General features: G+C 38.7%; 1 protein-coding gene and 1 non-coding gene across 8 annotated transcripts; both read left to right on the top strand.

Moving 5' to 3' along the window:
* The first annotated feature begins 3,361 nt into the window (after window positions 1-3,361).
* CSNK1A1 (casein kinase 1 alpha 1) lies at window positions 3,362-50,808 on the top strand. Of its 7 annotated transcripts, none has more exons than XM_066343635.1 (11): window positions 3,362-4,281; window positions 4,906-5,012; window positions 22,264-22,390; window positions 27,078-27,176; window positions 29,507-29,590; window positions 33,239-33,378; window positions 34,909-34,987; window positions 36,391-36,465; window positions 39,699-39,805; window positions 41,451-41,563; window positions 43,319-43,368. In XM_066343635.1, exons 1-11 carry the CDS (start codon window positions 4,159-4,161, stop codon window positions 43,351-43,353), a joined length of 1,089 nt encoding a protein of 362 aa, XP_066199732.1. In that variant the 5' UTR covers window positions 3,362-4,158; the 3' UTR covers window positions 43,354-43,368. The 7 variants fall into 7 exon arrangements, with proteins under 7 accessions (XP_066199732.1, XP_066199729.1, XP_066199731.1 ...); XM_066343632.1 differs by having other exon boundaries at window positions 41,451-41,599; XM_066343637.1 differs by lacking the exon at window positions 43,319-43,368 and adding an exon at window positions 48,310-50,808 and having other exon boundaries at window positions 3,363-4,281.
* LOC136377821 (U6 spliceosomal RNA) lies at window positions 23,243-23,346 on the top strand. The gene has a single exon (XR_010746446.1). It is a non-coding gene; the product is annotated as a U6 spliceosomal RNA (small nuclear RNA).
* Window positions 50,809-62,724: the final 11,916 nt, after the last annotated feature.

Genomic DNA, 62,724 nt, shown 5'->3' with positions numbered 1-62,724 from the left:
TCATAGACACAGCAGTCCACTTTCACAAACCCTCCTGAACATCAGCAAAGAGAACAGGAACTAAGACAAGAAAGGGTCACAGAAATTGTTGTCACGGTCAATGACTGGAAAACAGACTGGGTACATTAGCACTCTGACCCAAAAGGACATCTCTGATGGTCTCGTGGTTTCAACCACTCCACTAACTCACGTATCTAATACCTGATTACACGCAAGGGTATGTAACAGTTAACACCTAAAACAGTGACACATTCTTAGGCATTCCATTTTTTTCTACTGGTTTGCACTAAACAACTTTAGAGATGGGCAAGCCACCCTTGTGTTTAATTTTCTTCCTTACAGCATCCATCTATACTTCTTGTGCTTGTCCTTATCATTCTACTCAAAACATACTCTGGTTACCAGTGACCTTTTCTTGGGTAAACACCATGACTTAAAAATTTTTTTCAGCCTGACCAGGAGGTGGCGCAGTGGATAGAGCGTCGGACTGGGATGAGGAAGACCCAGGTTGAGACCCCGAAGTCACCAGCTTGAGCGTGGACTCATCTGGTGTGAGCAAAAAAGCTCACCAGCTTGGATCCAAGGTCGCTGGCTTGAGCAAGGGGTTACTCGGTCTGCTGAAGGCCCATGGTCAAGGCACATGTGAGAAAGCAATCAATGTACAACTAAGGTGTTGCAACGAAAAACTGATGTTGATGCTTCTCATCTCTCTCTGTTCCTTTCTGTCCCTATCTATCCCTCTCTCTGACTCTTGCTCTGTCTCTGAAAAAAAAAAATTTTTTTTTTTCAATTCATCTTGACCTCTTTATGAACATAGAAGTAATCACTGTGGCATGATTGTCCCAATTTGCATCCTACCCTTTCCTTTTTCTCTTTCTTTTGAGGTTAGGTTCCTTTCTTTGCCTCTAATGTCTGTATGATTTTGGGCAAGCCACATGGTCCTAGTAGGACACAATTTTTATTGATTGATTTTAGTGACAGAGGAAGGGAGAGAGACAAAGAGATAGGAACAGTGATCTATTCCTGTCTGTGCCCTGACCAGGGATCAAAACAGCAACCTCTGCACTTTGGGACAATGCTCTAACCAACCGAGTTATCTGGCCAGAGCTTAGAACACAACTGATATGTGTGAATCCACTCCAGAGATTGCAAAGCATTTAAAAACATGATTATTGAACTAGATGAGATATCTCCCTCAAAGTCTAAAACTTTTATCCCATACTTTTGATTATATTTTTAGTGAACTCATTTGATCCTGGAGTTAGGAATTTCATTTTCACATGTGTTAGAAAACTTTCTATTACAACAAAGGTGCTGCTGATTCAATAAGTACAGAATGACTTGTAACTTTAAAATAGCAGCACCTAAAACATGTAATTCAATTGCTGAGGTTGAAAGTTACCACAAATGATATATGATCTCCAGGAAAAGGCTGAGTTATAGCTGACACCTAAAAACTTCATTTTCTATGTTAAAAACCCCCAACTTTTGTCCTTCTTAAATCTGTAAAATTTAAATCATAAGATGGAATCAGCTGAAATCAGATTTGAAAAGGCTATGAGCACTCAAATAGCATTTCAGTACATTTTGCTGGGTATTGTCAGTGTTGGAATAGTGACTACAGCAGGCTGGAAACAAAAGAGGATACAAATATATATACACAAAATCATAGAGTCTCAGTTGCAAGGGCTTCTAAAAGTCATTTAAACTAGTGGAGTGTACAATTTCAAAAGCTTACAAAAGTTAAAAGAGAGAGAGACACACACACACACACACACAGGGCAGATAAAATATCAACTTTAATTTTGCCAAATAAGTATATTAAAAAAACAACAATAACCTACCTACTATTAGCACCATTTTATAAAAGAGCACTTTAATGGCACATATATAGGAAGATAAAACCTCAGAATAAAGTATAATTTTAAATTAGATAAGTGAAAGAAAAGGATGCATTATACTGCTCTTATTGTTCTATTATCTCTATGGTAACCTTTGTTAGACTTGCCCCTGTTCATACACAGAGCTTTGGAATCCCTAACCTAGTCCACTTCATGCACACCTCTTCCTTTCATCCCGAATTCAGCATTTGTACCCTTACCCCAAACTCCCTTTTGAAAATGTATACTTTACCCCACTGTGGGGAACTCCAAAAGCTGAGAAATCAATGCAGATGGCATACACTTGGCTTTTTTTTTTTTTTTTTTAAACCAGACTCTGACAGATGAAATTGTCAAGAAGGCCAAATATGCTTTAGAGTCACCAAAGGGGAAATGTCTAATAGTGCTGATTTGGGAGGCAGGCAGCCTGGGTTTTGGTAGTGGCTCAAAATTTCAAATTCAACATTAGGGGAGTCTCTTTTTCTCTATTTTCAAATTCAAGACATTTAAACTAGAGCTCTATTTACAAACATTTAAATCAGAATTAGAGTAACATGGAGGAATTTTTGTTTGGTCATCTTCTAGGATAAACTCCATTACTAATAACTCAATCAGATTTCCCAAGTTGCAGTTCAAGTCTACATTTTTTTCCATTTTCATTTTAATGAAATTGCTTTATTTGGGGTAGATTTTTGTTTCAATTTTTACAACTGAGGTTTGATTCATTCAGGGTTGAATTCATTTCTCAGGGTTTGATTGATATTACGGATGATAAAATCAACCACGGAGTTTTCTTTGGTGATCATCATTACTACCAAAACCAATTCTTTCAGGTCAAATTTTGTAAACAAAAATGTGGTCAAGATGACTGTATAATAAATATCTAGTAAATTTTTTTTTTATTGTGTAAAGTTATAAACGTTGCCAATTTGATTTTGCGATAGTTATTTCTGTTCTATTTTTTGGGTCAATGTTTCAATTTTCAACACTATCAAATGATTGATTCTTAAGAGGGTTTTTTTTTGGGGGGTGGGAAGATGTAACAACCTTTATGTCATTTTTTTTCAAGGTTGTAACTTTTTTTTTTCTGTTGCCTTTATCTGCCAGTAAAACTATGAATCGGATATTAAGTTCTTCCTTAGGGATCCAATTGTCAGTGGGGCAACAATACAGAAATAGACAGCAAGGTAATTCCTGTTCTCCCTCTTCCCCCTCCTGTAAGAGGGTCTCCAACACTCTGTTAAGGACAGAATTCCAATTATTAAGACTAATCAACTAGATTTTGCAAAAATTGGGAGCTCTGAACAAACCCAGCCAGCCCAGGGCTGCGTTTCTCTTCCTCTCCACCAGAGGCGATAGCTTCTTTCAAAATAGAAATTGGGCAGGAATAGACCGGTCGGGGGGCGTGGCAGAAAGATCAAAGGTTTAAAACCGCCCAGAACAAAGAGCAAAGATCAATATCCAACTCCAAGACCTGAAGCTTCCATCTTTCAAGAAAAATTAAGGTGACGCCTCTTTAACTGCTCTGGAGGACTGGGGCCGCACGCCCTTCGAAGACCGGGCGTTACCGAGGTGACTAACAAACAGGTAGCAAGAGCGGAACAGCCGGCGACCGGAAGTAGAAATGAGCCCGGGGCAGGGGGATGAGAAGAGGCCGCAACGCGCCTGCCCAGTCAGCAGGGCTGCAGTACGCATGAGCAGTTGGGCGGTGACAGGGTGACGCTCGGAGCGTGAGCCGCGGCTTTTGCGGGTCCGGTTCCGCCCTCCTCGCTGCCGACCCTCCGGGGCTAGCGCCTGAAATCCCTTTCCCAGAGTGCTCTGCGCCGTGAAGAAGCGGCTCCCGGGGACTGGGGGCATTTTGCGTTGGCTGGAGCCGGAGTAACAAGATGGCGGCATCGGCGGAGTGACAGGGGTCCCTCCGGGCGGGAGCCGGCGGCAGTGGTGGCAGCGGTATCACCGCCCTAACTCACCGCGCCCCATTTCCAGCCCGCGACGTCGCCGCGGGAGCGAGGCAGCGGTGGCCGCCCAGAAACAAGTGACCCAGCTTGGGAACCGCGAGAAACCCTCACAGACTGCGGCCTGGCAAAAAGAAACCTGACTGAGCGGCTGTGATCAGATTCTCCTTGGCAGATTCTGGGCCCTGTGACGCCAAAAGCCACCGTTTTCCGTTTCCTGCCGCCCTCCTCCGCAGACTTGCTCAGGGGACGAGCCCAGAGGCCTCTGTCCTGCGCTCAGAGGTGTCGGGGCTTGGCCCCAGCCACCGTCTCCGTCTCTCAGGATGGCGAGCAGCAGCGGCTCCAAGGCCGAATTCATTGTTGGAGGGAAATATAAACTGGTACGGAAGATCGGTTCTGGCTCCTTCGGGGACATTTATCTGGCGATCAACATCACCAATGGAGAGGTAATCACCTGGGGTGGGGTCCACGACAACGCTGCGCCTGTTCCCCTCCCCCCAGTTGCTCGGGCCCTTTCCCACCGCACGCACGCACTGGGGGGTCCAGAGGGAGCTAGTTTTCCCGGCTTAGGAACCTCTCCCACGCTCTTTCCCTAAAAGGGAAAGAACACGGTAGAGAGCTTGGGTGAACTAAGAAGTTTGCCGGCTCGTTAAAATGTACCGTAATCTAACTTTTTAAAATCGTCGTCTAAGGTGAAAACGGCAACATCCTATATTCTGGAGTCCCCCTGATTTTCTGTATGTATCTACATCTATATTTAATTCTACTGGGCTTCTTCCAATTACGACGGCTTCCGATCGCCTGGCTTCTTCATAGCCTCTCATTACGTTTTCTGGATGAATCATTTCCCTGCACTTTAGAGGACGTGCCGACTTCGTCACTACCCCTTGAAGAGGCCCTTTGAGGCTGGAGCCTCTTTTTCTAATTACAAAGAGAGCTTTCTCTTTCCAGCCTCTCACTTTTCACCTTCCAGCCGCGAGCTGGGGCTTTGCTAAAGGTCTTCCCTCCTTGCTCAAGTGACATTGAGTCCGCGGGGATGTTGATGCCATTATCCCTTCTCTCCCCTGCAGGAAGTGGCAGTGAAGCTAGAATCTCAGAAGGCCAGGCATCCCCAGTTGCTGTACGAGAGCAAACTCTATAAGATTCTTCAGGGTGGGGTTGGCATCCCCCACATACGGTAAGAACCCGTGAGCACCAGGCGAGCGACCCTCCGAGGGAAGCACGGAGTGGGGGAATGGGCCGAGGCAGGGAACGGGACCTGCTGCATCCGGGTCTTGGTTTTTGAGTTACCTGGGCTGCCTTTTGGCTGGTGGTTTCCTTTGGGCCGTAAGTCAGCACAATCTCTGAGTAAATTTCAGTTTGACAACTTGGGTTAGAATTTTAGTTTATTACACTGCGCTCAGTGTAGTTTCCGACCTTTTTCCAGAGGCTTGCCTTTGCAGTTAAGGAAGTCTGCAGGTCATCTTTGATCCCTACCCTGAAGGGTTGCAGGTTGCTTTCTTTACATACGGCGTCTCTGATGTTCTTAGGTTTGTCCAGGGAAGTGGATTTGAAGGTGCCAGAGTGACCCGGCTCAGTCAGTTCGGGCTGCTATTGGAGCTGGCTTGGGAAATGGCTGCTCTTTTGTTGTGTTTTTGTTCCAACATGTCTTCCTCCTCCGCTTAGAAAATGGCGGAACGACGTGACTCAACCGTATTTTCCTGCCCCTTTCTCTGCTTGAGTTCACAAGTGAAGCTTCCTTCATTCCCCCTTTAGCAGCCCTGAGTGGATTAAACCTTTGAAAAGCTAAGAATAAAGCTGCAGGCGGTGGTGGGGTTCAAGGAAGGAGTGGGTATAATGACAGTCTCTGATCTCTGCAGCAGATGCGACGTGAAATTATAAAATTATACTGTGCAGAATCCTTGAGAGTCCTTTTAAAAGTGTTAATTACTCTTTCAAGAATGGCAGTGTTGGCTGCATTTCAGTCTGTGTACTAAATTTTTATGAGTAATAGCAAAGGCAGTTTTGAGTGCAGTGCTATGTTGAAATTTACTCAGATCTCAGTTGTATTAAAAGAAAACTTAATCACAAAATCACACTTGGATAAGTAACTTCAACCTGTTGAGTTACTTGGTCACTAACTCGTCGGTCATATTGGAAATTGTGGCCATGTGGGGGTGGGAGGGTGAAGGCAAGTAGAAATGGTAGTCACAATAAAACATTACCAGATAAAAGAGGCTGGGTTCTCTTAAGTGTTTAAAAGGTTTTCTAATAGTTTGACTTTTGAGGTTGAGTCTTTTCCTAGAATTGAGACAAAATGTAGCTTAAAACCCAGGGATTTTCCAATAATTAACTCAAAAATAGCAAAGATCAAGAGATAATTGAGAATTAAGAGGAATTGGTATTTACTGTAGCCTCTTCTATTCCAATTTCTATTCCTCAAATCTTGAATCAATTACTAGATTACATACATTTATTCCGATATGGAAACAACCAAAGTAACTCTATCCTTTCCAATGCTGATAGACATTATAAATGGAGAAATTGAATGATAAAGATGTTCTATTGGTTATAAGTGATAAAGTAAATTATTTGGAAGAAAATCCTAGGTTTATCTTTTGAAAGAAATATTAATGTGGCACTGATGGGTTAGCTCAATCCGTTTAGAGCATCCCCCTAAAACACCAAGATTGTGGTTGGATCCCTGGTCAGGGTACATACAGGAAGCTACCAGTGTGAGTGCACAACTAAGTGGAACAGCAAATGAATATCTCTTCTCCCCCCTCCTCCCGGTACTCCCTCTCTTCCTCTCCCCTCTGAAATCAATCCAAAAAAAAAGCTGTATCAAAAAAAGATTAATGTGAAATCTGAGATCTAGATTTGAGATTTTAAATTATCTCCCCCTTTTTGTAGGAAAAGAAATTTGATAATGTGGAAGAATGGAAATTTTGATTAAAATACAAAACTTTTTTCTTCTCAAAGAAAATGTCAATTTCCTTTGCATAAGTAATTTCTGCATCCCTAGCCCCCACTGGTTTGCTTTTCATTGGCTAGTTTTCCCTAGAATTTTATATAAATGCAATCATATGTTGTGTTTGGCTTCTCATAATGCTTTTTAGATTCATCCATGTTGGGAGATTTTATAAATTTCACAAATCAGGTTGAGTTTAATACATCTGAAAGCATTTTCAAAAAGCATTAAGCATCTGCTCTTTTAAGTTAAATCCAAATTAAATACATGACCTTTTATCCAGTAGCTTTTACTTAAGAACAACATGGATACAGACCAACAAGGGCAATAGTTAATATACTGAATAAGCAATGAATAAAGGAAATTAACATGTGAATAAAATACTAGGCATCTATTATGTGTGCAGAGAGTTGTGGTAGTTATAAAATGTGGGTGGAGCTACAGAGATTAACCAGGCCTTCAAGTTACAGCTTTCTGGGAGAGAGATGGGATTTCAGGAAGAGAGCTTGGTGAACTGGTTGGGGCAGGCATCCAAGTATAGAGTGTGGCTTCTGGGAGTTGTCTCAGGCAGAGTGTAGTAATTGGGTAAGGGTGTGGGGATTGAGTCAATTTGTTTTAGGAGTGGTAGAGTCAGTACATAGACACAAATGTGGTTCATTGGTTTTAAGTGTGAGAACTCTTTTCCACAGAAGCAGAAAAGATAAGGAAGACTTACATAAATCTTTATTTGGGTGACAACATCTTCCCATCCCCTCAGTTTGTTCATTATTTCCACATCTCCTATATATCATATGTGCTCAATAAATGTTTATTTGGTAAATAATGAATTAAATTTACTTCAGTTTAGATTAAATAAGGTAATCTATATATTATTGTTTTAGAAGTATTGACACTTAATTTTTAAAGTTGAGGTTTTGCTGCATTTACACCTCACTCATTCGAGTCCCCCCATTGTCTTTATTATACTTATACTTTGATATATCCTTATAAATACACTGACCTACAGAGCAGACCTGCTCTGGATTATGGTATCATTTCCTAGAGACATAGCATCCCATGTGATGAGCAAAAATGAGAGGATGACATTCAGTCTCTTGATTTTTTAAATTTTTTATTTATTTATTTTTTACAGAGACAGAGTGAGTCAGAGAGGGATAGACAGGGACAGACAGACAGGAATGGAGAGAGATGAGAAGCATCAATCGTTAGTTTTTCATTGCACGTTGCAACACCTTAGTTGTTCATTGATTGCTTTCTCATATGTGCCTTGACCACGGCCTTCAGCAGACCGAGTAACCCCTTGCTGGAGCCAGCGACCTTGGGCTCAAGCTGGTAGGCCTTTGCTCAAACCAGATGAGCCCGCCCGCGCTCAAGCTGGCGACCTTGGGGTCTCGAACCTGGGTCCTCTGCATCCCAGTTCCAATGCTCTATTCACTGCGCCACCACCTGGTCAGGCGATCTCTTGGTGTTTTTAAGAAACTAAAATCCTATGACCTTGTGAATAGGCCTCTGGGAGCTCAATTAAAAGTACTGTATTTCTGTTAAAAAAAAAAAACCCTCCCTCTTTCTTTGTGACACTCTCAATTAATGTGTTCTTTAAAGAAGCAATTACAGTATCACCAAGCTCTAGATCTGCCTTGTGGTGTTGACTGAGTGATCTGGGGTCTGTCAGTTCTTCAGCTTCCTTGGCCCTGTCATTTACCTCATCTATGAAAAAAATAGGGTTTTACCAACTTAGTTTTTTAATTTTGTTAGAGTGGGAAAAGAGCATGCTGGACAGAAAAGTTTAGGGTTTCCCGCTCTTCTGAAAAAATGGTTTTTGCATTTGAGTTTTGGGTAGGGATTTGTTTGGTCTAGTTGATCTCAGAAATTTCAGTTCTGAAATTTCAGACTTGTTTTCAGGTAGTAGCTAGAACACATTTCATCAGAGTTTGATGTCACATCTAAATCTTACCTTTGAATGTTATTTAGTAATGAGATGCCGCTCAAGATTCTTAAAAATGACATCTCCACCAGGTAAACCATAGGTTATCATTTAGAAGGAGGTAAATTAGTGAAATCTACTTTTATAAGAAAATCATAAATAAAGGAGATGGGAGGGGCATAGGAGAATTCTTGTTGTTTTAACCTTTTTTGCCGTCTGAATGTCAAGTATTCTAGAAGGTATTTTTTTAAAGTACTAGTTAATCCTTACTCTTCACTGTTAAAAGCAGTTTAAATTTTAATCTTAGCTTTTTGCCATGGAGGATATATTTTGTAAATAAGTTATAATGCTGTTACCAGAGAACAAAGATGACATCTGTACTGGGTATGTCTTTATTAGAGAGATCTCTGGATGCATGAGAAATGTGATTTTAACTCATAGGGTAACTGAATCCACAATATACTAAAGATGCTTATGTTGGCTTTTAATCATGGGTTCTTAGTTATGGAATGAGGTAATGATGCTTAGGTAGCATTTTTGAACTTGATGAAACCTGGGAGATAATAGCTTAACACCTCATAATACAAATTAGACTTGACTTTCAGAGGGGGTACTAGTCTCCTAACTGAATTTTCCTGCGAACTATTGTCACCTTTACATCAAGGTCAAATCATGCCCGCTCACATGCCCCACACCTTTTCATTCAAAGCTGCAGAGCCACACTGCTTCATGATGGCATTTCTCATACAGAGCACCTGAATAGCTCTTCTGTAAGTGAAAGGAATCTATTGTTTGTATTAACTAGATGCTTATAATTTTTATTCTCCCTTTTCAATTCATGGATTGCCAGATGAGAATTTTCTTGGACATTTATATTTTAAATTGGGGTAAATACTTGTTAATCCATACGTAGTATATTTTAGTACCTTTTTTTGTAGATTTTATTATTGCATATAAATACAGTGTATTTATAAGAATATATCTATTTTTAGAGCTAGATCATTTTGTTTCCGAGTACATTTAAGCTGAACCCAAAGTAGCATTTAGTAAGGTTTTTTATTTTTATTGTTTTTTGTTTGTTTGTTTTTTTGTATTTTTCTGAAGCTGGAAACGGGGAGAGACAGTCAGACAGACTCCCGCATGCGCCCTACCGGGATCCACCCGGCACGCCCACCAGGGGCGATGCTCTCCCCACCAGGGGGCGATGCTCTGCCGCAACCAGAGCCACTCTAGCGCCTGGGACAGAGGCCAAGGAGCCATCCCCAGCGCCCTGGCCATCTTTGCTCCAATGGAGCCTCGGCTGTGGGAGGGGAAGAGAGAGACAGAAAGGAAGGAGGGGGGGGTGGAGAAGCAAATGGGCGCTTCTCCTATGTGCCCTGGCCGGGAATCGAACCTGGGTCCCCCGCACACCAGGCCGACGCTCTACTACTGAGCCAACCGGCCAGGGCCTATTTTTATTGTTTTTTGAGAAAGAAAAACATCTGTTGTTTTTCTGCCCATCCTTGCAACTCACTGGATGATTCTTGTATGACCAGGGATCAAACCTGCAACCTTGGCATATTGAGGTGATTCTCAACCAACCAAGCTATCCAGACAGGGCTGTTCTTGAAATTTTGAATGACCAGTAATATCACATCGACTAATTGTGTTTTAATGGGATTTAAAAAAAATAAGATGTAATTTACAGAGTGAAATGTACAGATTTTAATGTGCCATTGAATCATTTTTAACAAATACATGCACTGGGGTAAGCCTCACTCCCTACTGGTATAAAGAATATTTGATTTTTCAAAAACACTGCTAATCTTTGGCAAGCTACATTCTCTGCCAGCATAGGTTCTTAATTTTTAAGTTGGTCATTTGGATTACAGTTACATGTTTTTTCTGGATTTGATGTCATTAGTCCATGCTTGACTATAGGTTAGTAATCTGTTTATCACCGTGAAGAACACGATTAGTTATCAGTGGGTGTGTTGTTTTAATGGGGGACTTTGGAAGTACTGTACAAAATGATTTAGCTGGATAGAACATTGTGATCCTCAATATAAAGGGAAATTGGAAATGTTTGTTTTTTGTGTTTTTTTTTTATTATTCATTTTAGAGAGGAGAGGGAGAGACAGAGGAGAGACAGAGAAAGAGAAGGGGGGGAGGAGCTGGAAGCATCAACTCCCATATGTGCCTTGACCAGGCAAGCCCAGGGTTTCGAACCGGTGACCTCAGCATTTCCAGGTCGATGCTTTATCCACTGCGCCACCACAGGTCAGGCAAAGGGAAATTGGAAATGTTAACAATTAAAGTTAGGATTCTGTCTGTGATGTCCTGTAGATTTGAACCTGAAATGGAATCTATAATTTGTAATGCCAACTTTCATTTATAAAAAGGATTCGTAAAACCAACTAGGTCTTCGGATAAAAGATTCCTCTTTAATTCTCTGTTGTAGTAATGCTTTGTTTTGACTTAAATGTATAGATGTCCATTCATAACATTGATATATACTATTGAAATAAGTGGGTAGTTGGTTGAATTCAGTGTGGCTAAATATTTTTTTATGTACATGCAAGAAAAAAACAGTTGACCATTATTCATTTAATCATTAAAACAGTCCTCTAAGTTGGGGTTTTATGTAAATTGTGTGAGTTGGAATGGTTAATTTAACTAAAGTCACATAGCTAATGTGTTATTTCTTACTGCCTCTTTCAGCTATACAGTGCTTCACTCTGATGCCTCGCTTCTAACTAACCTGAGCTACTTATTTTGATTTAATTGGTTTGGACTATGACTTATTCATCACAAGTTATAAAAGCTCTGGGTTGTTGGGTGGTTTCTTTTTTTTTAATTAAGGGTATTTATTTTATTTTTAGTTGATTGATTTTAGAGGGACAGAATGGGGAGGGAGAGAGAAAGAAGCATTCATTTGTTGTTCTACTTAGTTGTGTATTCATTGTTTACTTCCCATATGTGCATTGACCGGGAATCAAATCTGCAGTCTTGGTGTTTCAGGACAGTGCTCAAACTGAACTAACTGGCTAGGATGGGTTGTTTCTGATGTGCAGCAATTTTAGTATTCACTGTACTATTCCATATTTCAGAGATTAATAATAATGCTTCTCTGTCTACACCCATGGGCCCCCATCTTTTCCTAGAACTACAACTTGATATGGCTGGATTCTTATTTACCTCCTCCTATGAATTAGGTTAATTTAGGAAACCCTATACTAGGAAACATGGTACTAGAAAGTACACTGTAATCTCATACAATCAAATGCTTTGATTTCTGAAAACCAATATGTGAAATCATTTTCCTATTCATTTCTCAGATGCATTCCTACAAGAAAGCATTCTAGCAAACTCCTCAGGGAAAGAAACATGTCTTGCTGGTGGAAGCATCTTTTATGTTTCTTCACATAGTGCTGGGTAAAAGAAGGTGTGATTCATAATAAAGAAATTCTGCTTTTACTTTACGTGCATTTACTTTTTTAATGGAGTCCTGTAGAAAGTTATGGCTCATACACATTTATAGAATTTTGAGTACCTAATGCAAACATAGTTGCTCAGTTCCTCTTGGGAATAGTCATCACTGTAGTATTGACTTCTTTTTTCTTTTTTTTTGGTATTGACTTTTTAAAATATTAGCTTAACTCACTTTCAGCCAATTTACAAAGTAGAAATATGGCTGGAGTAATTTATTGAGCTTTGAATTCTGATGTGAAAGCCCTACCATGTCATTAAATGATAATGTCCATTAATTTCACATAAAGTCTTGCTATTGTGTACATTCATCAGATTTGGTATCTGTTAACACATTGTTGATTGGCAATTTTACGCAGAAGTTATCTCATGTCACCAGCTATTTTTTTGTAATTGAGTATGAAATTGAAACAATCTAAATAATCTTTAGTATACTTTATTGACACATAATGAATTTAAATGAAACTTTGTCCATATCTGCTAAATATTATATATTTTAGTAGTTTTTTTGGTGTGGTATACTGTATAACAATCACCTATATGTAATGATACACGTTTTGCAAATATATCTGGTTTCGCTGCTCTTTCCTTTTGAAACACACACTTTACACGTTCTAGTGGATTAAACACAACGAAGAAAGATTTTACAATATCCTTGATATGTAGGTTCAAACTGTGAGCTGTTGGAAGATAGTCCAAGTGTAGATGGATCCACCCTGATTGTTTTTGTTTACCGTACCTTCGATTTTGTGCTCTCACGCTTGGAGGAGTAGGAAGAAAAGGAGTCCACATGAGAATATAGAAGAGTGTGTTGTTTTTCAAACTTTGACCTTCAGGGCGAAGAGTCACAAATACAATAATCCTATATTAGCCTGAGTTTCAAAAATTAAAATAGCTAAGCTAATGCAAGTACAAACACAAGTTTACTCATGAGCGGCCAATAATGTCTTAATGTTGTTGGCCTTTTGGAATTATTTTGGTTCTAGTTCATGACATCAGAAAATTCATTTCTCTGCACTGCCAGATGGGGTGGTGTCAAAAACATAACTTGCTTCCCACCTTCTAAGTTCTTCTAGCTGAGCTAAATAATCAAGTTAACACGAGACAGGTTTAGGGGGGAAAATGGCCAAAATCTATTATGGATGTTATGTGTGGGGATGCCATAAAAAGATAAGACCCAGAGATGCATTGGGCAGTTGAGGTTTTCATATGCTATTTTGGACAAAGAGAAAAGGGGACAGGGGCCTGGGAGTGTAGAGCCCACGATTTGCAGGTAGATGAGAAAGAGCAAAGGTGGTAAATTCTTTCTGGCCACCCAGAAACAATGGTACACAGAAGAAAGTTCAGATGGGCTTTGCTATAGATTTCTCACCCTCTGCCATATTACCATGTTTCCCGAAAATAGACAGTGTCTTATATTAATTTTTGCTCCTAAAGATGCGCTAGGCCTTATTTTCAGGGGAGGCCTTATATTTCTAAGCTTGAAAAAAATTGCACTAGGTCTTATTTTCAGGGAAATGATACATAGTATGATGCTAAGGTGATGGCCCCTTTAAGCAGGTTTTTCTGCCTGCCTTTCTTTAGGCAGGTAAGAGGGTGGGTGAAAGGTTCATTCTGAGTCTTGTCTCTTAATAACCAGCTTAAAATAAATATCCCAAAAGACTTATTTTAGGGTAGCAAAACTTTGGTTCCCCTCACAGACTATTCTATCCTTAAGGTGACTTTTATGAAAAGGACATGTTGAGTTTAAATTGACAGGGTATCTCACCTTTAGCTCTTACATTTTTTGTTAGTAGCTGAAAAGACAGAACTACACTGAGGCCAGGGAATTAAGACCAGGCATAGAAATGATAGTGGAGAAGGTAAATTGAGAATGAGGACTGAACCCTTTGATGAAAATTCAAAGGTAATCAAGCAAGAGAAGAGCTGGGATAAAGGGCTGTTGAAGTCCAAAGAAGTCAGGTTTTTTTGTGTTTTTTTTTTTTTAAGAAGTCAGTTTTTAAGAAGAGGCAATATGCATCTAAGAGACAGCAAATAAGATTTTTAAAGGACTTGGGCTGGAATGAAGCCTAAGATGTAGTGATGCTTAGTAAATAACTGTTGACTCAAGGGTATGGTCTGAGGGTAGTCTGGTGAGGGGTTAAGTATATAAAATCAAAGAATAATCTGACAGAAGCCAAATTTTAGAGCTCCTCGTGTGTGTGTTTGTGTGTGTGTACGTGTACACTTTTTGGGTTAGATAATGGGGTAGGGGCATTGGTTTTTGTTTGTTTGTTTTGTATTTTTCTGAAGTTGGAAACGGAGACAGTCAGACTCCTGCATGCCCCTGACCCGGATCTCCCCCCCCCCCCCCCGCATGCCCACCAGGGGGCGATGCTCTGCCCATCTGGGGCGTTACTCTGTTGCAACCAGGGCCATTCTAGCGCCTGAGGCAGAGGCCATGGAGCCATCCTCAGTGCCTGGGCCAACTTTGCTCCAATGGAGCCTTGGCTGCGGGAGAAGAAGAGAGAGACAGAGAGGAAGGAGAGGGGGAGGGATGGAGAAGCAGATGGGCACTTCTCCTGTGTGCCCTGGCCGGGAATCGAACCCGGGACTCCTGAACGGCTGGCTGACGCTCTACCACTGAGCCAAATGGCCAGGGCTAGGGGCGTTGGTTTTAGTAGCAGAGAAATGGCTCCATGAAACCCCAGAGGAATTACTGGAACTGATATTTAGGAAGCTAACACAATAAACCAGGCATCTTTCAAAATTTAGCTCAAGTGCTGAATTTTCTAGGAAACCTTCCCTTTTATCTTCTCTGGATAAATTGCTCTCTCCTATATTTTGCATTTACCTTGTTATTACTTTTATGTTGCTTTTGTCATTTATCTGTTCTTCTCTAGACCTTAAGATGCCTATAACACCTGCAGTATCAGGCATAATAGGTGCTTAATATGTATTCAGAGACTATGGAGGAGCAAATTTTAGAAAAAAATTTTACAGCTTTATTGAGTTAATTTATAACATAAAGCTTCACTTATTCAAAATGTGTAATTTAGCCCTAGCTGGGTTAAAGCTTCAAGTTGGTGAGAATCACGATACTCGAAGGTTGCAGGTTCAATCTCCAGTCAGGGCACATATAAGAATCAATCAATCAATGCAGTAAGAAGTGTAACAACAAATCAGTGTCTCTCTCTCTCCTTCCCTCCCTCCACTCTCTCCCCCCTCCTCTATCTCTAAAATCAATTGATAATTAAAAAAATTAAAGTGTTAAATTTATTGGTTTATAAAACTGGTAGAGTTGTGCAACCGCCATATTCTGCGAACCCTATACAACCATTCATCTACTTTATTCTGTCTCTATATAGACTGCTCACAAAAATTAGGGGATATTTCAGAATGAATATCTGCTTTTTTTTTGTTGTTGTATTTTTCTGAAGGTGGAAACAGGGAGAGACAGTCAGACAGACTCCCGCATGCGCCTGACCGGGATCCACCCGGCACGCCCACCAGGGGCGAAGCTCTGCCCCTCCGGGGGTGTCGCTTTGCCGTGACCAGAGCCACTCTAGCACCTGGGGCAGAGGCCAAGGAGCCATCCCCAGCGCCCTGGCCATCTTTGCTCCAATGGAGCCTTGGCTGCGAGAGGGGAAGAGAGAGACAGAGAGGAAGGAGGGGGGGGTGGAGAAGCAAATGGGCGCTTCTCCTATGTGTCCTGGCCGGGAATCGAACCTGGGTCCCCCGCACGCCAGGCCGACGCTCTACTATCTGCTAATTTTTGTAAGTAGTAATATTAGCCTATTAGAAAGGATTTGATCAAGCTTTTATGGTAGCTGGATTTCCATATAATTGGTTTCCTTTATAATTCTATGTATTTTATTTACTTTGTGCATTTAAAACATTCTGAAAAAGATCTATAGCCTTCATCAAACTACAGAAGATGGGGGAGGGGTCCATGGCGCTAAAAGATTTAGAACTCTTATTGTTAGAATGAATTAGTTACTGCAAACCCCCACAACTCAAGTTCTTAGTAATTGTGGCTAAATACATTTGATGCAGGGTTGGTTTCTTAGTTGGTAGATTTCTAATAGTTCTTTCTTTCCCTTCCTAGGCTTGTTCAATTTTAAGTTACTTCCGTGCTTGTTAATGTCTTTACCAGGGGTATAAGATTATAAAGGTGGGAAACAGCCAGTTAAGAAAGATTGAACAGTTCTGGGAAAGGTTCGATGAAGTAAAACAGGGGTCCCCAAACTGCGGCCCCCTGAGGCCATTTATCCAGCCAGCACAGATATGGCATCCACATCCTGTGCTCCTGGAGTACTGTATATGGCGGCATCGCTCACATACAGGACTATATTCCGGTGATGTGGAACGCACGCGTCATGGCTCCGGAAGCGCGTCATATCACTTGTTACAGCTAGCAGTGACAAATATGGAACCGGACCTTGACCATCTCATTAGCCAAAAGCAGGCCCATAGTTCCCATTGAAATACTGGTCAGTTTGTTGATTTAAATTTACTTGTTCTTTATTTTAAATATTGTATTTGTTCCCGTTTTGTTTTTTTACTTTAAAATAAGATATGTGCAGTGTGCATAGGGATTTGTTCATAGTTTTTTTTTATAGTCTGGCCCTCCAACGGTCTGAGGGACAGTGAACTGGCCCCCTGTGTAAAAAGTTTGGGGACCCCTGATCTATAGTGTCTGTCTTTTTTTTTCAATTTCTTGTATTTATTAACTAATGTCAATGTTACACTTTAAATCAACTTTCTTGTTGAGTCCACAGGAAAACATTGCATCTAATGCCTAGCTATAGGTTTAAACAAATCACACTTGCTAGATTCAGTTGCTTTTACTGTACTACCATGATGTAAATGCAGTGAGTTTTTTAATTGTTTACTCTTTAAATTAATATTCTATATTTTAATATGTGGAGCAAAGTCCAGTTGCCCAGCCCTAATAACAACTCAGCCTCTGACTTTATCACAGAAACATGGTGCATTAAAGTGGGATAGTTTCCCTCGAGTTACAGGGCTCGTGGAATCTCTGTTCTTGGCCTACTCTAAAATTCGCTGCTTGATTTTCAAGACTCCTTACAATCTGACACCTTTACTATCTTCACACCTGTTATTCCTCTAGTTCGATGGCCATTTTCTTCTGTCTCAGCTGTTTTCCTTATTGTATTTTAAGTATAAACTTGCTAGAGAAGGAAATTGATGCTCCTAAATGTTTTATGGCAGGAGAAATCAGGTTTAGATCATTAAATTCTGAATTTCTTATATTCAAAGTAAAATGAAGGCAATAAATCTGAGGAGCAAATATGGGCAGGGAAGCTTACGGAAAATGAGTTACATAACAATTTCGTTTACCAAGAATTAGTGGAAAACCAGGAGGTAGCTCACATTTAGTCTGGTGTCTAGTTTTCTTTCAGAAAGGCTGAAAGTTACCACGAATCAAAATGGAGTCAAACCGAACCTGTCTTGTATTATTGGTTCTGTTTTCATGATGAATGCCCATTAATAAGATGGAGCTTAATAAGTACTTATAGTTTTAGGCTAAAGGTTAGTTGGTAGATGCCTGCAGTTTCCAAAGTAATCAACAAATGACTGCAGTACCAGAAGAATTGAGAGGATGGCTCTGTATTGTGGGTGAGGGTGCCTTACTGTTGGAACCTGGTAATTAAATTTTTTTGTTTTTTAACTTTTGGAACCTGGTAATTTAGAGAGGGGAGGGTCTTAAGGAACTGCCTTTAATTGCTATAAATTAATTGTTAACCACAACATACAAACACATCAAAAAAAAAAAAGAGAGAGAGAGAAGCCAATATGGCGTCATTACACTAAGAAACAGGAAGAAAGAGTGGGATAGGAAAAGACAAACAAGAATTGCCTGTAGGTAATTTTTAAGACCATTTCTGTTATTAATGGTGAAATTATACTGTTAAGAATGGCATACATAAGTATTAAAGGAGTATAGACAGAGAGCAAGGTGGCTGATCTATTAGCAATAGCAACCTAAAAGGGGGAATTTGAGCTACTTCTTAAGAGTTCAACAGGAGTGTACTAGACCAGATCCTTACTTTCTACCCTCATAAAAAGGAACATAAAGGTTGGATGCTGATGTTTTGTCAAGAGTAAGTTTAAGAGACAGTGTCTTGAAGCCCTGGCCGGATAGCTGGTTAGAGTATCCCCAATCTATCCCCAATCAGGGCACATATAGGAACAGACTCATGTCTCTGTCTCTCTCATTCCTTCTCTCTCTCTCTCTCTCTCTCTCTCTCTCAAATCAATACATTTTTTATATATATAAAAAAGAGACTATGTCTTGACAATGTAGGTGCTATGAAAATGGGTTTTATAGCACTGGTTTAGCGCTTACACTTTTTAGTTGTTCAGTAAGGACTGACATTACTTAACTGTCAAATTAACCTAAAGATGGGAAGAGAAATTGGCATAGGGAAAGACTTTTGCCTATTAAAACTGTCACTTTTAAACTTTTATAGTTATTGTCATATTTGAGTCAAAGATAAGTAGTGTTGACTTTACACTTTCAGTGCAGATAGTGTTTTACATTTCTTTTTGTTTTCTTTATCTGTCAAATCAAGCTTTTAGCATTTTACAGCCTCTTGTTTGGCTTTTATTTCTTTAATTCAGCAAATATGACTAAGCATTTCCTGCATTGTGCTGGATGCTGGGAGTACAGAGTTGTAAATAAAACAGATACAGTGGCTGCCTCTATTATGTTGGGATTTTCTGCAGAAACAGAACCAATGGATTTTACCTAGATAAACTGAAAGAGATTATGAGGGATTGGCTCACAGTTACAAAATTTAAGAAGTCCTATGATCTGTGGTCTGCAAGCTGGAAGTCTAGGAAAACCAGTGTAGTTCTAGTCCAAGCCTCAAGGCCTGCAAACCAAGGTGATCTTCTTTCCTTATTCTATCATTCAAATGCTAATCTTGATTCAAATGGTAGCCTCCAAAGACACAGTCACTGACACCCCAATATAATTTTTTACTCAGCATCACTTAGCCTTGTCAGATTGAGGCATAAAATGAACCATCTCATATACCAAGTTGATAGTCTGAAGGGGAGGACATACATTAAACAAATATATTTTTAGGAATGGAACATAATTCGATCCTTTAATCTGAACTGCATACTTATAATTATGCTGATTTGTTGTTCTTAGAAGTCGTAGGCCCTGGCCGGTTGGCTCAGCGGTAGAGCGTCGGCCTAGCGTGCGGAGGACCTGGGTTCGATTCCCGGCCAGGGCACATAGGAGAAGCGCCCATTTGCTTCTCCACCCCTCCGCCTCGCTTTCCTCTCTGTCTCTCTCTTCTCCTCCCGCAGCCAAGGCTCCATTGGAGCAAAGATGGCCCGGGCGCTGGGGATGGCTCTGTGGCCTCTGCCTTAGGCGCTAGAGTGGCTCTGGTTGCAACATGGCGACGCCCCGGATGGGCAGAGCATCGCCCCTGGTGGGCGTGCCGGGTGGATCCCGGTCGGGCGCATGCGGGAGTCTGTCTGACTGTCTCTCCCTGTTTCCAGCTTCAGAAAAATGAAAAAAAAAAAAAAGAAGAAGTCGTTAGGTCTGATAGCAGTAAAAATATTTCAGTAATTTCTTTAGTAAGATATTTTTATAAAAAGATTTCTCAGTAAAAAAAAGTCGCTAGTTTCAAATCTTTAACTGTCATAATTGGTCTCCATGTCACTGTCAGTCCTTCCCCTACTTCTGATTTTCATACTGTGTGCTGGTGCCAAGGCTAACCCTAAAGTATTGATATAATTATGTCTCAGCCACACCCTATAGATAATTCCCCCGGTTATTTATAGAATTTAAAAGCTCTTTAACCTGGCTTTCAAGAGCCTCTAATATAGCCCGAAAGTATCAGCCACTTTGACTCTCCTTCCTATAAGTCTGTTCTTTTTTTTTAAATTTTTTATTTATTCATTTTAGAGAGGAGAGAGAAAGGGAGAGAGAGACACACAGAGGGAGAGAGAGACAGAGAAGGTGGGGAGGAGCTGGAAGCATCAACTCCCATATGTGCCTTGACCAGGCAAGCCCAGGGTTTCGAACCGACGACCTCAGCATTTCCAGGTCAATGCTTTATCCACTGCGCCACCACAGGTCAGGCTATAAGTCTGTTCTTGCCCCTGCCTTTCCTTTTCAAATACAGTATTGTCCCTTCTTCAGGATCTGACTTGCAACAGGTCATTGTCATGAGGCTTTTTTGGACAAATTTAGTTCTGATAATCTTGTGGTTTTCTGAATTCTGTTAACATTTTTGTTGGCCCCAGTGACTTGTGAATGTATTATCTTACATTTGTGCATTTAGTGTGTCTTAATTTTTAATCTAGATTTAGTTTGGATATGGGTTTAGCTCTCTAGCACAGATTGGCCTCTGCAATTAAGTAATGGAGGAGGGAAAAGAGTGGGGAGAAGGGAAAGAGAACATAACCTATTCACTTTGTTCATCACTTGTTATGTTTTATCCACCTTTTCTCATTTCATCACTGCAAGGTTTTCTTTCAAGTAAATGTTTGAGTAAATGAGAAGTATTGAATTCTCATATGGAAAATAAGGATGGAAGAGGGAAAATTACAGAGTATCCTTGTACAGCAGGTTTTTGAATAACATTTTGTTCAATGTCATTTTTTTTTATTCATTTTAGAGAGGAGAGGGAGAGACAGAGAGAGAGAGAGAGAGGAGAGACGAGACAGAGAGAGAGAGAGAGAGAGAGAGAGAGAGAGAAGGGAGGGGAGGAGCTGGAAGCATCAACTCCCATATGTGCCTTGACCAGGCAAGCCCAGGGTTTCGAACTCAATGTCATTTTGTTAAAACGTTGATGAGGTGCCGTAGGAACCTAACTTGTTTATATCAGTTATCCTATGGTAAAATTTGTGTTATATTTTATTTTGCTTAATTTGCTAAAAAGTCACATAACCTATTGACAATGTTAAGTGAGGTCTTACTGTACACAGTTTTGGGTACAGGAGGGACAGACCAACTCTGCCATTGTTACATCTGTTACTTTTCGTAGGCTATTAGGCAAGATTTCTAGAAGGTTAAGCAGAAACTCTTTCCCTACCAGGATGCCTCTTTTCTGCAAAGAAGGTGTGAAATTAATTTCTTTTGTGTGTTTGATGACAGCTATTCATATCTATATAATGTTTGTGCAGTAGTTTTTAAGAACAATTGAAGCTAACATGTAGAAAGGAACATGATTATTTTTTTTAAGTGAGAGGAGGGGAGATAGACAGATTCCTGCCCGACCTGTGGCCTGTGGTGGCGCAGTGGATAAAGCGTTGACCAGGAACACTGAGGTCCCTGGTTTGAAACCCTGGGCTTGCCTGGGCAAGGCATATATGGGAAGCAGTGGCAAGTTGTGGCTTCCTGCCCCCCCCCCCCCCATGAATAAATGAAATCTTTGAAAGGGAAAAAGAAAAAGAGAGACAGACTCCTGCATGTACCCCAACCCTGACTGGGGTCCACTCAGCAAGCCCCATGTCTTGGGCCAATGCTCAAATCAGCCAAGCTATCCTCAGCTCCTGAGGCCGATGCTCATACCAGTCGAGCCACTGGCTGCAGGAGGGGAAAAGGAGAGAGAGAGAGAGAAGGGGGAGAGAAAGAGGGACAAGAGCAGATGGTCAAAATAAGTTGCTTTTTAAAAACATTTTAAATATTTGCCATCTTTTTTTTTTCCAAGCAGAATTTGTAATGTAGATAGTTTGAAATAAAAATAGTAGCATTGATTTTTTAGGAAATTGCTCTTACCAGAATTAAAGTCATATAGAAATTTGAAATTATTTATTGCAGTGATTTACAGTCCTTGGAGTCTTTGAAATTAACAGTAGGTATTGAGGACAGAGTGTATATTTATCCACAGTAATACAGACTGGGATAAGGAAAACATGGTTCCTATGGAAAACCACTGTCATCTTTGTGGTACTACTGATTATTTTCTGTAATCTGAAACTAAGCCAATCAGTGGATTCATCTGAACCAGAGAGGGAGAATTTATTTTTAAGATTTATGAATTTTTAAAATGGTTTGATATTAAGTGATAATCAGCTTTTCATATGCCTTTGCTTTTCCTTTTCCCCTTTTGTTAGGTGGTATGGTCAAGAAAAAGACTACAATGTGCTAGTCATGGATCTTCTTGGACCCAGCCTTGAGGACCTCTTCAATTTCTGTTCAAGAAGGTTCACAATGAAAACTGTACTTATGTTAGCTGACCAGGTATGTGAAATTTTGATTAGAATAAAAATTGAGAATATGACTGTCTGCCACTACTTAACTGTAATTTAAATGTCCATAAACCTATGTGTTACTGTTTAACTGTAGGATCAGCAAAAAAAGATAAATAGTAGCGTGTACACATTCAAGTGTCCTACTCTGATGTGACTTATAGATGTTTTCATATGGGTACGGGGCAGATGGACAATACTAGTTTATTACTCACCTGTAGACTAGTAGTTTTCAAGCTGCTCCATCAGATGGAGTATATTTGTTTTAGTGTTAAGTATATCAAGTTTCCTTATATGATTTTGTTTGAGGAAAGGGTTCAGAGGTTATGTATATAGGTAAAAATAAATGTATATATTTAAATTAAAAAGTTGAATGCTATGTATTATATGTGGAACATTATGAAAGCTGTATCTTTCGAGGAAAATAAAGCACTGAAATAATTTAATCGGAAGTTTTTTTGTTTTTTTACACTAAATGACTAAATAGGTGTTCTTTGAAGTGATGGAAACTTGACCATTGTTAGAATTTAAGCAAAATTGGAATTTTTGGAAATGTCATGAATTTGATCGATGCATTGGCTAGAGATTAGATTAAATTGCTTTAAGGCCAGAGAATAGGAAAGAAATTTTTTGTAAAGAATTTTAAGATTCAGGAATGGGGTCAGGAACAAGCCCTGAGGAAACATAAAACAGTAAAAGATAATAGGCAAATGTCAAGGAATTTTTAATTGTAAATTTTGGTTAAGATATCTTTAAGGGCAGGAAAGTGTTGGAACTACAGGTTAACTCAGTGTGTTTATAAAAATGCTATGGAAAAGAAAAACATTTTAAAAATTTTAGACATGAGCTCGCTTCAGCAGTACATATACTAAAATTGGGATGATACAGAGATTAGTACGGTCCCTGAACAAGGATGACACACAAATTGATGAAGCATTCCATATTTTTGAGTTGATGCTTCCTGCTCCTCCCTACCTAGCTCTTTTCTCTCTCTCTCTCCTCTCTATAAAATCAATAAATAAAACCTTTTTAAAAAAATTTAGATACCATAAAGTAAAATGAAGTGATAAACAGAACTAGCGTTTGAGGTAGAATTTTAGAAAGTGTACATTCAAAGGATTAGAAAGTAGTGCAGTGCTCATGTGTTTTTATAATCAGCACCTGGTATTCCCTTAGCTTAACATAATAGCAAATTACAGTGTTCTATTTGTGGCACATTATGGACTCAAACATTAAAATATTAAAGATCTTTTAATATGTTTTATCTAATATGTGAATGAATCCTAATAAAAGTATTATTCTGTAGGCTCAATAACACATAGGCATTTATACAGTGAAACATTTATTTAGGGCCTGCTATTGTAATTAGTTAGCACCTTGAGGGTAGAGGTGGTATAAAGAAACAACATAGCCTAACCAGGTAGTAGGGTAGTAGATAGAGCATTGGACTGGGATTCGATGTGGAGGACCCAGGTTCGAAAGGTCGCTGGCTTCAGCACGGGCTCGTCCGGGTTGAGCACGGGCTCACCAGCTTGAATTTGGGGTCTCTGGCTTAAGTGTGGGATCACAGACATGAACCCATGGTCACTGGCTTGAGCCCAGAGGTCACTGGCTTGAGCAAGGGGTCACTCGCTCTGCTGCAGCCCCCCCCCCCCAGGCACATATGAGAAAGCAATCAATGAACAGCTAAGGTGCTGCAGTGAAGAATTGATGCTTCTCATCTGTCTTCCTTCCTGTCTGTCCCTCTTTCTGTCTCTTATCACACACATATACACAAAAAAAACCAGTGTAGTCCCCTCCTTCCAGGATCATGGAGTTCAGTAGAGGAAAATGGAAAAATACAATGTGTTCTAGGTTCTGTGATAAAAATCTTGTTCTGGGTACACTAGTCACAAAGGAGAAAGAATGTAATTCAGGGTTGCAGGAAAGCATTTGTTTTAGGAGGTAACAGATAAGTCCTGCTCTGTTGATGATAGGCAACACTTGAAGTAGTCTGTGGTTTGTGCTGTCTTTCGCCCAGTGTTTTCCCAGTGAGTGAATAGTTACAGTTTAATGATGGGTATTACTTAGCTAGGACAAATGTATACATTAGGTGAGCCAAATGTGTTTTATTTTCTTAATGCATGAGCTGCTGGTTTGTCTAAAGTGGTATTTGGACATGGTCTACATCTACTTCTTTGAGAGTATAAATAGTTTAAGCAGGGATGACAGAATTGGCTTCAGAGACATTTGTCAAGGTAAACAAGTGTGATTTAGAATCTTGATATCCATGGTAATAAAAATTCTGGGAAAAATTGAGATAGAGAAAGTAGAATCTTTGATACATACTGCTGAGAAAAGCAAGAACATATGGGTAGAAAAATAATGTTGCCAGTCCTTGGATATGGAAAACATTCTAAAATATAATTTTTAAGTATTTTACAGCCAAGGTGAGTGTTTTTGATAATTTAAAAATTAAAACTATTTTGGAAGAGATACTCTAAATATATAGTTAAAAGAAGTTTTTTATTTTATTTTATTATTATTTTTTGTATTTTTCTGAAGCTATTGTAGAAACAGGGAGAGACAGACAGACAAACTCCCGCGTGCGCCCGACCAGGATCCACCCGGCACACCCACCAGGGGAGACGCTCTGCCCCTCCGGGGCATCGCTCTGCCGCGACCAGAGCCACTCTAGCGCCTGGGGCAGAGGCCAAGGAGCCATCCCCAGCGCCCTGGCCATCTTTGCTCCAATGGAGCCTCGGCTGCGGGAGGGGAAGAGAGAGACAGAGAGGAAGGAGAGGGGGAGGGGTGGAGAAGCAGATGGGCGCTTCTCCTGTGTGCCCTGGCCGGGAATCGAACCCGGGACTTCTACAGGCCAGGCCGACGCTCTACCACTGAGTCAACCGGCCAGGGCCAAGTTTTTAAAAAAATAAATCTATTTCCATACCAAATGCCAGATAAAATGTTGTATACAAAATTTTTTGAAAAATTGACAGGAACATAGCAAAATAGTGGGAAAATCATATATTGACAGTTTATAGAATAGTACATTGAAATGGTCAGTACAAAGGGAGTAGTGGGGAAAAGAATGCTCTCGAGTAGTCCTGGTGGAAAAATGAATTGTTAGTGTCTGTTTTGAAAAGCACCTATCAAACTGAAAATATACGTACCCTGCAGCCTAGCAACTTTCCCTGTAATTGTGTGGGACTTATTGCCCATAGAAATAAAAGCACTAGTAGATAGAGAAAGTAGAATCTTTGATACATACTGCTGAGAAAAGCAAGAACATATGGGTAGAAAAATAATGTTGCCAGTCCTTGGATATGGAAAACATTCTAAAATATAATTTAAGTTATATTTAAGTTTATTTTAGACCAGGGGTCCCCAAACTTTTTACACAGGGGGCCAGTTCACTGTCCCTCAGACCATCGGAGGGCCGGACTATAAAAAAAAACTATGAACAAATCCCTATGCACACTGCACATATCTTATTTTAAAGTAAAAAAACAAAACGGGAACAAATATAACATTTAAAATAAAGAACAAGTAAATTTAAATCAACAAACTGACCAGTATTTCAATGGGAACTATGCTCCTCTCACTGACCACCAATGAAAGAGGTGCCCCTTCTGGAAGTGCAGTGGGGGCCGGATAAATGGCCTCAGGGGGCCGCATGTGGCCCGTGGGCCGTAGTTTGGGGACTCCTGTTTTAGACTATTTTAGCATTACTGCCTACAGTGGGAAATACTGGAAACAATGGGAATACCCTGGGTTGGGGATGATTGTATCTGTATCATAGAATATTTGTAGCCATTAAAAAGAATGCTAAGACCTAGCCTGTCCCATGGTGGCAGAGTGGATAAAGTGTCGACCTGGAATGCTAAGGTCGCCAGTTCAAAACACTGGGCTTGCCTGAACAAGGCATATATGGGAGTTGATGCTTCCTGCTCCTCCCCACCACCACTAAAATAAATAAAATCATTTTTTAAAAATATGCTGAGACCTAAACCATTTGACTTGGAAGATTTTTTGAAAAAAAATCGTCAGAATGACATGTTTCCTATTCAGTTTTTGAATATGATTATATGAATGTGGGAGGGGGGAAACTGGGATAGTCCAAAAAACATGCAAACAAAAAAGGAAACCCAGCATGTATATGTCCTCATTTACATAAAAAAGTTATATGCTTGTTTTGTATACTGCCAACTTCTAGGAATGTTTAGGATATGTGTAATTAAAAACATTAGCAAACAGGAAAAAAGTGAATAAAATGCTTCTATTTCAGTTGAAAACAATAACAACTTTTAACTATATGTCAATTGATCAATACACCTTATACCCACATGTGTGTATGTATGTTTAAATTATTACCTTTGCAGTTTAAAAACTGTAAACACTAATTCTTCCTGTCAGGTTAGGATGCTTTCTTGTTCGTAATCATTAGTATTGGAAGAACAAACCAAAGGACATGGGCCCATGCTTGGATATCCACCATTCTAGAGATAAACGGAGAGCCGATTGCCAATTTAATTTTATTTTATTCTACACTGCTTTTGTGAGCTCTAAAGTTATTAAAATAAATCTGTGATCTTAAAAAATAATTGAGATACTGAAATAACAAATAATGTCTTGTTTTTTTATCACTTAGTTCTAATTGCCTAACTTAATTATCTCTCCCCTTCTTTTTTTTTCCCCAGATGATCAGTAGAATTGAATATGTGCATACAAAGAATTTTATACACAGAGACATTAAACCAGATAACTTCCTAATGGGTATTGGGCGTCACTGTAATAAGGTTAGTCAAATGTTCTTTGCATGAAAGAACAAAGAGTAAAAACTCCAAGAATTGCTTTGGTAAACTTTCAATCTTGAAAAAGTCGTAGTAAATTTAATTTGCTGTTGATACTGCTTTAAAAGATTGTACTAGAAGGATAATCAGCTAACTCTATTAACTTAGTAACTTGAAATAAATTTTCTCCAACTTACCCAACCAAGGCTAGTTATCTGTATGGAAATATAAAATTCCCAAGGGCTTTATAACGAAATATGATCATCTGTTACTTAACTATTGAACAGTTTTAGCTATTTTTTTATTCATATGTGCTTGTGCCAGCGTGGGAACCACTGACCTATGTGTCACCATGGTGTTAATATTTTCTCTGACTGAGCATAGTTGATAATGAGAATTCTTCAGTCCTTGGATTTGTGTATTCAAAAGGATAACTTTTGGGCCTGCTTCAAAAATAGTTGACAGTTTCTGGGGTGCCAAGTTGGGTGGGTTCTCCATCCTTCTTCCCCCTTTCAAAGGAAAATATTAAGTGAAACGAACATTTCATACAACAAAATTAGTGTTCATTGGGGTCTCAGAATGGCTGAGCTTTATGGGATGAGTGGGTTTTAGCCAGTGGCGCATGATTGCAGTTAGAAACTAATTGTGTTGAAATTTTTCCTGCAATAATTAGTGTATTGAGTGAATTGCTTTATTTATCGATTGATTCAATGTTGAGCTCGGGCAGACAGGCAGCATTGGCAATGCACTAAGCATGTTATGATCTAATGATCTGATAGAAATTCTCAACTTCAGGACAACTTGGGGGCTTTTTTGTTTTTATGTTTTTTTGTTTTGTTATGTTTTTGAAAGGAAGATTCCCATTTGTTTTATTAATCCATTAGGAAGTGTTTGGTGTTTTTAGGTCTAGCTATAAATGTTTACCTCTGTTTGCCTGTATGAATGCCAACTTGGAGCTATTACCATTAGAACTGATGTTATTTGTTAATGTGTGAGACATTAATGTTGGTCTGACCAAGTTTTAGGAAATGAATTTTTTTGTTGTTGAAAAGCTGATCTAAATATTGAAAAATAAAGATGTTTTAAATCTACATATAACTTGTCTTGCCATTCCCAGATTGCATCTTCTTTTTTTTAGTATTATACTGTAGCTTCACTCTTTGAAACATCCAGGTTATTTATTGTTGTTGCAAAACCTGGTGATTTAATTGAAAAATATTACTGGTCTTCATTCTGGGGGCAATTTTGTCAGTTTGGCCCTAATCTTTTGGCCATTTCCCAGCCTTCTTCTTCCCATTTTTTCCCTACCTAAGATATAGTATCATCACGTGATTTGTATTCTGCATGTTGACATTACAGAACATAATTTTTGCCTTAAAATTAAATGATGGCCTAGGTAATACTTCTTTGCTTCCCCCTTTCCCTTTTAAAAATAGCTTGTTAATCACATATTTGTCTTAGGAAGTCCAAATTGCCCAGTGATGAAAATCTTTTTTAGGCTATTGTGTCCTCTAGAGATTAAATAGAATACTGTGGAGCTGTTTGTTGTTACAAACTCAAAGAGACCCTAGGTTAGAAGCCCAGTATTTTAACTTACATTTAAGTGTTTGAACTTAAACTCAATTTCTAAATGTTCTTAAACATTTTAGATTAGTGTTTTGTTTATGTAATTGGTTTTTAGTGTTTTCTGTATTGTAATTTGAAAAAAATGCCAGTTGTATAAGACTGGATTCTTTGGTCAGCTTGTTCCAATAGTTTTCTCTTCGTTGGAAAACTGAGTTTTGGGGGGCTTTTGAGGTTGATTTTTTTTTAAGTCAAATTTCTTCTTTTGAAAATTGTTCTGAATTTGACATTTAGGAGTGGCCACTCCAATCTTAGTGAATTTGCTCATCTCTTCTGGTAATCAGCCCTGCATGCTTATGAAAATAAATTTTAAGGTGACTAAATGCCTTCTACCTCTTCCTTACTGAAGATTTTCCCCCACTGTACAATCTTTTTTGGGGGGGAAGGGCAGATTATGGTACTAAAGATTGCAGATCCAAATTCCCCATTTTTGATTAAAAAGTTAAAGAGCCAAATGTCACCATTGCTCTCCTTGTTTCAGGCAGTGACACATTATAGCAGCATTAAAAACCTGAGTATTTTATAGAATTCAAATGTTCCTTGAGCATGTGATTCTTATTTGAAAAACAGAAGCTCAGTGCTTGGTGGAAGAAGGATGGCATTTGGCTACCCTGTTCTTTCTCTAATGCCTCGGTGTTGCCTGTCTGCGCCGGCCATTGTTGCAATGTAAGCAATACTGTTTGATGCACTGCCACCCTCTATTGTCTGTTTAGTGTTTAGAATCTCCAGTGGGGAAGAGGAAAAGAAGCATGACTGTTAGTACTTCTCAGGACCCATCTTTCTCAGGATTAAACCAGGTCTGAAACTGTCTCCTATTCCAACCTCAATCCCAAATTCATGTACTTTCCTTTTTTATTGTTTTATTTTGATTATTTTTATTTTGTTTTAATTCTGGAGAATGTAGATCTTGCTCAAGCACCTCTTACGTTGGCATTATTCAGACATACTTGGCAAACATAACATTACCGTTTTTTTGTGGCTTTCACTTAAACTTCTAAAGTTTAGAGAAAACTTAATTGAAAACAGGATTATGTTTAGATATCTAACATTCATATGAGGAAATGTTAGTCTAGTATGGAAAATATTTACCTGATGGTAAACTTGAGATAGACTGTTATTTTAAAATGTATTTGGAGTTGCAGAACTTAATGCATGAAATACATCTGAATTCAGTTGCATCAGTGCCGTGTGGTGACTATATTCTGCCTCTACTCTCTTCCCCTTCCCTAATGAACTTCAGGTAAGTGTAGTTCAGATTTCAGATCTAGTGTTTCTAGAATTGATTTACCTTAGTAAGAATATTATATGCTCTTCAAAGAAGACATTGCATTCTAACAATAGAACAATTAACATCTTCAAACAACTGCCTTTAGTAACACACAAATTACATGAAAGTATAAACTGAGGATTTAGTGTTTGGCAGGCTAGATACACACTCCAGTAATTTACTAAGTATTTTTTTAAATGTAATCAGAACATTTATAGACATTAGATCACTTGCTTACTTTATGCATTTTCAAACAAGGGGCTATAGTTTTTTCATCACAAAATTTAGGTAAATTTTGAAGCTCCAGAGCAAATGAATCTTTATCAATTTAGTGTACATGAGAAGAAGTATTGTCGTGAGTGATTTTAAAAAAGAAAAAAAATGTGTTTGATATGTGAACATATGTTGTAGTTCCTTAATTAACATAGGCATCATCTGGGTGACCATTTAATTTTTTTCCATACTGCCAGGCATCATTCTAGGGACCACCTTCTCCTGCTGTTACAAAGGTTTCATAAATTTACTTTTTTTTTCATGGACAAAGAAGTACCAACTATGGTGACTAGGTTTCGGTTGGGGAACATGGGAGGGTAGGGTGATGGATAAAGAGGCACACACTGTAAGGCAGTTCTAGTGCCCCTTTTTTACTTATCCGTTCATTCACACATTTTACTTGTATCTTGCACCATAAACATTTGATAATTTCCATTAAATTGCATTGAATTGTTTTTATTCCCTACAGGTTAGCTGGGTTCTGAGGAAAAGTGATCTTGTGAATTTTTTAGAGGGCAGAGGAATGTGGTTCCTGGTTAGGAGAAGGATTGCTGCAGATAGGAAAAACTAAAATTGGCAATAGTATTTCTGAAGAAAATGCACCTCTACTGACTGAAGTTATCCCAGTATATCTAACATGAACTCATTTCCACCTGCCTTTGCTGAATAGGCTGTATTCTTTAAGACATGCACAAATTTTACTTAGAACAATTTTTGAAAACCCACAGAAAAGCAGCCTGACCTACCTGAGAGAGACCTCTCTTTGCATATACAAACCTGTAAAAGTACATACATCATCTTTTGACTTACTAAATACTGGTTTCCTCATTTTTTCTTACGTTTACATATTTGCGGCTGTTCATATGCTTGGTATGCGGTTTCATGTATATGCTTCCCTTGTATGTTTACATCATTTTTAACTTCAAAGCATAGAGAGCTACTAACAAAGCTTAATAGGTACCAGAATATAATGAATTTCCAAGAGTTAAGTTTTTTTTTTTTTAAGTAATTTTTCTTTTGATTGTTTGCTCTTAAAATAGGATATCTTTGTTTGGCAGTGACTTGACTTCTCCTGACTCAATTTTTACAAGAAGAGAAAATTTTAAATTGATTTATTTGCTTTGTTTTATTTTGTTGTGATACCAAAGATTGAAATGTTTAAGAAGATTGTGTTTGTATGTTTCTTTATTTTCTTCATTAGATTTCATCCCCTTAGAGTTGTGGATGGAAACAACTCTATTGAACAGTTTATAAAGCAGTCTTTTAGTTGTGAGAAAGTGTCTGGTTATTGAATTGCGAATGGAGCTACTGCTTGTAGATTTAGACATGAATGAAGCTGTCAGACATAATTATGTCAGAGATTCAGAGATGTTTCTATTTTCTCCTCTATTTTGAAGTACTAAAGGAAACAATCTCAGAAAAGAACCCTCAGAGGAGATTCTATGTCCTAATTACTTTTCATTCAAAACCCACATAATTCTTTGGGATGTTTTTTAAATACCTTGAACCTGGGTGTCCTTTTGTGTTTATTTTTTCCTTGACTGATTTTCAGAATGAATCTGCAGTTTGTCATAATTTTCATTTTGCTTAACAAATCGATTTTTCTCATTTTAATATTTGTGTACTAAGCTGATAACTCATATCAAGAGAAACTGTATGTACCTTATTTAGTGTTTTATAACGCTTTTCTCATATTCCTGTAACTCAGTTGTTTAGGAAGTGAGTTTCATTTTATAAGAGAGCTTCCTTTATTCAGTTACATTTTACTAGAAAAATGTAATCTTCATTGTTTTATAGTAGTAGACCAAGTAAATAAATGCCACATTGTTAACATGCTCACAAAAGCCCAAACCTCAGTGCCTTTCCTGTCCAGCTTATAACTAAAACGAGGTTGACGGTGCCTGCCAGAAATAGGTATTCTTCATCCTCCTAAGAGAGACATTTGGTTATATCTTTTTCACCTAAATCAATAACTTGTTTTATTTTTTGGCACAAACCTTGACAGACTAGGTGATCAGGTTTTCCAGCACATCACAGATTATAAACTGGCAGGAGAGACCCACTAGAAAAGAACAATAGAATAGTCAGTCTAGGGCTATGTTAGTGTAGGAGCACACAGACTTGCTTTGCTGAATAATCTTAATGTGATTTTATGATAAGGACTAAACTTTAAGTAAATATTGTTTATTTTGATTTACAAGGTATGTAAATGAACATATTTTGGATTTATTTTGGTAAAGATAGTTTTTTTTTTTTCTTTAAAGGTTTTAATCGTGAGGAGTAAACCTGAATACTTTTAAAAATTAACTGCATTATAAATACCTTATTCTTTGTGTATCATATATGAGAAAGCACTACACATTTTATTCTAAAATGTTAGTTTGGTTTTCAGTTGTTATTTAAACTGCTAATTGTAAGCCATCATTATATTAAGTACTTTTTGCCTGTTTAAAAAATGCTTTCTTTTTTTTTTTAAATAAAAATCTTAGTTTTGTTGTCAGTATCAAACTTGGAGGGTTGTCTTGTTTACCAGTAGTAACAGGATATCGAGTTTCCTTATGGCACACAGCACGCTTGTCAACTCTGCTATCAAGCATGTCTCTGTACATTTCTGTACTCCTGTAAAGACAGGCTCCTGGATGTGTAGTGAACTTGCCCTGTGAAATTGTTAAGTTGACAGGATCAACCACTTGACCTGTGTTTTATTTTGTTTTGTTTTGTTTTTAACTTATTGATGAGGACTAGTAAAAGCTTATTGGAGTGTAATATTTGTTCATTATCTGTTTTACTTATGAAACTTTATTTTGATATATTTGAACAAAGAAAATAGATGCCATTTAATGACTAAGAAGGAATTTAATTGAACAAGGTTGGAAACCTAATGTCTTCTTATTTTCTTTTAAAGTTATTCCTTATTGATTTTGGTTTGGCCAAAAAGTACAGAGACAACAGGACAAGGCAACACATACCATACAGAGAAGATAAAAATCTCACTGGCACCGCTCGATACGCTAGCATCAATGCACATCTTGGTATTGAACAGAGGTGAGTTAAACAATTGAATTTGTTCATCGGATCCATAGCAAAAGCTATTAGTGAGTTTTTTTAAATGTTTCAATTAGTTTTATATAATATCTAAATTTGTCTCTTGGCTGAGGATTTGAAGAATGCTTATTAATCCTTTTACTTGCTGCATTAGTCAGTGCAGAGAACCCAATTAAAGATGCCTTTTGTTTTCTTTGTTGAAGGACCTCTCTTGGGGAGTAAAATATTGCATGATGAAAAGTTAGGTGCATAAATGCAATTTTATTATGATGTTTATTTTTGCAGCTGAAGACAGTACTTATTTTCTTAATGCTGATCTTGTGCTTTTTATATTTTAGTGATGCGAGTTGAGTTTTAGGGAAGAATATGTTGGTTATTGTTATAAGGAAAATGTTATCTGAGTACTAATGAACCGGAGGAGTTGGTGGATCATCTCCTATTAAATACTTCCCCTCCTTGCCTGACCTGTGGTGGCGCAGTGGATAAAGCGTAGACCTGGAAATACTGAGGTCACCGGTTCGAAACCCTGGGCTTGCCTGGTCAAGGCACATATGGGAGTTGATGCTTCCAGCTCCTCCCCCCTTCTCTCTCTCTGTCTCTCCTCTGTCTCTCTCTCACCCTCTCTCTCTCCTCTCTAAAAATGAATAAATAAATAAAGAATCAACAGACTTAAGTAAAAAAAAAATAAATAAATCCCCTCCTCTATAAATTAATAACATCTGGTTTGAAGTAAACCTTTGTAATCTCTGTGCTCTGTTTCTTGGCTTGAGTTCCAGGTTTTCATGTTCCCTTCATCCTGTATAAATCATAATTTGCTCTTTAAGACAAGCATAGAAATAACAGAGAATATGTTTCTAGGTTAAAGGAACCTCATAAAAGATTTTAAGCTTAGAAAATATCCGTATATATCTGAATACCCTGGGTTAAACTATAATTTCACACTTTGTAGGTCAAAGTATGAATATTACCAGTACTTAAATATATGGCTGTATCTGAATGTATATGTATGTGTACAGTTGACCCTTGAATGACTCAGGTTGGAATTGCTCTGACTCAGTTGAGAAAAGTCCACGTATAAGTGAAGCCATGCATTTTAAACCTGTGTCATTCAAGGGTCAGCGGTAAGTGTGTGTGTGTGTGTACATATATACATGTTTAATTAGGTTTAAAATGTTAATTTATTTTAGCATCCCTGAAGTTATTTTTTATGAGCTTCTACAAAAGTTACAGGTCCTACTCTTTGGTTCTTCAGTCTTTATTAACTTTATTTGGAAAGTTGTGTTTAGCTAAAGCCTTTTTGCTCTTTAAACTTAAATTGCAAGACAGTGTTAGGTTTTATCATTTTAAATCTGATAGGGTTTTATTTAGAGGTAACCCATTATGAACTTTATTACCTTAACTAATTAGGTAACTTCTTGCACAAGACACCAAGTTGCTCTCTCTGCACTTGAGAAAATTTTATGTATCTGGCTTTCTTTCACATGTTTTTCATAGTAATTTCAGCTCATAAATTTATATTTTCTTTTCTAGTCGCCGAGATGACATGGAATCATTAGGATATGTTTTGATGTATTTTAATAGAACCAGTCTGCCATGGCAAGGACTAAAGGTAAACCAGACTCAAATTACCAGTTTTTTGTTTCATTTTAAGAATAAAAGAATTGGCCTGACCTGTGGTGGCGCAGTGGATAAAGCATCGACCTGGAAATGCTGAGGTCGCTGGTTCAAAACCCTGGGCTTGCCTGGTCAAGGCACATATGGGAGTTGATGCTTCTTGCTCCTCCCCCTTCTCTTTCTCTCTCTCTCTCTCTCTCTCTCTCTCTCTCTCTCTCTCTCTCTCTCCCTCTCTCCCTCTCCCCCCCCCGACCTCTCTATAATGAATAAATAAAATCTTTAAAAAAAAATAAAAGAATTTATTTAAGAATACATATTGGATATGATCTTTAAGCTCCCTTTCAAATATGAGGTGTTCTAAAAGTGAATTAACTTTAATTTTACTTTTTATTGGGAAAACAAAATCTAATCCATTTCAGTAAAAATCAACTAGTGGAATTACAGCCATACCTGCAGAACAATATTTTGGAAGAGAGTAAGCAGGTACCCCATTGGTAACCAGCAGCTTTGTCCGGATAGAAGTTCAGTGTGTAGTCATTATGTTGAAGTACATATTCTTTATTTTGTAATTATCCTTACATTTCTTTTATGAGTGTTTGTGTGTTAATGATAAATCTCTAATGCCCTAGAATTAAATAACAATTTGATCACTTTATTTGTCCTTTAAAGGAAAATGTTTCCTGGGTGTTTTTGAGCATCTATGATCTAAGAAATTGTTACATGTTTGTGTGTGGTGTGTGGGTAGCTTTATTCACGATGTATATTTTTCATTGTAAGAATATTTTGACTTAACAGTTATTAATGTCACTAAATGATGGGCAATTTTTTTTTAATTGATCTGCTTATACCTTTGCCTTTGTGTTGACTATGGGTCAGGAAAAATTTCAGTCCTGACCAGTTAGCTCAGTTGGTCTGAGCATTGTCCCATACACCAAGGCTGCAGGTTTGAGCCCCCATCAGGGCATGTACAAGAATCAACCAGTGAATGCATAAATAAGTGGAACAACAGATTGATGTTTCTCTCTCTATCCTCTTCTCCCTCTGTAAACTCAATAAAAATAAAAAGATTTAAAAATAATTTTAAAAAGAAAGATTTCAAATTTTACTCTATTCGTGTTTTACTTAAATCACAAACATCTTCTTTCGTGTTTTTTTTTTAGGCTCTTACTTTCCTGATGGCTAAAATGTTTTCAAAGTAGAAATTCATACAAAAAGTGAACAATTTAAGGAGGGAAATTTAGATCTATTGTACTTTTTTGTGTTTTTTTTTTGTTTGTTTTTAATTCTAAATTATAATCTCTTGAATCTTAAATTTATATTTACGTCTAGTATGTTAAACTAATACCGTTCTCAGTAGTACTGAGTATGTCTATGTGGTTTGATTTCTCTTGTCCATAGGCTGCAACAAAGAAACAAAAATATGAAAAGATTAGTGAAAAGAAGATGTCCACTCCTGTTGAAGTTTTGTGTAAGGTAGGTATGCATGATGAAATTTTTTTTTTTAAACATACAATATTCAGGTACAAAAAGAAACATTTTACTTGCTGGCCTGGAACTTAAACATCCTTTTAAGAGCTAGCCATTTGCCATTATGTGTTTGTTTTATTGCTTCTGATTTGTTTGCGCTCAGTCATCTGTTAAAAAATACAGGAAAAATAAAAGAACAGGCCTGACTAGGTGGTAGCACAGTGGATAGAGCGTCGGACTGGGATGCGGATGACTCAGGTTCGAGATCCTGAGGTCGCCAGCTTGAGCACAGGCTCATCTGGTTTGAGCAAAGCTCACCAGCTTGGATCCAAGGTCACTGGCTTGAGCAGGGGGTGACTCTGTCTGCTGTAGGTCAAGGCACACATGAGAAAGCAATCTATGAACAACTAAGGTGTCGCAACGAAAAAGTAATGATGGATGCTTCTCATCTCTCTCTGTTCCTGTCTGTCTGTCCCTATTTATCCCTCTCTCTGACTCTGTCTCTTTTGTATTTTTCTGAAGCTGGAAATGGGGAGAGACAGTCAGACAGACTCCCGCATGCACCCGACTGGGATCCACCTGGCACGCCCACCAGGGGCGAAGCTCTGCCCACCAGGGGGCGATGCTCTGCCCCTCCGGGGCATCGCTCTGTTGCGACCAGAGCCACTCCAGCGCCTGGGGCAGAGGCCAAGGAGCCATCCCCAGCGCCCGGGCCATCTTTGCTCCAATGGAGCCTAGCTGCGGGAGGGGAAGAGACAGAGAGGAAGGAGAGGGGGAGGGGCGGAGAAGCAGATGGGCGCTTCTCCTGTGTGCCCTGGCCGGGAATCGAACCCGGGACTTCTGCACGCCAGGCCGACGCTCTACCACTGAGCCAACCGGCCAGGGCCTGACCCTGCCTCTTAAAAAAAAATGATGATAATAAAATAAAAAATAAAAGAACAGGTAAACCTTTCTAGTAGAACCTCATGTAATTTCTGAGAAAAAATTAGATTTAAGAATATTCTCTTCATCCTTAAATTGGTGCCAGAAAAGAAAGGCTATCAGCTGTTGTTACACAAGGAGCAGGGAAACAAAGGCAGACAGATCAGAACAATTTAAAATACCATGAACTAGCCGGCGTCTGACAATATATCATATTGTAAATGACAGTTTGAATCAGGCTTATTTCTCTGAAATCTCAAACTTCACAGAGAAGCACTTCATGAGTTTGTGTCATGATGGAAAAACCATTGTTTTTCACAAAAAGAAGACCATTGGTTGTTTTTGGAACAACTGAATTACCTACCTGAAGTAATAAGAAAATAGTATGTAATTATTATAGTTGGGTGATAGAGAGTAGAAATCAGCCTGAGTTGCAATAATATTCTGGAAGGAGGTAAATGGTGATATCTTTGTATTTCCCCACCCCCAAATCTGCTTTCCTAGATCGAGTGGGGTCTGATCTCTTCTGAGATTGCTTGGGATTTGTTTCAAATTATGAAATATATTTTATGTTAATGAGTAAAACGTTCTTATAATTCACCCAAGTAATTTTAAAATCTGTATACTTCAACAAGCAAAACATACTTTCTATAGACTACATTTCTATGCAACAGATTCATTTGGGTTATTGGAAAAGTCAGCCATTTTTACAGGAAGAGAAAGGATTTAGTACAGTCTCTGCTTGTGGACTATGTCTTAATTTTGATGTAGAAATTGTGAACTATACTTCTCTTTTTTGGATTAGTTGTGTTTTTTTTTTTTGTTTTTTGTTTTTTTTTTACAGGGACAGAGAGTCGGAGAGAGGAATAGATAGGGACAGACAGACAGGAATGGAGAGAGACGAGAAGCATCAATCATTAGTTTTTCGTTGAGACACCTTAGTTGTTCATTGATTGCTTTTTCATATGTGCGTTGACCGTGGGGCTGCAGCAGACCGCGTAACTCCTTGCTCGAGCCAGCGACCTTGGGTCCAAGCTGGTGAGCCCTGCTCAAACCAGATAAGCCCATGCTCAAGCTGGCGACCTCGGGGTCTTGAACCTGGGTCCTCTGCATCCCAGTCTGATGCTCTATCCACTGTGCCACCGCCTGGACAGGCGGATTAGTCATATCTAATTGATTCAGGGTGCAGTAAACACAGTGTTAAGTTATTACTAAATATAATGAAAATGTTTTTAAGCTCATGGTCCAGTTGAACTTCTTATTTCACATCTATAATGGTTATGATATTAGTAGTTCTCTGGTTAAGGTTTTGCCTGTTTTCATACGGTGGCAACACATGAAATATTCTACTTGACTTTCAGTTGTGGTTGTTGAACACCACTTGTAATACATGTAAGAGCAATTTCATTCGGTCATTGCTGTTTGCCATTAACACAGACCATGAATACATATTAAAAATTTTTAAGTTTGGTTAAGAGTTAAAAAAAAAAGATGTACAAAATATTTATGGCTTCAGTTTCAGATGTTTACCTGAAAAATAAAATCACGTAAGAGTACTTTGTAAAAATTAAAAATTGTTTACATCAGTACAATCAATATAAGTGTTGCAAATAAATCCATTCTATCTTACCTTGATCTCCTGGATGTGAGAAATTCATCAAAATCATAAGGTTGTATGAAGAGACTTTAACTCACCTCCCTTCATAACGGAGTGGAGATGTAGGGATTTTATCTTAATGCTCTGCGCATTTACATTCCTGATGGCAAAATACTTTTGATGACTAATATCTGCAGCCTTAGAAATGTTTATAAGCATTATTGAGAATCTTTCCTAAGAAACTGAACTTGGTAAATGTTTATGCCCACACATATGATTATTAGTATTTATGCTCTCCTAAATGTCTAGTTATAAGGGACAGGTTAATTATTGTGTATTCATTAGGTCAGCAATTATGCAGCCACTCAGAAGTTTATGAAGAGGCTGGAAGTAATAGAATGGTCTTTGCAATATATTGTTAAGAGAAAAAAGCAGAATATATTATTATTTAAGAACATAATGTAGCAGAAAATACATATTTCCTCTACCAGTATTGAATGATACTGTAATAAGAAGGTAGTCAAGAAGGTGAAATTTTGTTTAATTTTATGAAGATACCAAGTCAATTATTTACTTTCAGATCTCCTGATGGAGTAGTAAACACCCTGTTGTATTTAAATTTTTCTTGTATTTAAATACATTTGTTTTTCTGTCTTGAAATAAGCCTTTCGGGTTTTGCTTTGTTGTGTTTTTTACTTTGTGTTTTAACTCTTGAACTTAGGGGTTTCCTGCAGAATTTGCCATGTACTTAAACTATTGTCGTGGGCTGCGCTTTGAGGAAGCCCCGGATTACATGTATCTGAGGCAGCTATTCCGCATTCTTTTCAGGTCAGTTTTTAAGGTATTTTAAGGGTATAAACTGCAGCCCTGGCCAGGAATCTCAGTTGGTTAGAGCATCATCCAGATTTGCCAAAGTTGTGGGTTCGATCCCCAGTCAGGGCACATACATGAACCAACCAGTGAATACACAGTTAAATGGAACAACAAATCTATAGCGCTCTCCCTCTCTCTCTCTCTCTCTCTCTCTCTCTCTCTCTCTCTCTCTCCCCCTCTCTCCCTCTCTCTCCCTCTCCCTCTCTCCCCTTCTCCCCCCTTGTCTCCCTCTCCCTGTCTCCTTTCCTCCCTCCCTCTTTCTAAAATAAGTAAATAAAGAAATAAAAAGACTGTAAACTCCAGTGGGGGTCATTAGTTAAAGTCACCAAACACTTCTGTTCTGACAAGTGGCAGATTAAAGTGGGCCTATCCAATATGAATAAAAGTTTTGTTTGGCTTTTTTCCATTTGTAGTATAACTGTACTTGAAATTATTTTAGTTTGGGATGGAGAAACCATTGAATCAAGCTCAAAGTAGAATCTAATTTTTTCACAGTGGTTGTATTTCACATTAGACCTAAGTAACATCAGTGACCCTTGTAAGTCTCTAACTGTGGTGCAGAACCTTATTAAATACCAAAATGAAAAGCAAAGTATCAGTCATGTAGTTTTTTTTGTGTGTTTTTTTTTTTGTATTTTTCTGAAGCTGGAAACGGGGAGAGACAGTCAGACAGACTCCCGCATGCGCACTGACCGGGATCCACCCGGCACGCCCACCAGGGGGCAATGCTCTACCCCTCCAGGGCGTTGCCGCGACCAGAGCCACTCTAGCGCCTGGGGCAGAGGCCAAGGAGCCATCCCCAGCGCTAGGGCCATCTTTGCTCCAATGGAGCCTTGGCTGCAGGAGGGGAAGAGAGAGACAGAGAGGAAGGAGGGGGGGGGGGGTGGAGAAGCAAATGGGTGCTTCTCCTGTGTGCCCTGGCCGGGAATCGAACCCGGGTCCCCTGCACGCCAGGCCGACGCTCTACCGCTGAGCCAACCGGCCAGGGCCTCAGTCATGTAGTCTTTGATAGTGTTTAGGCAGACCCAAACTCGGGGGTTCCCTAGGTGTGACCCAGAATTTGTCTTGAAGAGGGGGTGGGAGGATAGTGTACAGGGGTTCAAAATCTTAGTTGAGAAAGCATTAAGAATTGGGGGGCAAACCTCTAGCTCCAGAAAAGTCTTCCCAAGCCACCAGCTTAGATGTCTTCCTTACAAAATTATATTCCCATTCCTACTCTGATTTATTTTAGGAATATCTCTTACTATGATTATCCCCACAAGAGAAATCACAGTATTTTTTGTTCATACTGCCTTTCATTCTCACCCTCTTGCCCCTTTTAAAAAAGTTTAAAGGTACCTTTTGTGTGGGGGGAGATTTATTCTTATCAAATACTACAGACCAAAATGGTGACATTTTCTTTTCAATCGTAACATGTAAAAAGTGAGAGTTAATTTACTGAATAGTTAAAAAATCAATAGGCAAAGAAAACATTTAGAAGTATCACAGCTAAGAGAAAATACTGATTTCCTTTTAAAGGACTCTCATTGTCTTGTAAGTTTGAGAGTGTATTAAACTAGAGTCTAATTGAAGGAATAACATACAATTGTGTATTTTCCAGGACTCTGAACCACCAATATGACTACACATTTGATTGGACAATGTTAAAGCAGAAAGCAGCGCAGCAGGCAGCCTCTTCAAGTGGGCAGGGTCAGCAGGCCCAAACCCCCACAGGCAAGCAAACTGACAAAACCAAGAGTAACATGAAAGGTTAGTAGCCAAGAACCAAGTGACGTTACAGGGAAAAAAATTGAACACAAAATTGGGTAATTCATTCATTTCTAACAGTGTTAGATCGAGGAGGTGGTTTTAAAATACATAAAAATTTGGCTCTGTGTTTTAAAAAAAAGACGTCCTTGGAAAATTTGACTACTAACTTTAAACCCAAATGTCCTTGTTCATATATATATGTATATGTATTTGTATATACATATATGTGTGTATATTATATCATTTCTCTTGGGATTTTGGGTCATTTTTAACAACTGCATCTTTTTTACTCATTCATTAACTCTTTCCAAAATAAACATTTGGTGTTGGGAATATGGTATAATCAATCAATCCAAAATCCTAGACCTAACACTTGTTGATTTTTAATAATGAAACTGGTTAGCCATGATGTCTTGACTTTCAGACTAACAGTGTTGAGAATATTTTCTGCATGTTAATGCTTTAGCATTTAAAATGAAAGATTGTGAACATGATCTGATTTCAAGAGGTGAGTCTGGCATTGCCCCCAAAGTGTCTATCTTCTCAGTTGTAGAGCATCTAGTTCATGTCCTTAATGCTCAAATAACTGAAAAGTTTGGCACGTCTTCCCTAGTCAAAAAGAAATCTCTTAGTTGATATTTAACATGTGTTCTTAATTTCAGAATGATATTTTTTGGCTTTATTTTTTTAAATCTTGCTAATATTCAGCATCTAGGAGTCCAGTGTGGAATTGAATTTTGGAGTTAGGCCTTGTAATTGAAAAGAATCTGGGGCAAATGCCATTGAACTGCTAGTCTGTTTCTTCTGTCTTTCTCTGGTGCTCTTGGTGCTGCAGGAGTAGACCTGTCCGGCACAGCGCTGTTGCTATACAGTTCGACTCTTGCGTTTCATGTTTTTTGTTTTTCTTTTCTCCTTTCTGGGGCTTACCTCCTAATACCTGCCTACTTTCTAGAAGTGGTGGGCAGGTCAAGTTTGGTGTTTGGTCTGTAATGATTGAATTTCTGAATGACTGCTCTAGTCTGAACTTGGTCTTCTTTGATCCATATTTTTAGTGTTGTTTACACTATTTTGTAATATTGAAATAGGCTCTAATTTGAGGATACTTTACAAGAAGTATAATTAACTGGTGTCATCCTCATCCCAGCAGCTCATCTATTAGGAATGAAGTTGAGATGCTTCCATGTTTCTGTATTAGGGAAGGATTCAGACTTGAAGGTCTAATGTAGTGAGGGTTCTTAGATGATCAGGTTTCAGCTCAGGATAGCAAACACTAATGCTTGCCTACTGCTCTGCCTGTGCTTCTCAGTTGGGACTTAATTGCCCCCTTTGAGTGTTTTAATCATTGTATTACTAATCATAATGCCAAAAAGTAGAAGAAATGGCTCTGCCATTTAGGTAAGACGACATCAAGTCTACACTGAGGAGTTGTTACACCTGACACCTATAGTAAATTTCCTTTTCCTCACAAAATGAAACCAGTTTTTGCCTAAAGCTAGCTGGGATAATAGGATCGTCATGAGTTGCAGAATGATTCTTTTTTTTTTCTTTCAGTTTCTAGAACTAAAATTAGAAGTCTCAGCTGACCTAGAACATTTCACTTCAGGCATTCAGCAGCCTTCAGAAAGAATTTTACCTTATTTTGAGCTAGTTTTGTTGTAGTTTACTATGTTTCTTACTCAATAAACAAGAAGAATTTTTGTCCTGCCCTGCCCTATCCAGGTCTCAAAGATGAGAAGTTGGATCCACTGAATTAGTATGTTTCCTTGGGGGGGGGTGACGAGAAATAAACTTAAATTAAATCCTTACTTTGTATTGTAGCTATTTTTCATAAAAGCAACTTAAAATCTTATGAAACTCTAATAGTATTATTTGACACAGAAGCTATACTAATTATTACATTCAAATAGACTTGTAAATTTTTGAAAACTTGGACTTTTTCTAAAATATATCACATATTATTGACTACTTTCAGAGACACATATATATCCAGGCAGTATAATTTGACTCCATGCAAGGTATTGCTTGTTCCTAAAATATCCCACTCCACACAGAATACAGACAACAAAATTCTTTTTGATTTTTGACTTCTTGAAAACATTTATTTTGAATATAGAATTTAGTGTCCCAAGCAAATGTTTTACACGAAACCCCTTCCATATAAAGCAGTGATAACTTTTACTGGGTTTGAGGGTGGCATGAAATGAGCATGGGCAACCCATTCCCCTAACCTTCACTCCCACCTCATTTTCTCAGTCATCCATTAAGAAATCTGTGAACTCTGGAGGCCAATCTGGATTGCTTAGTCCTGATTCCAATCTCTCATAAGGGTGTTTAAAAGATACAGTTTTTTATTGAAGAAATAGCTTGTGCAGCTCAATGATTTATAGACTCCCAGGAATCCTTTCAGTGGTGCTGAAAAACACATTACCTTTTCTAATCAAAATTTTAGGTGGTGCTTTTTAAATAACATGTCATTTGTTATGCACAGAGTTACATTTTCAGAGTTTTTTACATTGAAGAATTCAGTTTCTTAAATGAATCTTCAGCAACTAGATAACTATGTCAGGAATATTTATTTTATTTGTTCCTGGAAAATTTTCTTAAGTGGCATTCACTAGTATATTATATGTGATTATTTTTATTTTTGAAAAGTCTGTATCTAATGTTTCTATTCATGGAAGGCTATATAATAAGTTATTTTTGCAATTCACTAAAAATGTCCATAGACTTTTTAAAGTCTGACTTAATTCAGCTAAGACATCTTTTTATATGTAATATAAATTACTTTTCTAAAGGAAAGATCTTTTGAAGTGTTCTGTTCCAATGCCTATCAAGAGAATAAAAGTAAGAAACAAAGTGTTTCTCCTAATGCCCACTGTGCTCTGTCCCAGTTTTCAGTGCTCAGGTGCCACATGGTTGTAATTACTGTTTTTATGCGTGTTAAAAGAGAAAAATAAAAAAGTCACATTGATACACTTCCAAATTTGTTTCACTTCCTTTTCAACTATATGTGATTATCAGAAAAGAAATTTTCAAGACATTTAATAAGTAAAGGAAAAGGAAATAGTTTTAGAACACTCACAATCCAATTAAATTCATCATTTCTTGACTTAAGGACAGAGATGGGAGAATTTCGGAAGGTTGTGAAACCAAAGGTTGATCCTCACATAAGTCTGCTATTCTCATCATTTTAACCCATTTAACTGTTCGCTACTCCAGCCATCAATATTAAACATAGTATTGTCATAAGTACCTGAATGTTACATTGTTAGTGTTCAAGAGATTAGAAATAGTTTTGTATCACATCCTGCCATTACCATGGTCTTCCTTGAATTACCTTCCAGTATTTACTGGGCTTCACCTACCAGTTATGTCTAGCTTAACATTTTCTGACTTCATCAATTGCTGCTAGGAACGTGGCTGGTCACTTAGCAACGTGTAACCCAAATCACAGGGGAAGACCTTGAAATATCTGGAGCAACTGCTCTGCTCTGAAGGCTCTCAGTTCAAAGAAGACCAAGGAGCTGCATCTGCTTGATGAAATTTTTGTCAGCTTTTTTCACTGTGGACAATGAAGCTGGAGAGAAAAGAACTAAATTACCCAAGAGGAAATGAAGATGTGTGTGCAGGAATTGATTTGTGATTTTAAGCCCTCATCTTCAAGGCTTGTGGGACCTGTCAGACTTGGCACCTTGTCAGATTGTCTGGATGGTACAACAGTCCAGAAGAGTACAGTGTCGCCGTGACTCAGTGCTGTATAATGCAGACCATCTACCGGTTGGGGAAGAAATCAGTTGTAACAGGTATTTCAAAATTCAGCAACCTCAGAAATCTGTAGCAGAATTAATTCCATGATAGGGAAGACGAGATCAGATCATCAGTCTGTTTCTTAATGCAGTTAGGAATGATGTGTACCTGCTATACCTAAGTTACCATTTATCTTATTTGTAGTGGTAAAAATAAAATCTATTTCTTTTTCTAATTCTTTCTGTGGAGAAGGAAGAGTTATTATAGGTTTTTTACTTCAACTTTTATATTGCCGATCTGCTTCAAAATTCTGTCATCTTGATTCTGATTCTGTGACCAAAAAACTACACAAGCGTGTTATAGGAAAAATTAACTAATATAAATAGCATTGCATAGTGATGAATATGAATATTTATTTAAAGTTACTTTTTAAAATGTCTTATACTGTGAAAGGATTTTATATTTCAAAAGCCCATCATAAACTATTATTACACAAATACCCCTGTGAACTAGTTTGTGATTCTATCAAAAAAAAAAATGTCAGAGACTTCTGAATTTAATTCACAAATAGGAGCAGATCCATACTTTTCACATTAAGGGATAGAATCTCCTGGTTAGTTATATAAAAATAAACATTTCTTTCCTTTTGCAGATTTGAAAAGAAACTTAAATGTAGCTATTAGCTTCTGAATCTGTCACATTAATCCCCTTACCCTGTTTTAACTTTTTTTTTCTCTTCTTTTCAGGAACAAAGGGATCCACTTTTTATTTTCGCTGTTGCAATGAAACTGTGGTTTTGGACTTTTAAAAGCCAGGAGACACCACCTGAACTGCAAAGTAAAAACCGAGCACTAATGTACAAGAATACTTATTAGTACTGGAAGACTGAATGTTGAGTACTCCTGGATGCTCCTATTGAGATTTTTTTACTGAAAATCTTCAGTAATATCTTAGGACAATTCACTGGAGAAACATTGATCAGCGTGTCCTACCTACCTACCTACCACTGGCTGGTCTGAAGAGTTCAATCTGGATTCAACTGCTGCATTCCACAAGGAATATTGATAGGCTAGCCTTTGACCAAACCATAAACAATTGTGATCATTAACTGACCCAGCAATTCTTCAAATCAGATTAAAAGATGAATAGATGAAGTCCTTACCTAGATATAATTTTTATCTCTGTTTAAAAGACATAAGAGTTTTTAATATTTTGACTTCATTGTAACTTAAATTTCCTTTTTAGTCTGTTAGTGCCAAGTTTCCATTTAAAGCTGCTTGGATATTCAACATAGTAATTATTTAATATAATTCTGTAAACAAGCTATGATAAAGAAAACCTAACAATTTTAGTAGTTGTGAAAACTTTTTTTTTTAATCATATTTAACAATAATTGCAGTACTTAAAACCAGATACTCATCAGGGTAGAGGTCATTCCTATTTAGGTAGCCCATAGTTTTAATTTGCTTGCAAATAACTATTTTAAAATTGGGATTAGATTATAGAATATGGTCAGATTTTAAAAATCGAATTCAGGTTTGATTTGACAGCTGTTCTTTTAAGGCTTACTGCTCATTCTATTTAATGATATTTGTCATACAGATAGTATGCCTTGTAGTGAAGTACATTTTCAGAAAGTTTTTATCCTTTTATTTTTGGAATTTGCTTCATGAGCAGTTCTTGGGACAGGTAACAAAGGCCTCTTCTGTACCTAGCCTTGTGATGGGCACTATGGAGAGACAAGGAAGTATACAGCACTAACATTGAGCCTTAGCACAATGTGTTTATTAAATGAATGAAGATGACCTCTGCCCTCAGATGAAAAACGGCTAGTTAACAAGTGAGAGAATATTTACCATGAAACAGATTGACAAAAACATGCTTTGGGCTAAGAAAGTGAGAGATCAGAGTAGGATAGAATACGCTACCACTAGGGTGGCTGTAAGAGTTTGAAAGGGGCATGGATGCCTCAAAGGAAAAAAGGCATTGATGGAGCTTTCATGCTATTTCTGGGAGATGAGCATATTTCCTTTCTGACCTCAGCCATAGGTACATTGACCTGAATTCCTGTATTCAAACGTACCTTTGCTGAGTCTAATTGTGGCTGAGGGAGCGGAGTGTTTGCAGGGTGGGAAAGCTTGAGAAGTAAATAAAGCCCAAAAATGCAACTCATTTACATTTTCAAATCAGTGATAACACCTAACCTTTTAAATGTAACTGGTGGAGGTAAAGAATTTTTAAAGGTCTGAGGTTTCTGTATAAAAATTATACTTAATCAGTTTTTTTTGTTCAGTGACATAACTCAGATAATTATGCCATGAATACATTTTTTAAAACACTAACTGCCTGACCACAGTGGTGATTCAGTGGATAGAACATCAACCTGGGATACTGAGGTCCCAGGTTTGAAACCCCAAGGTCGCTGGCTTGGCTTGAGTCCCCCTGTCAAGGCACGTATGAGAAGCAATCAGTGAACAACTAAAGTGACACAACTATAAGTTGATACTTCTCATCTCCCTTCCTGTCTGCTTCTCTCTCTCTTGCTTTAAAAAAATATATATATTAAGTTCCTTATTTGTAATAGTTAGACCAGTCTATTTTTCATCCATTTGACAAATAGTTGAACACAATATACAATATTCTAGGTACTAGAAATACTGAAGTAAACAAAACAGGCTTATTGGAATTAACCACTATTTCTGTAGATTGAGAATTGAGTGCTGACTGGGAGGCCTGCGTTCACTGTGCACACTCCTACCTAGAAATACTCCGAGCAGAAAAGTTTCTTGTTTTTCTGGTTTAAAAAATTGAGCTAGTGATTTTCAAACAAATGAAAATCACATGAGTCACAATCTAAAGTAGTTATTGGCCCAACTCTACCCAATTTTCTTATTTTGGGTATAGCTTAAAATTTTTCTTAACTTGGAATTTTAACCATCTTTTCTGTTTTATTTTTTGGACAGGTTTCTAAGCATGAATCAAGGAACAGAAGAAGCAGTGCAGATGACCGGAGCAGCATTTGTTTCTCCCCTAATCTAAAAATTTTAGTTCATATGTACACTAGCCAGTGGTTGTGGACAACCATTTACTTGGTGTAAAGAACTTAATTTCAGTATAAACTGGCTCTGGGCAGCGTTGGTGATGCCGTGTCCCGAGTTGTAGCCGCTGTAATTGTGAATATTAACTCAGATAGTGAAACATGGTGTCCAGTTTTCTATTGCATTTTTTCAAGTGGAAAAGTTCACTGAATGGTTGACACACAAATTGGTGGAGAAATTGTGCATATGCCAATTTTTTGTTAAAAAATCTTTTACTTTGAACTATACTGCTTTGAGATCTCATTTCAGAAGAACGGCATGAACAGTCTTCAGCCACAGTTGTGACAGTTGTCAATGCTCACAATTGTGCATTCTTAGGGTTTATCCATCCCTGGGGTTTGCAAGTTGTTCACTTAAAACATTCTTAAAATGGTTGGCTTCTTGTCTGCAAGCCAGCTGATATGGTAGCAACCAAAGATTCCAGTGTTTGAGCATATGAGAGACTGCCTGCTTACCTGTGCTAGAAATAACAGCATCTAAAGTGAAGAGTTTAAGAAAAACTTAGTGACTACTAGATTATCTTTAGGACTCTGCATTAACTATAATGTTCTTGATATTAAAAAAACCATATTTGTCACAGAAATTTAGTTAACATCTTAAAACTGAACATGTATGTATGTTGCTTAGATAAATGTAATCACTGTCAACATCTATATGATCTGGGATTTTGTTTTTATTTTGAAATGGGAGCTTTTTTGTTTACAAGTTCATTAAAAACTAAAAACTTTCTGTAAGGAAATGAGATTTTTTTGAAATAACAACAAAATGCCTTGCTGACTCACTATGGAATCAAAATCTCCCCAATTTTTTAATAGACTACTTCAAGCCATTTGTTACATAATACTCCTTTGCAAATCATTTTAGGTTTGGTGTTATAATTTTCCTCAAAACTTTTTTTAATTTAAAAAGATTTTTTTTTTTTTTTTTTGGTCTGGAGGAGAAAGGCATTGTTCTGTTTTTTTCTTTTTTTAATAACTTGCAGGCACAAATACTCAGTACTGCCGCGGCTAGGACTTGGTATTGTAACTCCTGCAGCCTCAGACTAACAGCCAGACTGATTTTGAGTAAGAATGAAAGTGTTAAAGGGTTTAACCACAGAATGAGGTTTTCCGTTAAATTATGTCTATTAATTGGCTTTGAGCAAATTGACTCTTAACCTTGGAGAACATCATACCACATGAAGTTCATGTATTGCTGACCCTTCCTAGCCCACCCATTTCTGTTAAGTTTTCTGCTCTTCCTCTCTCAATCTTAACCACTGTTTTCTTTTTCTGACCCAAGAAAAAGAAAGATTTACTGACCATAATTTTTAAAATAGGGTAATTTATTTACTGATAGCATGTAAGGATAAATTTCAAAGAACTTCGATCTAAACATGCTGCCAAGAGCCTATCGTGTAAAAGTGTAGGTATTTTGTAAAATAATCTTGAACTGTAAATTGACACTAGTTTGGTCAGATTGTGTCAAGCTTAATTTTTCTTTTTTTTTTCTTTCTCATTTGAAAACTATTTTAGCAATAATTAACCGTGGTTTCTACATTCTGCCACTAAAGGATATATTAGCACCGTGATACTGCAGAAACTGATGAGTGTGGACTTCTGAGGCAGGCAGCTTTGTTTCCTTTCCACCCACCTGTCAGTTAAGGTATCTGTTTCTTGACTAATAAACCCTTTGATACTTTTAGCCAGAAATCAGTCTCATAAAGCTATTTTTGAGTATAGTTTGTGTAAAATAAAAATGTTTAGCTTTGGTAAGAACTTTTCCAAGCTGAACTCCCTCTAGCAAGATATTTTTCAGTGCTTTTATTTACTATGCACTTAGACTATGCACTTTTTCTGAAATATTTTTGTAACACTTAACTTTTTTGTATTTTTGCCATTTGAAAAGGTTGTGGTGTAGTTGGTCTGTAATTAAGTTGCAGATTTATAACTGCTGTTAGCTTTGTAAATCAAAATATAGGTGTTTCTGCCCCGGTGTATCGTCATTCCACCTGCAGCTGGAGCTGGGATCCCACTGTTCTTCTAGCTACCATTCATTTTCTTCACAGTTCACAAAAGAAGAATGTGAAATTCAGTGAATGCTGTTTACTAATCCTGTTGGGAGATGAATCTCATTTCACCAAAATTAAGTTATGTTTTTCCACTAAAATGATACAAGTTGAAGACATCACTCTGAAATTGGAAGACCTCACCACTTAAGGCTCCACAGTGGCTGACTGAGCTGAACTCTAGGTTACTACTATTTACTTTGTTCGCCCATGGGGGGGGGGGGGATGCAGTTTTTTTAATGTTGGGAGATGGCTGTTGAATGTCTCTGTTTTGGGAAGGTATAACAAGAAAATAAAAAAGAATATATATGAAGGGAGAGGCTGGTTATCTCCTCCCATACGGTTGTGTTCATGCTCCTAAGGCCTACAGATGGAATTGGGGGTTGCTTTGATCATTTTTCATCAACAAATAGAGATTTTTCTATTTCTACCAGTCCTTACAGTACTACTATTAAATGCTCTAAGCAGAGTATAAATAGTTATAAGCTTAATTTTATTATAATAAAAGAAAACAGAAGGATTTTAGAACCAAAGCCAAGGAGCTAGTTTTCCCTAATGTTTGCTGAACTATCAAGAATAAGGTCTTGTAACTTGAGTTGAGTGGGAATTCTAAGAAGGTCCTGCAAATCCAGCAGTAGTCTGAGTTAACTTCGAGCCAACATGCAGGAATATTTTAGATGTTCTGTTAATTTTTAGTTTTTTCCTTTTTGTTGAATTTATTGGGGGTGATACTGGTTAACAAAATTATGCAGGTTTCAAGGGCACAATTCTACAACACATGATCTGTACATTGTATGTTCACCCTCCCATCTGTTTTGTGGTGTTTTTTTTTAAAGATGAAATATAACTTTTTTAAGTACTTTATTAATTTTTCAGAGGGGGGGGAAGAGGAAGAGAGTGAGAGAGAGGAGGGAGGAGCAGGAATCATCAACTCCCATATGTGCCTTGACCAGGCAAGCCCAGGGTTTCGAACCGGCGTCCTCAGTGTTCCAGGTCAACGCTTTATCCACTGTGCCACCACAGGTCAGGCCCCATCTGTTTTTTAAACAGTGATAACCATGGATCCAGGATGTTAGTGAGGTAAATTGTTAAAACAGATAAAAGAATTTTATGTATCTCTGAACTCCTGTCGCCTTTAAAGTGAGAATGAGTGACTACTTTCTTTAATGGAATTACTATTACAACATTTTGGGGATTTTTCCCTCCAAAAAAATTTTTTTCCCCACTTTCTCCTTGGAATATTTAATAATGACAAACTTAGTGGCAGCCTTTTTAGCCAACTTTTCATCCAAAAAGGCCTGAGATGATGGTGAATCCAGTATACATTTATCTAGTTAGTCTCCGCATTCTATATTTAATCAACAACCCGTATGTAATTATAGTAAAATGAAATGTCTTGTTAGACCAATTTTGAGAATAATATGCGGAAGTAATGACGCTGTTGAGCAGTATCAGAGCAATTAACTGCCTAAGACTTGTTTCAAGTGTTGGTCAGATGCATTGTGTTTTGGTTGAGGCTGTGGACCACAGGGGCTCAGATTCTGTGATACTGCACATTCAGCAAGTTGGCACTTCAATTCTTTTGTTTGTTCTCTGCTCCTTTTCAGCCTGGTAAGATGAATTAGTTTTATCTACCTTTTACCTTTGTCTAACCAGATTCCTTAAAGAGATTCTTTTTGAGACACTCCTGTTGTCTACTGTGTATGTTCAATCAGGATTACGAAGAAATGTTTGTAGTATTGATGACTGTAATGGTAGCAAATTGAGGATTTTCTGTTTTCCTAGCCATTTATCACTCCGAGCTGGTACATTTTCCATAGGTAAACAATGTAGAAGAGCTTGAAGAAATGAACTGAGCTGCTTGGGCATCACAGTGTACCTTCCAGATTGACTTTAGACTGTCAGGAGCTGTGCCAGCTACAGGGAGTTAATTCCAAAGTGACCAAGACCATCCCATCTTAGCAGTCTATGGTGCAAAAGAGAGCGGGTTTATACGCAGTGTACTGATTGCTAAAGAATCATTTGGGTTCTCCGGGAGCAGCTAGCAGGGACAGCTAGCTCAGCCTTGAAGTTGTTTTAAAGCTTTTAGGAAGAATGGGTTAGAAATCTAGACTGATGTGGGAGCAGAGAGATGGAGTGCAGCAGATGAAAGATCTGAACTAAGGACAGGACTGAGAGTGGCAGGTAGAGACTAAAAGCTGCAGAGCCATTTGGAAGTGCCCTTTGGATGGGTCATAATGTATTAAGGAATAGGTTAGAGGCAGGGAACCCATTTAAGCCATTGTAGGAGAAAACATGGTACATTTGAATACAGACAAATGCTGGAGGAGAGGACTGGCCAGTTCGTCCATTGGTAGTGGAAAGAGGACAGGGTGGAATCTGCAGATTATGTCTTATTCTGTCAAAACCATGAAAAATACAGAAGCATCTTATTTGCTGAAGGTGAGGAGAATCAGTTGGACTCAAGGGATTTGTTTGTTTCAGTTCCAAATCTCAGTTCTCTGGTTTCATGTATTCATTGGAGGGGGTAGTTTTAAGAGATCATTTCCTGTTAGATGATATCGGGCAGCTGTATGGAACAACTTTTACCCTCAAAAACTCTTTGCCAATAGCAAAATGTAGATATTTCTACATTTCTTTAGATGCCATTTTAAATATTAATATAGATTGTTTTAACTATTCTCAGTTAAGCTAAGAGCTTTAGTCTCTTTGATGAAATAATAAATTGCTCATTTATCTACTAAAGAATGAATATGATCATGGGTCAGACTTCAGCAAGACAAGCAAGAATTCATCTCAGTGACCTGAGTCGACCCTTCGAAATAACTTGTGTGTTACAGTCCTTTGGTTTTCAAGTTGCTTTTAAGCTTTTTCTTTTTGTGACTGTTTTGATAATAAAAACAAATATTGCAAGAATAGTACAATTCCCCTTTATGTTGGTTAACATTTTGCCCCATTTGCTCTGTAAACATAACTTTTTAACCATTTGAGAATAGATGACAGATCTTGCTCCTTTCCACCGTATGTTTAGTGTGGATAGTACAGTTACCAAAATCAGAACATTGGTGCAGATTTGTAGTCCAGCCTTTTCAGTTTAATTGATTGTCCCAGTGTCTTTCATAACATTTTTTCCCCAAACTGTCCAGGATCCAAAGCAAGGATCATGTATGTGTTCAGTTTGGGGGTCTGTAGTGTACTTTGTCTTTCATGACTTCAGTATTGTGCATGTAATGTTTTATTTATTTCCCAACTATGTTCACTGGGTTACTAGAACTTGTAGTAACTGCAGCAACAATGAGTACACCTCGTACCCAGATCTTGATTTCTAATTACCAAAAAGAACCATGCTCCTTGGGGAAATGTCTGATGTTAAGGCCGGGACAGAGAAAGTACAGGGTGAACCTGGAAACACACTATTGTGCCAGGAAGAAAGGAAATCTCAAAAAATGATGGGTACATGTCAAAACGGCTCAGGAGCCTCTTAAAGTGTTCCTATTAGCCAGATCTGTTTCAAATACATTTTCAGAATAGTGGTAGCAATGTAACTCACTGAAGGAGAATGAATCCACAATGCTGATAAGTGGTCTAAAAAGTGGGAAGAAGGGAAAGCTCTTGGAATGTCAGCTAATAAAGGTAAATATAATGCTTTAGAAAATTATTTTGCTAAAAGCAAGTACAATGTTGATGAGCAAGACATTTTAAGACATTGATTTAAAAGTATACCCAGGACTTCCTGATGGACTTAAAAATACTGAGCCTGAGCACTGAAAAATTTTTTTTTTCAGAGACAGAGAGATAGACAGGGACAGACAGACAGGAACAGAGATGAGAAGCATCAATCATTACTTTTTTGTTGCGCATTGCGACGCCTTAGTTCATTGATTGCTTTCTCATATGTGCCTTGACCACAGGTCTTCAGCAGACTGAGTAACCCCTTGCTCAAGCCAGCGACCTTGGGTCCAAGCTGGTGAGCTTTTGCTCAAACCAGATAAGCCCGCGCTCAAGCTGGGGACCTTGGGATCTCGAACCTGGGTCTTCCACATCCCAGTCCGACGCTCTATCCACTGCGCCACCACCTGGTCAGGCTGAAAATATTTTTTGATCCTCATTTATAGTTGGAAAGTTGGTGTGGTCATCCCCATGTTAAAGATTGTAATATTAAGTTTTATAGACTGTCTTAACAGAATTAAGGACATCTAATCCTCATAATTACAAGAAATGGTTAGCTTATTCCCATTCAGTAACAGAAAAGTGTGGGTCTACTTAAGGTGAGACCTGTTGGTAAGTTTTTAGAGCCAGGACTTGAACCTTATTTCCTTCAGTTTTCATAGTTAAACTGTGATGTCCTTCTTTTATTTTGTCACCATTTAAAATCCAAAGGTTGATCGTATTCATCTCCTAGTGAGTGCTATATTGCCAGGCCCTGGAGTGCTTTACATGCGTTGGCTGCCACAAGGGAAGTCTTGACTCCACTTTACGTTCGAGGATAACGAGCGCCGGCTTGGAGGAGATACTTAGGTTTTCTCAGTTTCTTAAATGAGAACACTTGCCCTCTTAAAATATATTGTGTGTGTATTTTAGGTGAGTATCAAATAAGATGATGTGATGGGAGGGTTTTATAAGTGTCACCCACTCAGCTGATTGGCAGTTAGGGTCCATGTTTAAGACCAAATGCTAGAGCTTGTTTTGGAGGGCCTTTTGGAGATCATTTGGTGAAAGCTAGCCCATAAAGATGTACAGATGTGTAAACACAACCAGGACTTGAACCCTGGCCAAAAAGTACTGTTCACATTTTAAAAAACCAAACTTGTAGTGGCCCCATAAGTCTGAGCAATTCTTTTATCTATTGCATGTGTCAGCCAATCTTAGGTATCACCAACTACCTCATCTGTGTATTAATAGCAAAAAATAAAAGCAGTTTTGCTACTAAAGTCAATAAAAATTGAAAATCGGGCGTTTTTTAAAAATCAGCTTAAAACTTGAAAGTTGTTAGTATTGGATGAAATTAAGGTACATTACAATATTCAGGAGTAGAATGTTTGCATGCTGCTAGATAAATTTGAGTAAGTTACTTTTATTTCCACTTTTGGGACATTTTCTTGTAACTAGTGTTATATAGATTTTTCTAGTAAACTAGTATATGTACTGAGAAAAGGGTTTCTCTCCACCCCAGGACTTGAAGTCATTTGTTGGCCTGATAATGTCATTTATGGAGTAGACCATGTAAGGAAAATGTAGCCTGCCTTAGCATTACCATATTAAGTCGACAATGTTACTGATTCAGAAGAGTGAAATAGTTTGAATAACCCCTGGAGACAGTTTCTGGGATGCGGGCCGTGGCACAACTCTCTGGTGATAATGTGCTGCATTAGATATTTGCGATTGGAAAAGGGGGAGGTGGGTAATTTTAGAAACTGCTCTGAACAGTTGCTAAGTAAATATTTTTTAATTGCAAAACTGGTTTGCATAGTGCATATACTAAAATGGAACTCCATTAAGAGGAATGTTTCCGTCCAGATTTAGAAAATACAAATTAGTCTCTAGATTGTGTCCACCAAAAAACGTGAAAGTAAATACTTTGGATAGTTTTTAACATCCTTTACTCCCCTGCCAAACAGTGAAGAATGTATAAGTTGCTGCTTTATCTTGAACTGTGCATTTTTAAAAACATTTTATTTATTCATTTTAGAGAGGAGAGAGAGAATAGGGGGAGAAGCAGGAAGCATCAGCTCCCTTGACCAGGCAAGCCCAGGGTTTTGAATCTGACCTCAACATCCCAGGTCAACGCCTGATCCACTGCACCACCACAGATCAGGCTAATACGCATTTTTTTTTTTCCTCGACGTTGGAAACAGGAAGGTAGTCAGATTCCCGCATGCCCCCGACCGGGATCCACCTGGCATGCCCACCAGGGGGCGGTGCTCTGTTGCAACCAGGGCCATTCTAGCGCCTGAGGCAGAGGCCACAGAGCCATCCTCAGCACCCGGGCCAACTTTGCTCCAATGGAGCCTTGGCTGCGGGAGGGGAAGAGAGAGAGAGAGAGGAAGGAGAGGGGGAGGAATGGAGAAGCAGATGGGCGCTTCTCCTGTGTGCCCTGGCCGGGAATCGAACCTGGGACTCCTGCACGCCAGGCCAATGCTCTACCACTGAGCCAACCTGCCAGGGCTGATAACGCATTTTTTAAAGCCCAAGTACCAAAGTGCAAATTCTGCACAAACAGTAATAGGGTTTAATTTTACTCACAAATGGAGCACTTACTGGGTCTCAAGTGCCAAGAACTGTGCTACTCCCTGGGAGTAACCGTTCATAGGAGACTAGATGCAATATGTGACATTACCAAAATGGATGCAGTACTAGTGAGGCAGATGGAGACCAGAAATACTAATCTTGGCATTGCATCTTGAAGGATGAGTAAGGTTTTACCAGGCAAAGAAGTCTCGCCTTGAAGAAACTAATCTTGGAGGAATGGTGTAGCAAAACACACCCGCAGGAATAATCCCGCTGAGATACCTTCTGTAGCACAGAACCAAGATGAGTGACACAGATGGTGAGTGCTGGAGGTTCAGGGCAAGCAGATGATGAGATTGTCCTGAGTAATATGTGAGTCAAACAAATACAGAATAAGGGGGAAAGTCCCATCTACCTTGTCTCTGTCCAAAGACAGTTTCTCTGGTCTACAAGCCAGAAGATCAGAATGATGAGATAAATGGTAGGGGCAAGGAGGATGCTGAGGTGTGAGAAAGTCCAAACAAGCATAAGCGCAGCTTTTAGAAAAGGTGCTGGGGAGGGGAATGGTTATTGGAGCAGACAGCTGTCCCAACAACAGATCTTCCTCATTCCTCTGCACGAAGTCCAGCTCTACAGTGTCCTGTGCGTGATACTACTAGTTGCTTTAATAAAAACCTCATAAGTTGGTGAGGACTTCTTGGGTTCAATTACATATTAAAGCAAGTCTTTGTTGGATTTCAAGAATGATAAAATGCGCCTATGACCTGACCAGGCGATGGCGCAGTGGATAGAGCAGAGGACCCAGGTTCGAGACCCTGAGGTTGCCAGCTTGAGCACGGGCTTATCTGGCTTGAGCAAAAAGCTCACCAGCTTGGACCTGAGGTCACTGGCTCGAGCAAGGGGTCACTCGGGTCTGCTCAAGGCCCGAGGTCAAGGCACATATGAGAAAGCAATCAATGAACAACTAAGGTGTCACAAGAAACTGATGATTGATGCTTCTCATCTCTCTCCATTCCTGTCTGTCTGTCCCTATCTATCCCTCTCTGACTCACTCTCTCTGTCCCTGTTAAAAAAGAAAAAAAAGCACCTACGGGCTAAATATACTCTAAGGTCTTTTTAAATGCCACTTGTCTATCTTCAATTTCTATCTTTAGAGGAAAATGTGCTATATTTATAACTGGACATCAGGAAGGAAAATCCCGGACATTAATTTTACTCGAGTGCATTGTCACCAGGAGAAGAGCCTTGATAAGGGGGTTTTGCTGCTTGCAAGATCTGGAGGTACTCAACCCTGCGCTTCCGTGTTCCCGAATACTGTGTGTGGAGTGGTAGGCTAGGATGGGTAGGTAAGAAAATAGCAGTGCATGGAAAGTAAAGATCATTGAATCTTGAAGCTTTGGTCTGCCTTTTGAAATACTCTGTTCAAGGTCACAGCTGATTAGTGGCAGGGCTAGGACAACCCAGCTGGCGCCCTTTTGGCACTAACCTGCTCTAGGCATAGGGCGGTGGTTCTGCTGAGTGTAGTTCCAGGACCAGCAGCAGCTGGGGACTTGGTAGAAAAGCAGATTCTCATGCCCTGCTTTGACTTACAGAATCAACTCGAGGTGGAGACCCCAGCCTGTTTTAAGAAGATCCCTGGCCCTGGCCACATAGCTCAGTTGGTTAACATCACCCAGACACACCAAGGTTCCAGGTTCAACCTCCAGTTAGGACATGTACAAGAATCAAGCAATGGATGCATAAATAAGTGGAAGAAGTCAGTGTTTCTCTCCCTCTCTCTAAAAATCAATACAAATTTATTTTTTAATAAAAACCCCTCAAGTAAATCTTATGCACATTGAAGTGTGAGAAACATGCAAAAATGAATTGGGAAGGAAGCTAAGTGTAAGACCTGTGGTTTCTGTTTCCTCTATAAAATTGAACTAATCACTAGGTTGTCGCCCTGCTCATGGTTGTGAGCCTGGAATGGATAGAAACACCATGTAGGTAGAAAGGTTTGCCCCAGACCATGGAAGGCAAAACTGCACGTCTGGTGATGTGTTAGCTTGAAGTGAGCTGCAGTGGCAAGTGGGAATGTCCACCATAATTTTACACCACTGACAGTTACAAAGCCCATTGAGTTTCTCTGTCCATTTGTAACTCAGGACTTGCATTACATTGCTTTTTTAAAAAATGTTTATTTTTTTTAAAGAGTGAGGAAGAGATGAATATACACTGCTCACAAAAATTAGGATATTTTATCACTCTACATTCATTATGAAATACCTCCTAATTCGGCCTGACCTGTGGTGGCGCAGTGGATAAAGCGTCGACCTGGAAATGCTGAGGTCGCCGATTCGAAACCCTGGGCTCGCCTGGTCAAGGCACATATGGGAGTTGATGCTTCCAGCTCCCCCCCCATTCTCTCCTCTCCTCTCTCTCTCCACCCCCCTTTCTAAAAAAAAAAAAAAAAAGAAATACCTCCTAATTTTTGTGAGCCGTGTAGAACTGTTCCTATGTGTGCCCTGACCAGGGATCAGTCCTACAACCTATACTTGGGGATGGTGCTAACCAACCGAGCTATCTAGCCAAGGCTAATATTACTTCTTAAATGATTAACTGTTAGAATCCCTTTAAGTTGCAAGCTTTAAAAAAATGTTAATTTAGGGGGGAAAAGAAGTCATTTATATATCTTAAGACTTCAGTTTCTATAAAAACCAGTTAGTTATCCATGAATCCTCTGAAGCATCACATTTTGAATAACTTTTAAGGCACGAGTCAAGTGCCCCAGGTAAGAGATTTATAGCTTGGGGAATTGTCACCACAAGGGCGATAGTTGAAACTCTAGGACTGAGTTCTTCCAGACTTGATTTAGATCTGAGTATGAAGAGGGTTGAACACAAGACCATACGAGGACAAGAGTGATGACTTGCTGAAGAATAGGGAGTAGTCACAGAGGAGGGCATCGGGAACGTCATAGGAAGAAGTCAAGGAAGTTGTATTAGTCGAGCTTCTTCATGCTAATTGCTGAAATGGACGAACTCTGGAGTAGGTGAAATTTTATTTCTCCCTAGGCAGATAGTTGAGGCACACCAGTAATGAACAGCCTCAGCAGGGGTGACAGAGTACCTCTTTTTTTTTTCTTTTTTTTTTTTTTTTACCATTGGCCAGACCTAGTCAAACCTAAAAGCTATCTGCAAGGAAGGCTTACCAGTGCAAGTGAAAGGACAAGTATTTAGGCAGCTCTGATTTTTGTGGTCACAGATTGTTTGCAAGTGCTGTCGTAGAGAAAGCTGGGTGTACCGGACACCTGCTGTTGGAACTCCCAGGTATGCCGGCTAGATCTTGTAGGAAGGCAGAGCCTGGAGTTGCTAAACCCTGGTGGCACAGGCTCCTTGCCTTCCTTCCAGTCAGGGCTTGTCACAAAGAAAAACAAGCCGTGCATTCCCTTTGGTTGCTAGGAAATGTATAAACACAGCAAGAAATAATCCGCCTATCTGATGAGGGTTTAGTCTTGCAACTTTCCCATAAAAGACCAACAGCTGTTTGATGGTGGGGGGGCTACAGCTCCATTTTGGCATAGGAATTAGGAAGAAAAGACTATCTCCCCTGCTGGATGAGGGGCTTATTTTAGCACAGAAGCCATAACTCTTTTTCCCTTGCGTTTATAGAGTCTAGTACAAAAAGGTGGCCAGTAAAACCACTGTTGAATATTAATACAGACTATTAAAGAGTATTAGCTTTCTTTCCACACCAGTATGCTATTGAGTCATGGGGTTTGTGGTCAATTAAAATCCTGCATTTTCTCTCAGGATCTGTTGCCAGGCCACATCTATCTTGGACCTATGCAAAAATATATTTCTTTTTGCTTACATGCTGATTTTAGATTCAAAGCTTTTAAGTGGCTCCACCAATAATCAATACTACTCCCAAAAGATTTCAGCAAAAGCTCTTCAGATTCAACTTCTTGAAGATAGAATTGTAATTCTCTCCCTACCTGTGAAAGGAGTTTTATCAGTATGTGATCCTGGGCGTGTGTGTGTGGGGGGTGGGGGGGATGTGTCATGTTTAAGAATGTTTTCAAAAGGTCAGTGTGTTTTAGGTGTTTCGGGGGTTTATTTAGATTTTTTAATTTATTCATCTTAGAGGAGAGACAAGGGGGAAAGAGCAGGAAGCGCCAACTCCCATATGTGCCTTGACCAGACAAGTTCAGGGTTTCAAGCCTGCGGCCTCAGCGTTCCAGGTCAACACTTGATCCGCTGTGCCACCACAGGATAGGCCATTGTGTTGCAGGTCTAATCTGACAACTTTAATTCTTTCTCTTCTTCCAAACTGCTGACCCTTCAAGCTGACTTTAAAATTGAAGTGCTGCCCTGCCTGGGTGTCTCAGTGGATGGAGTGTCCTCCCTGCGCACCAGGGTCACAGATTTGATCACCTGTCAGGGCACGTAGGAGAAGCAACTAATGAATGTGGAGCAATGAGTTGATGCTTTTCTCTCTCTCCCTTCCACCCTTCCACCCTTCCTCTCTCTCCATCTCTCTCTCTCTCTCTCTCTCTCTCTCAAATCAATGGGGGGAAATGTTGTTTAAGTTAAATAATAAGACTGAAGTGTGCCTGACCCGTGGTGGCGCAGTGGATAAAACATCGACCTGGAACGCTGAGGTTGCAGGTTTGAAACCCTGGGCTTTCCTGGTTGAGGCACATAAGGGAGTTGATGCTTCCTGCTCCTATCTGCTTCTCTCTGCTCTCTAAAATGAATAAATAAAATCCTTTTTTTTTTTTAAGAAAAACCCAAGAACTAGTGCTTTCTTATGCTTGTCTATTGCTTAAGAACCTGCCATTTCTTCTGCTTTCCAAAAGACCATGGAAGATGTCTTAGAAACTTGGATTTAATAGCAGGCTCCAGACCCCATACTTCAAGTGGCCTGTTACTTGGGTCCCATTTGTGCCTTGGTGATATGCCACGTATATTGTGTGATAAACTCCTACCTATGGCTTTCGTGCAACCTAATTGCCAAGATCCATGCATTGCAATAGCTAGTTAAGTATCAGGGTTGACTCACCCCATCTACAAATGAACCTGCTAATTTTGCCTCCCTAGACCTGCTCGTCCTCCTATAATTCTCTCTCTATGAATGGGGACTCGCAAGCTGGACACCTGGGAGCCACCCTTGACTTCCCTAAAAAGTCCATCTCCTGACCTCTGCTGCTTAGATTTTGTCTTCACTCACATGTTCCCTACAAGACCTTTGAAAAAGGCTGTATGCCCTTACGTACTTTTCAGTTGACATTGGATTTTTAAAATCACAGCTTCAGTTGCAAAGGATGTGTTAGGGGCATTACAAGGGTGCTGTACACTGACTCCTCTTTTCTGAGCACCACTGGAATTCAATTTTGAAATTTCTATCTTCAATTATATCCCAAAGGGAAGGGGTCAGGTGTGATTTTCTTGGACTGCTGGCACTTATGACAAACTGGAGCCCATGCCCTTCGGGGAACGCTCTGCTCACCATCACCCTTTGAAAACAACATACAGACACATTCTGGTCAGAAGTTTTACATCATTCCTTTTTCTCCATGAACTGTTTCCAGTTCACTGCCCCCCATAAGATTTCATCATATATGTCATTCATTTTTGTGCTTTGTTGTCTTTCAGTGAATGCCCTAATATGGTTCTTTGAAACAAAAATAGGCATTTCAATTCCCATTTTAAGTCCTTGGGACAATAAATCTTGAAGTGGTGTTCCTTCTGGCTAGTGTTGCTGTTGCAGTTATTAGACCTAATTGAGCAAAGCCACATAAGTGCATTACAAATTTTGTGTTAACAACTTAAATGTAGAGAGTTAAATTTTATTTATGGAGATGGATTTTTTAAAATGCATGTTCATGTATACATTGATAAATGTTATTTATTCCTAGATTGATGCAGGAATCACTATCAATACTTTCCCTATTTTTTTTTTTCTATTTTAATCCATGTGTGAGTCCAGAAGCCTTGTTCCCAAAATTATGTGGGGATTGAAGG

The sequence above is a fragment of the Saccopteryx leptura genome, chromosome 6 (assembly GCF_036850995.1).
Source record: "Saccopteryx leptura isolate mSacLep1 chromosome 6, mSacLep1_pri_phased_curated, whole genome shotgun sequence".
Taxonomy (NCBI): domain Eukaryota; kingdom Metazoa; phylum Chordata; class Mammalia; order Chiroptera; family Emballonuridae; genus Saccopteryx; species Saccopteryx leptura.
The sequence above is the reverse complement of the archived record's forward strand: the minus strand, read 5'-3'. Positions and strand labels throughout refer to the sequence as shown.

Coding starts and splice junctions, on each gene's coding strand:
- CSNK1A1 (XM_066343632.1), top strand. CDS start 4,159: ATGGCGAGCAGCAGCGGCTCCAAGGCCGAATTCATTGTTGGAGGGAAA. Junction 5,013..22,263: donor GTTGGCATCCCCCACATACG/GTAAGAACCCGT, acceptor CCCTTTTGTTAG/GTGGTATGGTCAAGAAAAAG. Junction 36,466..39,698: donor CTGTTGAAGTTTTGTGTAAG/GTAGGTATGCAT, acceptor TCTTGAACTTAG/GGGTTTCCTGCAGAATTTGC.